The sequence below is a fragment of the Melopsittacus undulatus genome, chromosome 4 (assembly GCF_012275295.1).
Source record: "Melopsittacus undulatus isolate bMelUnd1 chromosome 4, bMelUnd1.mat.Z, whole genome shotgun sequence".
Lineage (NCBI taxonomy): Eukaryota > Metazoa > Chordata > Aves > Psittaciformes > Psittaculidae > Melopsittacus > Melopsittacus undulatus.
Genome location: NC_047530.1, coordinates 81,496,218 through 81,568,306, shown reverse-complemented (window position 1 = coordinate 81,568,306; position 72,089 = coordinate 81,496,218). Strand labels below are relative to the sequence as shown.

Here is a 72,089-nt window from a genome sequence, read left to right as displayed (position 1 = left end):
GCAAGGCTGAATATTTCTAGAGTGTAGTCTGGTCTGTCTGCTGGATGCCAGTCTGCAGTGTCCCTACAAAGCACTGACAAAATTGCAGCATGCCATCTGTTGTGTCCAGTCCATCTCTGCAGTGGGCTGGCATTCAGCTGGCTCTATAGTCAGTAGCGGTTGCTCAAATTTTCATCCAAGCCAAGCTTTGAAGCTACCTACACAGGAACACTCGTGGGTGTTAAGGAACATGTAAGCTCAAGAAAGGGGTCAAATTCACATTTAAAACATAATCCTGTTGTAGCCTGTGTGAAATAAGCCACTCCAGTTCCAAAGGAATAGGTGTCCTCAGTGCTAAGAATTAGCATACTGAGAAGGGTTGGCTCTCTTAAAATCCAGTCACCAAGCAGCCATCGGATAGAAGGCAGTTTCTTGGATTCTGTTCCTCTATGTCAAAATCGTGTTCCTTTATGTCAGAATCATACCACTTCGGTCAGTAGGAAAGCCTGAGTTGTACCTGCAGTGCCTTGTTTGCTGGAGGGTAACTCTGAGAGCCTTTCTCCAGCTCTCCTTGCCTTCAGTATATTAACTGAATACAGGCTGTACGCCCCTACAGCCAAAGCCACGCAGTATTTCACATGGCTCATCCCAGCTTAGCAGTGCGAATAACAGGTTCACACTCTGTGTTAACTTCATAATTGCCTTCAGTTTCATATTAGCAATTAGGTTTCCTTTTCACACATAACTCGTCTTCAGACACAGCAACTTTTCAGGAAAATTATTAATTTACAGTAATATTACTTTGTTCATCCAGCATGTTGGTTGTGCCTTATTAATGCCTAGGTACAAGACTGGCTTTTTCATTCTGACAGGTTTTCTTGGAGTTTTAGTGAGCAATTAGTTTAAAAAAAGCTGTCATGGGGAGACAGAATTAATACTTTAAAAACTTTTAAATCTTCAACATGTCTGTAATTTTGCATATTCTTTAATTCATTAAAAGATACATTATTAAATAACAGTCTTACTTAAAATGCATATCAGCTATTAAAAGACTAGTAGCTTTTTCTTAAATGTTTTACAAGTTAATTAAAAAAAACATTTTAAGTAAAAAGAGATCATATTTCAAGAGATCAAAGAGTGTTTTTCTTAACAGATGAGGCTTCCAGAGTTGTTGGAGTTCATTTGTGCTGGATGGTTTGGGTTTGCTTTTTTTTTTTTTGGTAGAACATTTTCATAAAGAAATTTCCCAGAGCGTAATTATCACAGGAGTTTCCATTTGGATTTCCAAAGAACTGTTGGCAACACCAGTTTCACAGAATCACAGAATCCCTTTCTAGAGCTGGTGGGAGCCGTAACTAGATTACTGGGTTTCTTAAAATCTTGAAACTATGCAAGACCTTCTGCAGTAGAAAAAAATAAAGAAGTAGCAGCAGTCTATGAAGGCATTATGTGTAACATGGCCTGAGAAAGTATCTCACTAATATGTCTATAACCTGCTTTATAGAACCATATCTTCACCAAGATAAGGGCTTAATTATTATTGATTAGTTCTGCCCACTGTTCCAATATCAGTCGTTATTGAAATAATCTCCATACCCCTCATTAAACATGCTTCTGTTTCCATGGGAATGCATTTTTAAATAAGAAGTGCAATTTGAATATTATTGGTTGTTCAGGCAGTTGGTACTGTGGTTGCCCAATCTGTCGTAGTTAATCAACTCTCATCTCTTTACACTGGCTGCAGTTATCAATGAGTTGAGGATTAATATTCTGGGCAAAGCAGATGATAAATCATTTGTATATAATTAGTGTACAGCAAGGTTACAGCTGACATGAATTTTTATCTTAATTATGAGAGAAATTTGTTCCATTAATTTAATTTAGTTTGCATGAGTGGCTAGACACCTAACAAAGTTAATCTTACACCTGTCATTACAACATTAAGGAGAGTCTCATTTTCAAGCTGTAGACACAGATACTCTAGCATATAAGGATAATGTTGCTCATTCTGATGTGAAAATAGATGATCATAGACAGAATATACAGAGTCTACTCTTTTTAAAGTCTTCCCAAAGGATTTATGTGCGAATATTACAGAGACTCAAATCCAGTTGCCACTGTACTGAGTAGACTATTTTTCCCTCAGTCTTCCTTCTGTAGTTTCCCATGAAAGAAGCATGCAGTACTTACAAACAAAGGGAAATATTTCCCCTTATTTTTATAGATATGTATTTTAATTGCTTTAACTATATACATAAAGCCTGTGACAACACTGTAGCACTTGTATGACATGATATCTGCATTAATGGCAATGGTAACTAAATATGTGCTGCCTGCAATCCAGCCTTCATATTTCTATGAAAAAAGAATTATTCATAACTTCATCTACTACCCAAATGGCAATTATGCAGGCATTTCTGAGGTTTCAGCACACTGAGTAAACCTAAATTCTGTGTTAATTATCTAAGCAATTATCAGGTCTGATAAATCATACATGATTGATAGATAAGGTGGGGCTGTTTGGGTAACAGGATATGGTGTTAGTTATTTTGCTAATAATTAACCAACCACCTAAATGAAAAAAGACTATTTGTGGCATCCTTTATAAAAATGTTTACCTTTATAGATTTGTTGATTATAGTTATTTTATTCCAGTAGGATAATTTCAGGAAAAGAAAAACCAATACCCAAGCCTTTTTACAGCTAATGAGATGAGACTGAATACAGTGAAGACAGAAATATAACTGAAAATTGCATTCTGCACTATCTTGAGTCCAAATACATATTTGTAATACAAGCCACAGTCTTCTTCACATTTGCAACATAAAAATAACCCTCGAACAGAAACATTAATTGAACAGTAACTCAGATTAATGTTTTGTAATATTAGTTCACAATTATTACTCTCAGCTAAGGTCAAGAAGTATATAGTTAGATATTCACAAAGAAATGACTGATTTAAAAACAAAGAGCTCTAATGGAATTCAATAGTGCTTTTCAGTCATTCCAGTTGGCATCTCTATTACCTGAAATGATTCACAGTCCATTATGGGAGCTTCCATGCTAATAGAATGTCTATCTTCTGTAATACAGACACATCAGGGCACTAACTGAGAATCTGTCACAATGAATTTCATCTAGATTTCACTTCATCTCTTCATGGACTGTAAAATTTGCTCTTGTACAATGCCTAAATTTACTGTGGGTAATTGAGAGAGATCTATAGATGCAGCACACTGTAAAAAGCAGCTTTCCAAAGATCTATTGTAAATTGTACAGATTTGGTTCAGTTGGGAAAAGATTATGAAGTGCTGGGCAGCAGTCTTTGCTAATTAAGTGTTTTTGGTGAGCTCTGAAAATATTTAGAATGGATCATGGTGAATAGAAAAGTGAAAAGAGCAGCCTGGTAAAAATGTCTTGCAGATAAAAAGGCAATGAAAAAAGCTTTTGAAATTTAAGAACCCCCCGAAAGAGGTAGGCAAATGAGTGAAAGTAAGCTCTGTTACCCCTTGTAAGACTTACGGATCATATCAAATAGATCCATGATATTTTTTATCTGCCTTGTGTTTACATAGTGCAAAGTGGAATATTACCCACTTAATCTGACTTCCTCTATTTCTTTAGAAAATCCTCCTTAAACAGAGCAGGCAACTCCATTTTACTTTTTCTACTGAGATTATTCATCCCTAACTGAAAATGTTGCTGTTAAGTTCTATGCATGGACTGTTGATAAAAAATTAAAATAACATTTAATGCGTGGCTCATTTTTTTTCCCAGCTGAATACTTACTGCCCTCCTCATGAAATAGATATGCTGAACATTTACAACCATTTTTTTTCTTTTATTTTTTTTTTTAAATTTTACTTGTTTCTATTAAAAGCTAAATTAAATTATTGGTGTCCTTACTAATCACAGACTTTAATATTTGTTAGCCAATTACAATTGTGGTATATTCTATAGCTTTTTTCCTAAGCTACAAACAGAATAATAGCATCACGCTCCACTGCAGGTGAAGTGATCTCAGCCTTTACATTAGGAGAAAATCAGAATGGTATGACTGCAGTTCATTACTGAAATAGGTAACTGATGAACTGAAAAGACAAAGGGCATTGTTAAATGAAATGTCATTATTAGAGCTGCTCATGTTTAACAAATGTACTGTAAGTTAATTCAGTAGTGTTTTCTTCAAAGTACTCTATAGGATGTTCACCACTCATGCTTATGTTCTTTACATGTTCAAGGTATATTTATTTTCTTTGAGAAAACAATGCTAACTAAATCTTCAATAAACACCAGCTAAACTGTTGCAACAAATGATGTATCAACTTTTGTTGAAGGTTTACCTCTAGAGCTATTGCTCACCCAATGATCTCTGAAAGAGAAGCCTTTCTGAATGTTTTAAATTTTTTTTATTATGATATTTAAAAAAATGCCTTGTTTTCCTCAGATGAAAATGAACAGTAAATTCTGAGTTTCATGGGAAAAAGATTTAGTTTTTAGGCTCCAATTCAGCAATCTATGACTATGCAGCAAAGCACTTTGGCACGTGTTTAACGTCAGGACCTGAAGCATCTGTTTTAATATGTTGCTGAATTGGGGCCTTAAAGAACAAGCAGAATCTTGGACCTCATATTTTAAGGGCTGTGTAAAAGTGGTGTTTGGATATTAAATAAAAAAATTGTACTTTCAGAATCTGTGGGAAACTGTTTTCATTGCCCCAGAAATGATAAAAATAATTTATAGACCTCAGTGTTTTTCATAACAAGGAAATGACCTCAGCTCTGGCAATCTGAGGTAGTTAGTGAAGCTTTTCTGCTACATTTATGGATTTACTTGAGCTACATATTCTTTGACCTATATTTTAGATTTATTGGCAGATACATAAGTCACAGTAAATAACCTAAAAAGCAATTGATGTGCTGTGCAATTTGTGCATGGATTGATTGACAGATTAAGAAGGGCTGCTTCTTCACAAGTGATTGAGACTTGTCCCCTTGCTTGTTATAAATATATCTGCTGGGGTGTCATGCACAATTTTTAACAAAAAAAATCTAATATAACTGGAAGATTAAAAGCATATTAAGACTGTAGTATGTGTAAATATGAGCTTGAAAAGAAAATATGTTACAGTATGTATATGCTACAGTAAGGGCAATCAAACTCTTGAGAGTAGCTTTGAAGCCCTCTCCTGAGCAGTTCCACTGTCTTGATACCTCAGGAAGAGAACTGATGAGCCAAGTCTGTGTTGCAGAGCATTAATGGTCAGAAAAAGGGGGACTAGAACGATTCCTCTCCTTCTGCTATTGCAGTATTGGCTTTCAGATTATCACTGTTAATAGCTGGGGACTTCAGCCAGAGCTTGCTAGTATCTTGAACTGGTTTTAGAATTAACATCTGGGCCTTGAGTGCGGTATGCAAGGCACTCTTCAAATGCTTTGCATAATCATACAGGATTGAGTAATTACCCTGGTATATGATGGAGAGAGAGTAGTGCTGTGTTTCCCCAGGTGGATCAAGCACTGAGCTGTAAATAAGGGAAATAGATACTCTATTTGATGGTCTAGCATCTGATAGGAAATCACAAAGCCTTGGTTTTTTCATGAGACTGCTATGGGACTAAGATATAAATAACATTAAGTAGATATCTAATATCTTTTAATTTCTTTTTCGCTTTAGGTGAGGAACTTAAAACTTGCAATCGAATATACTGACATCATCATTTGCTTGCTGGAAATTGGAAAAAAAACATCCCCCTCTCCCATCCTTCTACCAGAAGTGAGATTAATTTAAAGTGTAAGGTAGGACTGTAAAAGTTACTCTTGTGGCTTTAAACTGATACCTTATTAACTCTTTCACACACCTTTTTTGAAAGTAAAAAAAAGACATTATAAAAGTTTTAAAGCAACCCATGGTGTTGTATCTTCATTCTCTCAGATGTAGCACAAGATACATAATAAAGAATAAAAGTTTACTCACTTGAAACTGAGCTTCATCCTCATCTGTTCAGCTATGCATAGGTTTTAAATATGGATGTAAGAAAAAAATGGTAACAGATTCTATCTGTTCTCCTGTTTCTATGACCAGAAACATCACAAACAAAATAAACGCGACTTGGATTACAAACAGCTATGGATAGATTAATATTTTCTGCCACCTGAATGTGTCACGGGTGATCTGTGCACTGGAAATGAACCCTTCAGTGTCTGAATATGCACGGAGCTCTGTGAGCCCTCTGCAGCAACCCCATGCAGGAGTCAGAACACATTTTCTCGAGTTATTGCCACCATTTGTTTAACTTCACTGCCATCTGCTGTTAAAAAAGGGAAGCTGTACCGCAGGCCCAGGATGTATCTGTGATGTACCCAAGTATGGATTGCCATATCACTTCTAACTCCTCTACATTTGATTGTGCTGTAAAGGGCAGGAGGGAAATATTTGACCATAAGTCTTGTGTCCTACAGGACACTATGGTGCTACTACCATTGGCAGGAGTTCTTCCAGTTGACTAGGAGGTGCTGTGTCCCCTCTAAACCCTAAGGAAGCCAAAGGAAGTACATACTGCTGCTTGATGCTATCATGTGCATGCTTATATCCTGCCCAAGGAAGCATTTTATCACCCTCACATCTTGTGAAGACACCAGCAACACGGACCTAACTAATGCCATCATTCTTTGTGCACATCTTCTCTTCTGCATCTTCTTCCCTCTTTTGGTCTAGAGAGAAGTATTTCTCATGCTCCTTTTCACAGCACTATTGTCCTGTGTTCTTTCAGACAGATCCTGAAAAATCCCATCTTTTCCACCTAGCTTAGAAGAACAGCTCAAAAAGTAAAGAGTAATTATAACAGCACTTATTCTGTGCAATGAAAGCACCAGCAGTTTATTAGGAAGAGAGGACCGAACCAGGTGGACCAACAGCTCTTGTCATTCAGTATGTCAGATAGTTCCTTCCAGTCCAATTCCTTGATGCTGGCATTTTCACTGTATTTGACAAATAGAAGTACATTTAGTATGGGTAATAGGTTGCACCCACAAAAAAATCAAGGCTATACATGAAGTCTACGAATTGAAAAAAAAAAAAAAAGTAGAGTTTGATTATGGAAAAGATGTTAAAAGTGGGATATATGGGATATATATATGGGTACAGTTAGAGATAGGAAATATGTAAATGCATGATATTTTCCATTACTTCCTATGTACTTAAATCTTTGGCCTGATTCAATATAAAGCAACAGAAACCTTTACTGGAGTAAAGGGATTACTGGAGTAAAAAGCCTTACTGAGGCTGGAGCCTCAGTAAGCTTTGGCTGAGGCTTTCAGCAAAAATATTACTACTAAAGGACTACTTGAAGATTAACCTAAATACTGTGTTTGATTATTAATCTGGTGGCCTTGAAATGTAAATGATATTATACAGTTACATACATTTGTTACAAACAGTATTTTTTTCTCTGCAATGTCAGGGATAGACTCTTGTCAGAAGCAGGTTACTACTATAGTATTAACTCTTTCCCCACAGCAACACCTACAATCTCCTCGCTTTTCTGATTTTTTTTTTAATTACTAATAGGCTTGTTAATCAATATAGTGGTAGAAAAAGCAAGATACAGTCTATCTATCTCCTCTTATGCCCTAGCAATAAAATTGCAGTTCAGTCCTGATCACAGAATATCTGATGCTATCAAAGTTAAATTACAAACTATATAGCTGTGAAAAAATGTAGCTCAGTTTTCAGATACTCTGTTAAATGCAGGTCTGGCAGTTAGAAAAAATTTATTTTGCCTTATAAATAGAGCTAATTTGGTATGCAATTCAGTGAAGAAACATCAGAATGAAACATCAACATGCCATTTCCCAAAGCAGAACAACATCCCTCAGGGCAACTAGATTTGCATGAAAAAAATATTATCTAGCATTGGGTTACCTGTTAGCACCAGAGTATGTTCTGCTGGTCAGAATGTATTAACAGTCATACCCAAGTCCAGATCATCTGAAAAACCTTTGTATGAGACATGGAACAAAATCCTCTTGAAAGAGTTAAGTAAAACCTTTTGGAAAGAGATTGGTCTAGAGCTGACCAAGGAAAAATTGTCAGGGATATGGGGGGGTTCTTAATTTTACTTTTTGTCTCCATAAGGTTAAAATAACTGTTCTAACTCTAAATCTTTCACCATCCATTTCTTCTTTTCTTTGGTTTCTCCTATGAACCAAGTGGAGTTTCTCCTTTGAACATGCAGTCTTCTGCACAGACCACCCAGCATATTTGCAGGTACGCTTTCACACACCAGCATCTCTTCAGATCTGGCTCAACACTTGAAATTCTGCTTCTGCTGGCAAGCTCATGGGAAATCACTGGCAGTAAGACTTCTGTCTTACTGCATGGCATCCAAGCCACGGATTGCCATCTCACTTTGGAACTTCCAGTTCGTTTTGTCTTAACTGAAAGCAGACTTGGCTTTCCTCTCTCTCACAGATCAGCACAGACCTGTTTTCTCTGAGCAACTATGAAGCATGCTGCGTCACTTCATATACACTTCCAGGCATAAAGGCAGGCGAATCCTGATGTGATGTTCTGATAGAGAATATGCAGCTCATTTCATCCTACTTTCTGAATTAAAAAATTGCACATTTTTTTCTGCTGTACAAAGTGAGAAGTATAGCAAAAGGATTGACTACAAGGCAGCCAGCTAGGGAAGCAGAGACTGATGAAAAAAGAATATGCATTGTCAGATTTTTCTTTAAATCTGCAGTAGAAAAAGAACTGGGAGAGAGTCTAGCCAGGAGAGGTAGGAACAGAGAAGTGGCTTTAAGCTCAGTAGAACAATAGTCAAGGCAAAAGGTTAATTATTCACTCTGTGGAAGTTATAGTCCTTGAATTAAAGGAGGCAGCTGCATCTCCCCCTTAGAAGCAGTTACTGGATTCAGTCATTGATGTTCCACATGAACTGTGCTGAACTGCCAATGTATAGCAATGCTCAGTGCTTGCTGCTCAGCTTCCCACCACCCCTAGCCTTCCAAAAGTCAAAGGAAGTAATATCTGCTAAGTCTACATTCAGGGAATGGACAGTTTTATAGGATGGCATTCTAGTTTACAAAAAGTCTGTGTAAGAGAAGCAACATGCCTCTGCAGGTCATCACAGGAAGGGGTACAGTGCTAAAGGAGTGTCAATGAGTTCTAAAAGCAGGGCCAGGTGACAGGAAGCTGGAAGAGGTTATACTCCCTACATTGAAGCAGATTTAGGAGAAAAGAGGTAGATGAATATCTACTTCTTATATATACTAAGCAAAAGTAACACCAATCCCAAGAAAGAAGGCAGCAGCAGTGGAAAGCAGAGCTTGCTGGAGCTTTTAATACTTGCTTTGTGAATGAGTAGTGATTTTAATAACCATTCTGAACCAACTCTACTAGACAGTGTATGGCATAGCCCAGGTGTTTGTGTAGCTGTAAGAACTTTTCTCCTACTTTCAAAAGTCATGGAAGTGAGTAAGTCATCCCCTTTCAGTTTCTAGAAGGCATAGTCACTGATAAAAGAGCATGCTTTGGGGATTTGCACTGTAACTCCAAACATATTACTTCCAGCCTTTCAAATGCACAAGAATATGAACTACTGGAGACAGTGGAGAAATTGCTGAGAGAATTCTACAACAAAAAGACCTCATTAGCCTCTAACTATTAAAAAATCCAACACGGTCACTGGAGTCAGCCAAACTGCTGCTTTTGAGTTGACTGATAAGAAAAATGCTAACAACCTTAGAGGTAAATCTTTCTCCTAAGTGGCCCTGCACAAAGGATGTGAAGCTGTGTAATAAGGCATTGCCAATTCTCTTCATTTTTATTACGGGCCTTGCAATATATGATGTTTGTTTAAAGCCCAGCTCCCAGAATCAAGAGATTAGATGAAAGTCTCTGTTTTAATTAAGGAACAAACAAGAAAGGTTTTCTTCATTTTGTGGTTGCTGGAAAAAAAAAAATCTCCAAGGGTGCAAAACCCCCCAAAAGTGGATAGAAAAAAACCTTCATATTGATATATGATTTAGATATATTAAATCGCCTGATTTAAGTTGATTACATTATTTATGGATACTGAATTTTTAATGTCCATTGTTTAATAACATGGATACTAATCCCAAGAGAAGGTTTCTTTTTTAAATGGTCCATCCTTTAATTAGCATCAAACCAGATTCAAAGAGATCCAAGCCCAAACCAGTTAATTTCTTTGTGATAACAATTGTGAAGGAAAAACAAGCAGCACTGATAACTGATATTATACCTTTAAGATTGCAGCTAAGCAGGATATGCAATATGAAGCGAGCATCAATCCGTGGCTGTTTCCAAACCAAGTTGCCAAATGACTGACATTATATGCACAAGGTAATGGCAATAGTATCACTCTGTGGCATACAGAAAAGGAAATAATCTTGTCTGGAACACATGAATCTGCCAAGGAGGAATCTTCCCCTTTTGGTATGTCACATTAGGTCTTTGCAAGATTGAACTGCAGATATCTGATTCTAAAAGCAAGAACCCCCATTGAAGTTCCCTCTCAGTTGTAAATAATACACACCTTTCTGGTCACAATGGGCATCTGGTCTTTCCGTTAGAAAGGACAGAAAGCTATCATGAATCAATCTATCTAGCCTGTTATTGTCTCTGCACAAGAACTTCTTCCAAACTGCAGAGAGCACTGAATGTGATGTACCTTCACTGTGAATGTAGCCCTAGAAGGTGGCTTTTTAACAACTGAGCTAGAATCTGGGTCTTCTAGACTTGAGTCTCTCTTACCTTCTGTTTTTTGAATTCTTGTCCTCTAAAAAGCTTTAGAAGTCTTGTACAAATTAGAAGCTAAAGCTCCCTCATTCTTTTGGGCAGCAATGGACTTCTTTTCTAAGTTATCATTTAGTATGATTGATTTTTCTCCAGCTCAACAACTACTGCAACCTTCCTCAATATTGCTCACTGTACACAACAGTGGACTTACCAGTTGGGTGTTTGTACTACAGTGTGTTCAATATTGAAACAATACTTCTAGATGGCATCACAGGCTGAAGTGATGGGAGGTGGTAGGGGGAAGCAGGACATACCACTTTATCACCATACACAATGTGGAGACTTATTCAGACATGCTGCACAGTTTATGATAGGTGACATTCTGTTTATCATCTTTCCTCTTTGAAGATGTAATGCTTTATTATCTTATTAAATAAAAGATTAACCCAACATGTGGACCGAGTTCATATTTAAAATAAATTTTAAAATAACTTGGTAATTATATAACCATGTTTTTCATGAGTTGTACATTTGACTCCCATGTAACATTTAATAACTTCCATGGTTCTCACATTCTTGACCTTTATCTAAATTTTGGCAAGGTTCCCTGAGGTTTAAGAGGTTTGCACAACTTTTGAAGTATGAGAGAGTTAGCCTGCACAAACCACAGCCATAAAAAAAAACAGTTCTGTGCTGTCTAAAATTCCAGAAAATGTTTTCTAAGCTTACTATAATTCTAACTGCTTTTAATAATTCCTAACTGAACTCATATGAACTTGCCATTGAACTGTAATAAAATGAGTGCCATCATCATTGTGAAAAAAGAACATATTCAGAAAAATCATGTATTTTATTTGTTACCATATTCAGGTTCAATTTGTGCTGAAATTAGCTATGATTTGCAAATAACAGGTTAAGATTCATCCTTTTCCCTTACTTCCGAATAGCTAGAATGGCAAAAGGTAATTCATTTTTCTTAATAATTGCTTCTGTGGAAAAGAAAATCTCTGAAAAGACAGCTAAGCCAAGTTTCTCGAACACTGTAAGATAATACTTGGATCACACACAGAAAAGCCTTGAAATGTCCAGTGCAAATAAAACTTATGACTACATTTCATAGTGCCTGTAAAATCTGCTCCTAAGCCTCCAAAAAAAAAAAAAAAAAAAAGAACCAGCACAAAATTGCCTTAAAATAATTCAGAAAATGTCTGATTCAAATGACAAGCATTTCTCAGTGATTGAAGGGACAGTAGAGATAGGGTCACTGTCAGCTCAGATTTGTTTTCAGGAAGTTCACTCCCGTACTCCTATGCACAATTGAATAATGAATTAAAACATTTTAAAACACATTTAGACAGGTTTTCCAAAATGCAGGCTGTACATCATGAATATATTTTCTAATGGCAGCAGAATATAATGATGTGCCTGATGTCACCAGATGGTGCTCTTCCACCATTTGTCAAAGTGCCTTTGCAAGATTTGATTCTTAAAAAGTGTTTTTTCTAATGGCAGTTATGGGTTATGCCAGAGTCTACTGCTTAAAAAGTAGTCTGAAGATGGAGGGAGTAGAGGGAACAGTAGCAAAGTTTGCTCTTCATTTAAGGTTAAGTTGCAGTCAGGCTAAAATTCTTGAAAAACAATGTTCTGTGAAACTGTTTCATTTCAAATCACATAGAGATGTTTAAATCGCTCAAGTTAAACTTGATGTTTACCCAGAAAATATACAGCTATTTTTTTTTCTGCAGGCAAGCTGCATGGTAAAGCAGCTTATGAGCGGTCCTGGATATCTTAAAGTTTTCTTATTAGTGCCATAATGAGATAGTATTATAGGAAGAAGATGGAGGATTTATAAAAGTTAATATTTTTCATCCAAACCTTTTAATCACAAAAGGCTGAAGATTATTCTAAAGTTAAATTGTTGCTGCAGTGATCGTAATTCACAGAAATGGTGAAATCCTGTTTATTGGAATAAAACAGAAATCAAGTAAGTGGAAATGTCTTTGTTCCTTACTTTACATGCCTTTCCACTCAGCCTTCAGCCTATTTTCCTTTTTGCTTAGCTCTCTTCAAGGTTACACTTCAAGTGTTCATCTTGTATCTCTACCTTTCTGTCCGTCCTACCTCTGTATCAGTGATAGTTTCTCTTGCTCGTCTTACTACTTCCGTGCCTTTAAATTCTCTTTCACAAAAATTGATGTGAAAAAAAAAGCAAAAGAAACTCCTTCACTTGAGATCTTCTTTCACTTGGGAGTGAGGTGTACCTGTGAGAAGTCTGTTACTGTTTTAGATTATCTGACACTGTCACAGAACTTAACTGTTCATTCTTAACAAATATTTTAAGTGGAGTATGTGCCATGCTATTATGACACAAAGAAGGTAAAGTCTAAATCCATATATTTTGCCTAAAAAAGGCACAGAGAAAATATATGCCTCTCTGCCCATTTTTAAGGATTTGTTCCAAGACAGTCAGCAATCCAACGACCTCTACACTTTTAATCTCTGAACACCAAATAAATTTTAAAGTGTGATTCTGTTGGGAAAAGTTTTACCTTTTAGAAGTATATTTTAAATTCCCAAGCTTTTTGTTTTCCAACAATTCCAAATCAGATTTGTCCAGTCTAAATATAAAATCAAAATAAAAAAAAATCTTCCCAGTGCTACATCACAATCACCGCTGCAATCTCAAATTTAATATCCTAGCCCAAATAGAAGACTGTGTGGTGCACTTAAAGTGTAACTGTTCTCATTTTCTTTTTATCTTCTCAGGTAAAGACCTAATGACTCAGTCTTACTCAATTGTTCCATAGATGATATGTTAGAAAAAAACACTTAATTCTCCCATAGACTAATTTTTCTTGACTGTGACAACTACAGATGACCCAAGAGTTTCAGAAGAGATAATGTGTAATGGCACTGCCCCAAACAGATGTTGCTATGAGTCATTACTCTGTGTCAAGGTGTACTGCACCTGTTCTTAACTGGACTTTGCATCATGTACCCATGTAGAAACTGAGAAACTCCTCAGCAGACTGATTTTCAAATTGGGTACAGTAGGCACTCTCTGAAAATCAAGCTCCTCGTAATGTTTCTCAAAAATTGAAGTAACCAAAATGACTAGTTACTCGCATATTCTGACCCCAGTCTTTTGAGGGATGTGACCAAAAGAGAAAGAAGTCTGGTAAAAACTTCAGTATTGATCAGATACTTAGTTATAACATTATTTTATTCTTCAGGCAGACTGCTATGAAAGAGCTTGCACAGATGAAAATGTATAGAGGACCAGGCACCAATTTTGTCAACTTCTGTCATATGGACCATGATGTGTTTGTTGGGTTGTTTGTTTTGGGGTTTTTTTTGTTTGTTTTTCTTTTTGTAGTTTTTTTGTTTGGTTGTTTGGGGGGGTTTGTTTGTTTGTTTTTTTTTAGCAGAACATCAGCATTTTCACTATTGGACTGTGTTATCCTCTGGAAATTCCACAGGCCATAAAATTTTCGGTTTTCCTCCTGCTTAAAAAGAAACTATCGCTTGGCCATTTGCTAACTACATCACAAGGAAGGTAACCATGAACAGGAGCTTCTTCTGTTTTCTCATCCATTACTCCCTCCTGTTTTACTTGTGTTTGCCTTGTGTATGGGTGGAATAAACTAACAGCTTGGTGAGTGAGCCAAAAATATTCATTGCCAGTCTTAATAAAAAAATACTAAAAATTACAGAAACATAATTTTCAAGAAAAATGTCTTCATGTATCCCTGAATGTTTTGAACTACTAAATGCTGTGAACAGGAATCATTCAGAGGTGAAACTGAACAGGATGTTTGTGGGACTGTACCATCTAGATGTCATCACTGGATGTGAGAGTGGGCATGGTTAAAAAATCACTATTTAACATAGATGTTATTGCTGAAATGGCGCTATACCTTGCAAAATATAATTGATGTGATGCAATATTCTGCTGCAGCCTCTAGCACAATGGCTACTGTAACAGGTGTGTGACTTTTTCATTTCACAGTGCACAGTCTCACTTCCAGTGATGATAATTGGGAATTTGCAATTGCCTACTGAATGGTTCCTTGTATCTACTACATCTCAAACAATAGATCAAGAGTAGCTGAATAAGTGTAAAGAGAAGGATATGTTCAAGACAACATCTGAAAAAAAGGAATAAATGTACACAGAGGATGATATGGCTCCTGGCAGTATTGCTAATTCCAGAAATCTAGATGGAAACCTTCATGGCAGAAGTAATTTCATTAGGGATCAGGAAGTGATCTCTGTGCTGGAGCTTCCAGACAACAATACAGGTTGAACACAGAGCTTGACCAGTAGATGAACCACAGAAAACAATGCAAAAACTGAAACTGATTGTGGAACTGGGTTCAGTCCCCTACAGTTGGCTTCAGCTTCTCCTGTAACTGGGCATACAACTCAGAAGATGCAGTCATGGCATTACTGAGGTCTATGGACCATTGCATTCAGTGGGATTCTTTCCATTTACTCCCAAGATCTATCCATGACATTTCATTTTATGGTATACATAAAAGAATGTTTAGCCCTAAAAAAAAGATGCTGTACAAAGAACTGTTGCACAGGGAGGTATACTTACTTTATCATGCAGAATTTATGGAAAAAAATTTTTTTAGACCTTCTCAGCATAGAAGCACTGGGAAATTACTAAAGTCTGTCTATTTATTTATCTAACTGTGCCTGCCCAACAAAGACTGAAGCCCTTGCTGTTGCTCTTTTAACCGCATAGTTACAAGAAAAAACAAGTATGTGCTAAAAGATACACTGAAACCTATTTTCAGTTGTGACCAAGTCTGATGCTGTCAGAAGTCCAGGCTGAACAGCTAAATAAATCATGTGGTTATAATAAAAGGGAGGAAGCTCTTTAGCCCAGCCTCATGGGGTCAAGGTTAATGAAATTCAAAAATCAAGACGGGATTGTTCAAAGCAGCTGTACCAAGAACCAGAGCTTGCTTACCTTCACAGATCAAAACAGAGCAGGGAAAGGAAAAGCTGAAGCTGCTAGAGATTTGCAAGCACAAAATCTAAAGATCTGAAGGAAGGGAGGATTTTCTTTTTTAGATGGTACCCCTTTGGGGACTATTTTTAAACCTAATTGGTATTTAGAAAATTGATTATCTGAATGTCATAGAGGACAATGGCTCTATCTGAGTAACAGGCTGAATTTGCATAACAATTAGGCATTGGGAAGCAATGATTTGAAGTTCAAGTCATCAAATATGAGTTACAATGACAACAGATACATTTTTTTTATTATTTTCCTGCCTTTCCTTTTCATTCCCTAACCATGTACCAGGTGAAGGAACATTCAGGTCTTCATTGTAAAGGAGAAAAATGTTTCCACTCCTTGTGGTCGCATAGACAGAAAGCAAATTAAAAGAACCTATTACATTTCTGCAAGTATATAATTTCAAACCTTGTCTAATACTCAGTCACTACTTAAGCCCCTAGTTTATACTACCCTTGGCTTTTTATTTACCCTTTTTCTTTAGTGTGTTGCTTTGATGAAGAGTGTTATGACGATATCATGGCTCAGGAAGCAATTTTACAAGTTGCTGTTTCTTTTCAGTAGTTATCTTGTAACCTGTGCTGGTCACTGCATCTGAAGGTCACATACATCCTTTCCTAACACTATTCTGTTTCAACCCTTCTTCTCGTCCCTGTTTTTTATTTCCTTGTTTGTTTCAGTCTCCCTCTGCATGACAATCAAATTAGAGCCATATAGTTCTTTGTGAGAAGGCAGACAAAGAGCGGAAAGCAGTATTGCTCTGGTGAGCATGTTAGCCTGTGGGGCAGCATAACAGTTTTCTGCAACTCTAATTAAGACATGGCCTGTCGTTACACCAGTATGCAGCCTGGGCCAGCCTGGCATATTTTTGCTTTTATTATTATTGGTTTGATTACTCTGTCAGGGCAGCAGTTGGTGTGGACTGGTTCGGGTATGCTCCGCTGCCCTTCAGTGGATGGAAATAATGCTCTCGTGTGGCTTGCTTCTTCACCACTCTGAGATGTTTCCAACCACAGCCTTACACAGTTTATTTTTGTATAATGCTCTGTGCACAGCCAGGAGCCTAGAAATGGAACACATGGGGCAGGTGTGAAAAAAGACCTCTGTCAGGTATTTCCAAAGCTGTAATCGACAAGAAACTTTACCTTGCTGCTGAGCTGTGGATTAGTTCACTACCGGACTGTGATCACCCAATAAATCCTTGTGTGTTAGTGTAATTTTACAGGTGTTAGTGACCAAATGGTGTCTTCCTAACACTGGCACTACCAATGAACACTCATCATGCTGTAGGGCTTGCTGGTGCTGGTGAACATGCAATGGGAGGCCAGGCTCCAGCATAACTGGTCCCTGAAGGCAAACAGGTGCTCACCTTCCCAACAGTGCTACGCTCATACATGGGCCCCAAAACATGCTTGCTGCCCCCAGGCTGAGGTAGAACCATGTTAAGGGGACTCAAATGGTCCTGAGCATGGGATCTGTGTGCAGGACAGAGACAAGTAGTTAAATCCCCCTCAGCTGTTAGATGATTAAACGAAACCCAGCTGCTATGGAGGAGTGCCAGCACCCTGTGGGTCACGAGGGGTGATCTCTCAGGTCATAGAGCACTTAGTAGCTTCTTCTCCATGCCAGTGAGAGGCCTCAGGTCCTCTTGCAAAAGATAAAAGGAGAAGGATGTGCGACCATCAGCAGCACAGAAGCAAGCGCACGGGATTAGCGGTGCCCGCAGGGCGGGAACAGACCGTGCGCGGACTCTGGCACCGCGGCCCCGGCGCAGCCGTGGGCACGGGGATACCGTGCGAAGCGCCCAGAGGCGCCGCCCGCGGGCACGGGCGGGCCGGCTCTCCAGCGGTTACGCTTCATGCAGTCAGTCACATGAGCCGCCGGGGCGTCGCGCAGCCCCCGCCCTCCTTCTCCCACACCCCTTTGACCGTGAATGGCACGGCCCGGATGCGATTGTAACGCAGGGAGGGTGAGGGCGAACCATTGAGCGGGGGCGGGGGAACCCGGTAGCTGCCGGCCGGGAACACCTCTTCGCCCGGGCGCTGCGGCGGCGGTAGGGGGGAAGCGGACGTGACAGGCAGAGCTGTCGGGCGCAGGCTGCCGGAGGTGGAGGGCGATGGTCGTCCCCAGGGGGCAGGAGTACCAGGCTCCCCAGGAGGTATTGTATCGGCGTTTCCCCCAGCCTTCCTCCTCCCCCACGTTAGGCTGAGCAGCGTTGGCGAGGCGCGGCCGCCCTCTGCTTCCCCGGCCTCGCAGCACTGGCTTCACTGGACTCCCTGCCTGCTCCTTCCCCTTTTCGTCTTCCTGCGGGCTGGGGTTGTGCTGGGAACCCGGGGGTCATGGCTGTTGAGCGGGCTCGGCCCTCCGCGTGTGCGGCCCGCGGCCCCGTGAGGGCGGTCCTTCGGGGCGTGGGGAGCCGGGCTCCTCTGCGCCCCGTTACCGGGGGGGGGCCTGTGGGGCTGCGGGCAGCGCCTGTGTTGGTCATCTCCTGCGCACCATGGCATTTCCTTGTCCCCTCTTCTTGCGAGGTTTTACATATTTCCGAGGGAGGGAGGCAGAGGAGAGGAAGGAGGAGGCTGGAGGCTGTCTAAAAGATTTTGAGGAAGGAGGATGATGGGGAGTGTATGTGTGTGTCTGTCTGTCTGTCGGTCTGCGTGTGTGCGCATTCCTGCCGCCTCGGAGGGGAGACCTGGAACCCTATTAGATGTCTCTCTTGCCTGGGTCTGAGGTGTTTGGGTGCTCTGTGCCTCTAGTAAATCGTATATATTCTTGGATCTGTAGGGTTTCATCCTGGAGCGTGGGGACAGAGTGCTTTTATAGGCTTGCTGCGCTGATAAGGCTTTGGAGCACTGAAACTATCCAGGCTACTCATCAGAGTTTACTTTTTTGTTATTGCTGCACTTTGCTTAAAATTGCAATACCCAAAAAGTGGGATTCCGCATGAATTTCCCATGCTTTTATAAGGAAGTTATGGAAGTATTAAAGTGTATGATTTTGTGAACCCTGAAACTGAAACAAGTGTGCAAAAAGGAGAATAAATTAACTGTCCTGTAACAATAGTAGCAGTCTGTCTAGCTGGAGGCAAGCGGTAGACAAGGAGTTTGAGCAGCAAAAGCAGATTAAAATATTTAACTGGGTGAAAAAAAGTGTTAAATCCACGTAGAAATGCGTTGCCTATTTCTCTAACATCTTTCAGATTAACAACCCAGTTGCTAATGGAAGTCAAGTTTTTCCCTGATGTATGGTTTGTGTTAAGATAAAAGTTTGGAAAATATTAACGGAAAGAATGAAAGAGAAACAGAGAATTAGTGTTCTGTTATTTGTTTGTCAGGTTGAAACGAGAGAAGATGAGGAACAAAACATAAAGTTGACTGAAATTTTGGAACTGTTGGTGGCTGCTGGGTATTTTCGAGCCAGAATCAAAGGGTTATCACCCTTTGACAAGGTGAGACCAGTGCAATAGTTCTTTTGATTTCCTAAGTGTATGAGGATTAGTTTTTTTTTGCTGGGTAGTTTAGCAGTTCTGCGTAACTTTAAAGAAGACACTTGCAACATAAGAGGCTTTCCTATGTAAATGATTCTTCAGATGACCCAGTTTCAGACAGATAGGAACTCCTCAGTCTGAAAAACAATTTTGTGTAACAAGGCCTGTTTTAAAGGAGACAACTGGATGCAACTAATGGCTGGTGTGTTTTTTTGTGGGTGTTATGGCCTAAGTTATAGTCATATATGGGGAATTTTGCCCCCCTCTCAGCTGCACTTACAACACTAGAAAGACTTGATTATTGGAGATAGAATGGTAATTTTAAAAGGAAATATTAGTAAGAAATGAGGAAATACTTGTCTTAGAGGTCTGTTTAAGACTGGAACAGTTAGCCTAGTGAGATTATTTTGGGGCTGGTTTTACATATCTTTACAGTGTTATATACATTAACCTTTCATTGTCGTAGAAAGGAAGTATGTGATACTTACAGTGAGCAAAGTTCAGGTCGAAAAGAGACTTCTGAATCATTAGAGTGCTGACTCTGAGAAATTCCTGAAGCAAGGTTTGAAAACACAAAACTACAGCAGCCGTGAAATGGACTCTCCTGCTTTCTGATATTTCTTTGATCATTGCACAGCCGTTCTTTTCAATGCAACTTTAGTTTCTTCAAACTGCTTGGCATTACTGACCTTAGCTCTCAGGAGGTTGTGCATAGACACAAAGTAGTTCCAAGGAGACTGCCTTAGGATGTAATATTATTGCATTTATGTGTAGAAATGGATGCATCTAGTGCATACTTGCCTAAATAAAATTGCAAAGTTACCTTTTCATGACAATGCCCAACCTCTACAATAATGAGAATTGCTGTTGAAAATAATCTAGATGCTAGTGTAAAGGGATGCTGGTTAACTGTTGCAGACGGTAATGAGAAGGGTAATGTGTTACAAAACCTTGTATGAAACACCCCAAGTTGCTGTGTGGTGTTGGTAACTTATTCCACATTTTAATCTCTATTTATATGATTGCCTTTGCATACATTTAGGTTAACTTGCATATGTTTATACAGGCTGTCTTTAAATATTTATGTAATTTATGTAAAGTTGATGAAATGGCTTGGGAGTTTAAATATGCCTAAGTAGCTGTAGGAATAGTGCCTGAAATAGAAATTTCTGCAGAGCTGATGGTTTTCATTGCTATGTTGATACTGTGCCTAGTGTTTGGTGTTGCTTATGCTAGCAAGCAAGGAATAATAGTAGCAATGGTTATGTATAAAAATTAAATATATGAATAGAGAAATTATGAACCTTGACAAAAATTTTATATAGTCACTTTTTAAAGATCATGTAATTTAAGATACTGCTGTGTTTTATCTATTTGTTCGGATTTTTTTAATGAAAACTGTGTCAAAACTAGCATAAAAGCAAGAGAGGAATTTAGAATGTCACTAACTGCTGTTTTTTCTATATATGTTTCTTCCTGTGTATGTGTATTATATATAGAAGTTGTTTGTTTTCTGTATGTATTTTAGTCTCAATGTAAGAATACTGAGGATGGAGAAAGTACTAAGCTGTAATTTCTTTAATAAATAAAGCCTTTAAGATGTACTTGGTTTTACCTCTTCAAATTAAAATGGAACTAACTATGCTGTTGGTCTTTTGGTAGGTGGTAGGTGGCATGACGTGGTGCATTACTACCTGCAACTTTGATATTGATGTTGATTTATTGTTTCAGGAAAACTCTACTATTGGTCAAAAAATGTAAGTTGGTTAAATGGTAGGTGTGGCGGGTTTGTTTTTTTTCTTCTTGGAATGTGGGGGGGAAAGTTAACTGATACTTGCTTGTTTATAAAAAAAATTTTTTAGTCCAAATTTCCTGTTTTTCAAGACCACCTGTTTGTAAAACACTGCACTTGTTTCTGGATTTCTCAGGCTGTAGTTCCACAAACTCTAGAATCAGAAAGAAGCTTATTCCAAAAAAAGACAGTGCTATTTCCCTCTGTGCTGCATGTTCTTATATCCCTGCTAAGCAGTGAAAGTATTTGTGGGGCTGTACTTTGAAATGGACTGGGAACTGATCCAGATTAATACCTACCAAAAAAAAATATATGTATAGTTTTAACATGAATCAGTTCCTGGTTCCAGTTCTTTATGCAGCTGTACAGATGCTTGTGCTGGCACAAGGGGATGATGCCGAAGCCAAAACAAAAGGTAGAGGGAGACCATGCTGCTGGAAACTGGAATACAACATTAAAAGATCTTCCTTGAGGTCTCTGTCTGCAGTTTTGCTGTGTAAATAACTTCTGATATTCCTTTACGGCTTTGAATTGTAGTTGTAGGCATCAGCAAACAATTTAAAGCATGATGCTGTTTCTGAGAGTTACTGAGGAGGAGTTCCTTCCTTATGGTGACCCAATGAGACCATTTTGGATTGATTCATTTCTTATGCATGGAATTTGCTCATAAAATAGCTAATTCCTGTATTAGGGAGGTTGTAAATGTTGTTTATGATGAGAAAGGAAATACATTCTAAACTACATTATTGCTTTATGCATTTCTGTGACAAAAAAGCCATAATTAAAATTTGCAGGAAATAAGATTAGCCTGTCAAGTTACATGAAGAGAACTGTTTGCTCAATGTAGTTAAAAAGAATGTCCTTCTGTGCCTTTTTCTTTAAAGTCATTTAACATTGGCAAGACTGGCAGTGTTCAAGGCCAGGTTGGATGAAGCCTTGGGTGATATGGTTTAGTGTGAGGTGTCCCTGGCCATGGCAGGGGGGTTGGAACTAGATGATCTTAAGGTCCTTTCCAACCCTAACTATTCTATGATTCTATGATTATAAATAAAGATTTTTAATAAGACATTTAAATCATCATAGATGACTAAATACATAAAGCATTAAGTGCACAGAATTAAGCACAGACTAGGACTGAAGGTGGTTTTTATAATGGCCAAGTTTTTGTAATTGCCATCTTTGTTACCCTGAAGAACAGCAAGGTAGGAAATAGTTAAGTTGTTCTCAAGATGTTCTGTTATTTTTTCCAGCTAACTGGATGCAAAACTAGCTTCTTTCCCAAAACAGCAACAATGATTTATTTGTAAATCTAAAGTGTTCTGGGTGGAAGCATAGGCTGTTTTAATGTCCTTAAAACGTTTATATTGGTGGTGGCTCAGTGCTTCTGTGATGTTCTCAAGATAAGGAAAAGTTAGGTTGTGTTTTCGCAGTATTATTCTGAAGACATTTTGATGGTGTCCTATTATTTAATTGCTGGGTTGGAAATAAACATGGGAACATACATTAGGAGAGGATCTTGCATCTATTGCCTTGTAAGAATTATGTCAAGGTTTTTACTTTTCTTTAGACGTGTAATTTTTCAGGCTCTGTTCCTAGACTTTGGTCTCTGCCTTATGTCTTGCTCGCCTTTGTTCTTACAGGGTATTAGTTGTACATTGGGCAATACTGAATGTCACTGAAGTCAGTACTGGGCCAGTTAATTTTTTTTGCTTCATGGAAAAGTAGTTTTAGTTTTTCCAATAAAGTGCTCATCCTCCATGCTGACACCTGCTTTGCAAATGTGTTTGACAATATTGGCAGCAAAGAAATAGAGAAATAGCTTGCCCTATAAGGGACTCAGTGGAAGCAGTCTGATGGTTTTGTAAATGAATCCCTTGTGTTATGGTAATCCTTCTGCTTTACCAGCTCTTACTTGAGCTATCAGAACAAGATGATTGCCAGCAAATTCAGTTTTACTCACTTCAAAACTGAAGCATGCTGTGTATTTAGCTTTTAGGTCCAATATATATTTAACCTCAAAATTTCAGTAGTAACATCAAGGTATATTTGGGGAGTTATGCTAAACAAGTTTTTAAGTTCTTCATTTGATTCTGGACTTTCTTTGAGTGCATATCACTTGCTTAGTAGAACTGTTCTTAAAGCTAGTGTTTCTTCATGTATGCATATATTATGACATACAAAGATGTTTATAGATATATCTAACATGGGTATTTTATCTCACCAGACATGCAGACCTTAAAATTTTGTGTTCAATACTATAAATGAAATCATTAGGGGTTTAATCACCTCTTCACAGACTTAACTGTATATATAGTAGAATTAAAATATTTTGTAAATGGAAGTTTGATTGCTTTTCACAGCTATATACAGTGGAAGACACTAGAGGGAACCTTCTAACTGTGTTCGCAAAAATAATTTGTAACTTACAAAAGAAAATTGTAGCATACATATGTGTGTTTGTTGTTTTATTGTAGTGCCTTAACTGAAAAAATTGTATCAGTATTGCCAAAAATGAAGTGTCCTCATCGTTTGGAACCACATCAAATCCAGGGACTGGATTTCATTCATATATTTCCTGTTGTACAGGTAATAGTTTTGTGCTTTTTCAATACCTTGCTGAGAAAAGCTAAAAAAACTTTGCATAAAGAGCTTAACAAAGATATGTAGTATTACTCGTCTCTTTATTTAACTTTGGAACGAATAATTACAGAGAAGTAGTTTAAATGAATGTTTTTAAAGAATTGAGTGACATTAGTGATGATAGCATTCTTATGTGTTGTTTGATCCAGATTTAAGAAAAAACACACACCAAACTTTACTTTTTTTGAAGTGGAGTCAGATTCTGCATTTATGGAATGTCTGCTTAAAAACCCTAAAATTTAAGCTTGTTTCAGAATCTGATAATCCATTTTGCTACACTAGAAAACAGAACAAATATCTTGCAGTCTGTATTAAGCTTATGGAGTAAGTTATGCAGATAGTCATTCAATCAAAAGCATATGAATAGGGCAGAAGCCAGCTGAGGTTATTTCTTTAAGATTAATTCATCCTTCATTTGTATCACTCTAAAACTGTACAGGTGGAAAAATAAATGACTCTGACCTCACTTAAGTACTGTGTACAGTTCTGATGTCCTCAACATACATGGAGCTGTTGGAGCAAGTCCAGAGGAGGGCCATGAGGATGATGGGAATGGGATACCACGTGAGTGGTGCCCCTCCGGGATCGGTGTTGAAACCGGTCGTGTTCAACATCTTTGATGACATGGACAGTGGGATTGAGTACACCCTCAGCAAGTTTGCTGATGACACCAAGCTGTGTGGTTCAGTTGATAGACTGGAAGGAAGGAATGCCATCCAGAGGGACCTTAACATGCTTGTGAGGTGGGCTGATGCCAACCTTATCATGTTTAACCATGCCAAGTGCAAGGTCCTACACCTGGGTCAGATCAATCCCAGGCACAGCTACAGGCTGGGCAGAGAAGGGGTTCAGAGCAGCCCTGTGGAGAAGGACTTGGGGGTGCTGGTCCATGAGAAATTTAACATGAGCCAACAGTGTGTGCTCACAGCCCAGAAAGCCAACCGTATCCTGGACTGCATCAAAAGGAGCGTGACCAGCAGGTCGAAGGAGGTGATCCTACCCCTCTACTCTGCTCTTGTGAGACCTCACCTGGAGTATTGTATACAGATCTGGTGTTCCAGCAGTTCCATGTCCTTTTTATGTTGAGGACAAGTTCAGAGGAGGGCCACGAGGATGACCAGGGGGCTGGAGCTCCTAGCATATAAAGACAGGCTGAGAAAGTTGGGGCTGTTCAGCCTGGAGAAGACTGTGTGGAGACCTCATAGCAGCTGTCCGATATTTTTAGGGAGCCTACAAGAGTGCTGGTGAGGGACTATTCATAAGGACTGTAGTGATGGGACTATTCATAAGGACTGTAGTGATAGGACAAGGGGTAATGGATTCAAACTTAAAGATGGGAAGTTTAGGTTACTGTCAGGGTAGTGAGGCACTGGAAGAGTGCCAGCGAACAGAATCCACAGAGGAAGTTGTGAATTCTCCATCCTTGGCAGTGGTCAAGACCAGGTTGGATGGAGTCTTGGGTGACATGGTTTAGTGTGTGGTGTCCCTGCCTGTGGCAGGGGGGTTGTGGAACGAGATGATCTTAAGGTACTTTCTAGCCCTAACTGTTCGGTGATTCTATGACGTGATCCTGTTAATGTGTGTCAGTTGAGCACAATGAACTGACCATATGCATGCTCATAGTTCTCCATTTTATTAAGGTTTCAGTTATGTGTGGTATCTTGAGAATTCTGGTATTTCATTCTCATTTTTTTGTTTTACTTTCATCGGCACACAGCATTTAACTGTGATAAATAGGGGAAATTAAGACTGTTAAGCAGGCTTCTTTTTCATCAAATCTTCTTACCTCCTGCCTATGAAAGGATTTAGCAAGAGTTTAATATAAATTCCAGTTTGTAAGAAGTGGGAATATTTCCTGTTGTCTATTTCTTGTAACCTTCTACTTAGGGGGCTTTGGAGGAAACACACTTTCACTGCACTCCTCACATAAAGTTATATGGAATGTGCTACTGTTACACAACTTTCAAGCTGTGCTGATGCTGCCTAAGGTGGAAAGTTTGTATCTTGTTAATGTGAGTTTTTACTTCTAAACTTGTAATTTCCTACAAAAAAAAATTAAAAAAAATCCAGCCCATGTTAATTTCTTGCCCTGATGACTTGATGGTAATGAATGGTTATATTTATCAAATACAAGATTTCTTTCACAGGAAGAATAAAATGAGAACATGAAATATTCTCTGACCTGCTTGATCAAAAGTCCTGATATAAGATATTTACCTCTGGAAAGGCAAAACAGTAATTCTGAACAGGGAAGCAAATCAGCTTTTGGCTTTCTCAGAAAGTACTGACTCTCAGTAGCTGGCCAGTAAATGGTATGTCTAACCCAAACTTGGTGAAAAATTCTTGATGACCTTATTTTTTTTTGTATGTAGAGGATTGTTTTTAGGAACTGTGGCTTTCTGATAGGTTCCTGTGAAGTTCTGCCTGCTTCAGATACTGTTAGTTCTTTATTCATCCCAGCCCAGAGAGGCTTTCAAGAAAACTTGTTGGTGTCACTAGTATACTGTGTTCTAAAAAAGACTATAGAAGAGGTATAATAGACTGACCACACTGTGGCATGTAGGATTTATGGTTTTGATAATGACACTTTACTCAATTCCCTGTTAAATTCAAAATTTCACTTACTATCTGTAAATTTCAAATCAGTCCCCAAATAATACAGAATCTCTTTCATCTACCTGGCATTGTGTCCCAAAAGCTTTTGCACTGTGTGAGCTAGACTGGTGAACATGATGGGAGGAATTTAGATTAATCCTTCCCTGCAGGAAGAAATTAGATTGAGCTGGCCCACTGCCATAGACTGTAGCAGAGTTGTTTTTTTTTTTTTTTTTTTTAAAAAAGTGTGTATATATATACACACACTAAAAAAATATTTCAGCAGCCAAAAATGGTGCTGTTCTTACTTGTACATTCTGCTTATATTCCTGGAGAAAAGTATGTACACAAACTTGTGTTGAGATGTGCTTTGTTAATTACTAGTCTGCATTTTCTCTCATTGTCATCATCTTCCCCTCACTTTCCAGGGGTTCATGGTTATAGCAGAGAAGACAGTTGCTGGTTCAAACTTGGATCCCGAGATTGATCTGATCTCTTATGTGACCTCCTGCATGGGCTGTCAACAGCCCACAAGATTTATCTTCTCCAGCATTATTTAAAATGTACTTCAGTCTTTTGTGGCTTTTTGTGTGGTCGTATAAATGTCAGAAGAAGTCTTTTTTTCTTATAAGGACATGGTTATTGAACATTTCATAGGCTTGAAGATATATATTTTCATGGTGGGGCTGTATTTTTTGAAAACAGTAAGTGATCTGTAATAGAGAAAAAGAATCATAGAAATGCACATAACCTAGCTATATTGGCTTCTACCTGGTATACAGCCAAGATTAGTGAGATGATATCATGTTCCATATTGTGTCTTATGTCAGAGTGTAATGGACAAGTGATACAAGACAGGTTCAGTGTTGGGTCCTGGCACTGAGAGCCAAGAACATTTTCTGTTCAACTTCTAATTGCTTCAAATTCCAGTAGGGCTTCAGCCCATCTCCTCCCACTCAGGCTGATAGAGGTGGGTGCTGTGAACAGTTCAATCTTGCTTTCTAGGAGGATGACTGTAACAGAGCCCACAGGCTGTGTAAAAGCCACCTGGAATATCTGTTGTTTTAAAGTATGCTCCCAAGGGCTTCTTTGGAGTAGTGAGAGATGGTTGGAATAGGTTGCCCAGAGAGGTTGTGGAGTCTCCTTCCTTGGATATATTCAGGTGCTGTCTGCACACGATCCTGAGCAATGTGCTCTAGCTGACCCTGCTTGAGCAGGGAGGTTGGACTAGATGACTTCTGGTGGTCCTTTCCAGCCTCAAGCATTCTGTGACTGTGAACCCATGTATGCATGTAGACACATTTTTGTATATGTGCTGTGAATTAAATACTTCCTAGTACTGAGAGATTTTGTGTTTATTCAGTATGGCCTGCTCAGTAGGACTACAAGATCAATAGCTTTTAAAGTACAGTAGAGTTTTGAGGTTTTTTTGAATGTAGAAGAAGATGTATGTTATGTAGACTGGTACAACTGAACTCCTGGTCTGGTTAGTTCTGAAGTATGCAGGCTATTCCATGGTACAGATTAAAAGAAAGAGTCAGAAAATTAACATTCCTTTGTTTCATAAACTACTGTGTATTTTTCTATATTACATATTACTCTGTATTTTCATATTTATATTATTTTATTACATTGTTATTAATATTTAACAAGTAATAATGCTATAGCTAATATAACTAAGTGTGATGAAATGTACTTTTTAAAAATGTACTTTTAGCTTAAGTAGTAGATGTCTTCTGCTAGAATGTAAGTTTTATGCAACTCAGATTTTTGGGAGGGCACTTCAGGTTTTGGGTTTTTTTGAGGGTACATCTTGTGGGTTTTTTCCCTTCTTAAAGATGCAGGCTAAAAGAATGTTTAAAGTGGCCCATATCCATTTCTATTCCCAAGACACTCTTCATTTTTCTTTTTTGGAATTAATTTATTGAAGATACAAATACTTGGATTACAGTAATTCATTTGGCAAAATTCCAGTGAATTTTGGTTATGCTTGAGAAGATTTAATATGTTTTTGCTTATAAATGAATTTGTCAACTAAGAATTCCTACTAGTTGAAATTCACAATAGAATTTTCTTTCCATACTTACTAGAACAAAAATAATTAGAATGCAAAAGCAATTCAGTATATGAGAAGTTACAGTGCAAGCTGAAAAAAGGGAAATCATGCAACAAAATAAGTAATTTTGCACTATTTACAAATAACATTTAGAAAAGTGGTTTCTGGGGGCCATACCAAGCTTTGCTCTAATGAGTTTATAAGGGAAGGCAGTTTGCTTTTCTTTGGACTATTGAATCCCATTATGGTGTGAACAATATGGCTCATTGAGGTTTGTATGATTTGCTATTGTTCAGCAAGATGAAGGGTATTTAGAGTTTTAAATGTAAAACTGGTTATAGGAAAAAAGTGGTTTCTTAGCTTATGCTTTATCTGATTGCTCTACGGAGCTTTTTAGTACATAGAAAAAGAGCAAATATGGAGTTTATGAAATAGCTAATACTGAAGCACTTTGTTAGAAGTAGATCTCTACCATGTTTACAAATAAGTGTTCTTGTTTGTGTGCTTAAAATATGTCTTTAGCTTTTGTCAGACAAAAAAATTAAAACCAGTTATGCAATAGTTTGATGTTTGCTGCTGTTAGTTCCCCCTCTTTCAATTGATGCAAACTTCTTTTTTTCCAGTGGCTGGTAAAACGTGCAATAGAAACAAGGGAAGAAATGGGAGATTATATCCGTTCTTACTCAATATCACAGTTTCAAAAAACTCACAGACTACCTGAGGTAAGATTAAGCCAGTTCTTGTTTCTGTTATATCAGATGTTTATGTGCAGTATCAGCTTCACAGCTCTGAAATCAGCCCAATATACCAGATCTGCCTTTGCTATTGTTTTCATAATCAGCCCTAGAGTAATCCATGTACAAATTCAAAATGTTCTGAGAGAGAGTTCATAGATACTGGTTAACTTTTGCTTTATAGTTGCCTTAGTTTTTCTGCAATATTTGGTACTTTTCTGTTGGTCTGACATGCCAGGTATATTGCTTCTGGAGTGGATATAGACCTCTGTGCAGTATATACAGCCTAACTGTGTGACTGGAGCTATGTTGCCTGAAATGTGTTTGAAAATACCTGGCATGCTGTGAAGAAGCTGATCAAGCTAAATGAGAATTGATGCGTTGTCAGTTTTTTCCAACTTTGGTTTTGTTTTAGACTGTTCAAAGTCAGCTCCTTTCTCCCTATATCCAAAACCTAAAATTTGTTCTTGAAAACTAGATTCCTAAAAATTTTCATTCAAAGACTGAATTTGGGGAAAGACAGAGACGGACAGGTTTGGGTTAAAAGGGAATACATTTGTCTCTGTAAAATATATTTAACAGAGGAGTGATGGGTAGAGTTTTATGTAAAAGTGTAGTGGTAATTTTACACCATTTGTGATACCTTAATATTCCTTCTAATAGTCACATACTACCTGTTTTGAAATTACATGCTTAGAACAGTGTTATTATCTTCTTACTATTCTGCAGTAAAGATACAAAGTTTCCTTGGTGTAGTAGAAGGGCTAGAATGAGCTTGGATTTGTGCCTTTAGTGCAAAGTCGTCAGTTCTGTTCATGCATATCCCAAGGCAATTCCATATTTAAAACCTAGGACCCAAGTTTCGTTTCTAGTTCAGTAACAGCATTAAAGATAGATGTACCTAGTATTGGGAAAGACAGATGGATTTTATTAGCTTTGGATGCTTTAGATAATATTGTTTAAAAACAAAAAAAAAATCTAATGCTTAGAAACCGAAATAAAAGTAGGGGTAAATTTTTCTTTTCCACACTAAGTCCAGCCTAAGTTCATTTCTTCACAGTGTAGGAATTATTTGAGACCGTGGTAGTGGGTTGGCGTTGCGTTTGTGTCAGGTACTTTATAAGCAGAGAGCAGAAAGACTGTATTTATGGATACAGTTTTAAACCTCTACTACCCATCTGATGAGGGAAGTAAAGAAATTTCTGTGTTAGGGGAAACTACTAATATTTCACCAGATAATTCAGTTAAAAGCTATTTGGCAATTTAGTTTGCTAAACTCATTACAGTATCTGAGATTTAATCTCCGTTCCTGGTATTTTTAATTACCTCCATTAATATCTTGCAGGATGATGAATTTATGCAAAGAAAAGAGAAGGCTGTCAAAGCTGTCACTGATATATTTGTAAGTATTTTAGATTTTTATAATCGAGAAACTAATGGGTTTAGTTAAGAAATGGTGGTGGTAAATTCTTTTTAATGCAGCCAGTCCTGGGTTTTCTCATGAGGAGGTCCCAGTTAAGTTACATGTCAAGCTTCATATTTAAACCAGGTCTCAAATACCAGCATATCATAAAACCTTTTAGGTGTGTACTCTATGAATATATAATCTGTATCAACAGTCTGCAGAGAGAATGTGGAGTTCCATGCTATCAAACAAAAGTCACAAGGTGGCTTATAAGCTGTTAACCCTCAGCAGACTGTTCTGAAGCTATCAGCAGTTAGACTGTTTGTCTATATCAAAATGGCAATGATCTCAATTAAAATGTCTGCATTTCAGCACTTGTCGTTTTTACTCCTTGTAATTAGTAGTGGAAATACCTTATTTTGAAAATACTTGCTTCAAGTAGCACATGTTGGTTGGGGAACGTGGTATCACTTCTTGCGATTCTCTAATATGTGGGAAATGTTTTACCTCTTCAGATGCATTTTTTCTAAAACTTGAGTAAACATTTTGTATTTTTTTTGAAGCTTGTTTATGAACACTGCAAGGAGTAACATTTAAAATGCATAGATTGTATCACTGAGTTCAGATTCATAGCTAGCACTTGATAAATTCTCAGGCCATCATTTCAGAAGGTATGAGAAATCTTGGTATGTTTTGAATGGGATACTTCCAAGGCTATTCAATAGATAGGAAGCCCCACTCTTCTGAGAAAATCAATGCTACCTGAGCCAGCAGTGTGCCCTTGTGCATGAGAAAGTCAATGGTACCCTGGGCTGGATTAGGAAGAGCATTGCCAACAGATCAAGTGAGGTAATTCTTCCTCTCTACTCAGCTCCGGTGAGGCCTCATCTGGAGTATTGCATCTAGTTCTGGCTTCCCTAGTACAGCAGAGATAAGGAGCTCCTGGAGCAAGTCCAGTGAAAAGCTACTAGAATGATTAAGGGTCTGGAGCATCTTTCATATGAGGAAAGGCTGAGGGAGCTGGGCCTGTTCAGCCCAGAGAAGAGAAGGCTCAGGATGTACAGATACTTACACATTTACAATGTGTAAGGGAAGGTGTCAAGAGGATGAGGCCAGACTCTTCTTGGTGGTGCCAGACAACAGGACAAGAGGCAGTGAGTATAAAATGAAATGTGAGGTTCCACCTGAACTGTGAGGGTGATTGAGTGTTGGAATAGGTTGCCCAGAAAGGCTGTGGGGTCTCCTTCCTTCCCTGGAGATACCCAAGAGCTGGACATCATCCTGAGCAATGTGCTGTAGGTGACCTGGCTTGAGCCTGGAGGTTGGACTAAATGACCTCTGGTGGTCCTTTCCAACTTCAACCATTCTATGGTTCTTGTAACTTCAGGTAGCTCTAGCTAGACACCCTGAACTCTTCATCCATGGAATAGGTGTTAAGTGCCAATATAAGAAGCTGTATGATAGCTTACATAACAGACCAGACAAGTCATCTCACTCTTCTGTCATGTTTTGGAGATAGCTGGTTTTCCATATTAATGATGTGAGTGCTGTTGAGCCTAATATGTGGTTGAATTACAGTATATATTTATAGAAAAAAAACATTGCTATGAAAGTCTCCAGGTGATGACCATTGCAAATCCCTTGTTAATCTATTTGTGTAATTACTCTTGCTTTTAAATTTTCAATTACAGTCTCAGAGTGTTGTTCCCCATGGTTTGGTTGGGTTTTTTAATCATTAGCTGATATATAGTGAATCTTTTGCTCCAACCAGCCATACCTGTCTTTCTAGTGAGATTGTTTTCCATTTTACAAGTTAGCTTCCCTTGCGAATGGCTATTATTGTTTTGTTTGTGCACCTTTATAACCCTTTAAATTGAAAAAATGCAAATCCATGTAAAAAAGCAAATTCCAAATGTGTGTTGGATCAATTAGCACTTGAAATTCATTGAGGGTCTGCTTATTTTCAACTTTCAGAATAATTGTCCTAATTTTTGAAGTGATTAGAATGTGTCTATTTTCTACCTGCATTGTCTTTAACTAGCACTAAGGGTTCTGTGTCCAAGTGGCTGATACCAGCCTTGCAAATGAAGAGACAAAGTGTTAACAATGCTGTTATGAGACATCAGTACCTAGAATTTTTGGTGTAATTTAAAAAAATACAGAAGATACTTGATTAACAGTGATGAACCTTTGATTGCTGAGGAACAGAGGTGGTTTCAAGGTGTTGTTTTAATGTTTTAATAATTTGAGGATTTAAGTTAATTTTGTTTTATTAATGCATTTATTTGTGAGAACTTGTCTGAAAAGAAGGAATGCAGTCTACTTTCAGTGTGCAGTTACCTAGTAAACGTTGGGTCCATTCACATGGCTTGTCTAAAGTCCCATGGTGCTTAGTTGGGTTTTCTTTACATATCTTTCTGCATGTGTTCTGGAACTGCTTTTTAGTGCTTGAAGGGAATGACATGGCAACAATGAAGCAGGTACATGTATGCCAAATTGTGTGTTTCTTTGCTGGTTGAAGCTAGTGATTTGGTTTTCACTTACCTGTTATATTAGGGCTGTTACTTTAAAATTTATAGGTCATGGTCCTTGGGTGTATATGCCTGTGTCTACTTCTGCAGCTAAGGGGATAGTTCCATTTTCAGGGTCCCATAATGAAACAGATAATGGAAAGAGAGGAAAACAAGATACAATCTTAAAAGTTTGATAGTATTTTTTACCACTTGACTACCCTGTCTAAATAACTCTGAACAGCTCTTCTGCCTTTGAACATAATGGCTGTTCTCCCGAGTTTTGATCTATCTTCAGGGTTGATAAAGGTGTATTCTGTCTTTTCCTCTGGATCACAGATGCCTAGTTTTAGGTACATCTTCATGGTAGATGAAGTTTTTTAGTTTGTTGTTTTGACATCATTAGTCAGGATATTGCTGGACAAACACCTCTTTCTTAAACATGAGCTCTGTCAGAATTCTGTTATTGTTATAACTACAGCTGGCACCTGACTTGTTAATGGCAGATTAATTAATGAGATCTCCTAAGGCATTAAGGCATGAGTGCAGTCTAGGAGAACATACAAAGTGAATTTTCAGGGGAGAAGATGCAAAGCTTTCCAATCTATCCATAGGAACTGGAAGAAGGTGGCAACTATTAGATGAAGGCTCTCTTGCAGGTCACTTTTATATTATTATGCATTGGAATCGAAAGAGAAATCCACTTTCCTAAAAGAGGACCACCAAGTTTGAAAGATTACTCTGTTGCCTGAATTCATTATTATAACTGGTCTAAGGGCCTGTCCTTTTCTCCTCAAGGGGACAATACAGTGAGATTTATGGTCATGGTCAGGCTGAAAGGTTAGAAAAGGGATTATTAAATGTTAGTAATGGTTATTGGAAAAGGAACTATAGCTGCTGAGAGGTGTCTGACTAGTGGATTGAGATTATTTTGCCGTGGTCTTGTTCAACTACTCAATTATCTGATGCCAAGACTACTTTTTATGGTATGATGTCTACACTTTGTATAGCACAGATATAATATAGAATGCCGTCATAAAAGCTGTAATTATTTTTATAACTTACATTGCTTTTCTGTAGGTGTAAAAGTACATTAATTGTGAGGTTCTTGTTCACAAAAAGTTTTTTTCATTCGACAGTCAAAAATGTAGCAAGATTTAATACCTGGAAACAAAGATGACAGAAATTGAGATCAGATATAAAGTAAAAATTGCAAAAGCTAACTGACAAATTCAGGAGACACTTGCCAAGGAATACTATCTATTTTCACTTACTACTTTGGGATTACATACATTTGAAAAGATTGAAAGCTATTTTGGCAATGTTACGGTGTAGGAATTGCTTGCTGAAAATAATAGTTCATGTTTGTACAAAGAGTCAGTTAAAGCAAAAAATCTTTTAGAGTCTTTGCAGTTTCTTGCATTGAACCTTTTGTGCCATGTGAATATAATTCTCTGAATTTAAATGTATATGTGGAAAGACCAAACTTTAATTTCAATTTTGGCTTTTGTAATGTATTTCTCCTAAGTATTCTGTCCCTCAAAGGGTATTCATGTATTTGAAATAGGTGAATTTAAAAATATATGTAATATAAATTTGAAAATATATTTAAGCATATTTTAAATTAATCTATATAAAATTCATATATTTAAGATATATGAATGAGGAACAGACCAGAAGAGAGGGTCATGTTCCTTTTTGATGCTGATTATTTGATGGTGATTATGAAGTTTTCCTCTGCTGTGATAAGGGCTAGGATTTCATTTCAGGAAAAGGAGAAGAGAAAATGTAATTTAATTGATTAAGGGAATACTTTTAAAAATATGGAGTAAAAAAGAAATCTTTGAGGTCACAGGTTCTTGTTTAGATTTTTTTTTTCATATCTGTACTAGCAGGATAGCACTAAATACTAGACTTCTGTCAACCTCAGGATCTTTATTCCAGCAACAGAAATGTGTTACAGACTCACCACACCCTAATCTTTCACCAAACAAGCAGCAAAAATAATTCCAGTCAAAGCAAATGTTATCTTGGTTCCAAATCCTAATCTGCGAAAGCTCTCATGAGAGAGAAAGGATTGCTGATTATTTTTTGTTTAGCTTTGGGTTACTGTGCCTGAGTTAGAATAATTTATCTAATGTTGTTATATATATATATATATATATATATATATATGTAGAGAGAGAGAGAGAGAGAGAGAGACTTTTTATACTGGCACAGTTGATCTATATGGAAGGAAGTAATAAAAAGGTACTTTAGGCTGTATTTACAGTGCTGTTACAGTTGTATCTGTGTTAACAGTCAGGATAATGGCATTTTTCTTTCCATTTTGTTTTTAAATTAGAAGTAACTCTATCAGCACAAAATAATGCTTGTAAATCCTTGTTATATTTGATGGGCTGTTGTCCAGCTATAGGGTCACTTTGGGATACCATGATACCAAATTATTTTAATACCAAATGTCTTGATATTTTGTTCTTAAATTGCAATTATATCTGTTTTAATTCCATTGTAACCTGTGATCATTAAATAGTAATTACATTTATTTATCTTATCAGAGGTTACAAATCAGTATTAGCTTGTAAAGGAGGTAGCATTTGTAGATACTGGCATTATCAGCTAAATCACAGATATTGAATAGATATCGATTATGTTATTTTTCACTTTTTTTTTTTTTTCAAACATGGTAGAGGAGATGGCTGAAGAAATCCTGTTTGTTGCTAAATACCAATTTGTAATTTTTTAAAACCTGGAAAGACATGTCCTGTAGTAAATTGTTTGGAAGTAAATTCAATGAGATTTTATCATGTAATTCCAAAAGGGGAAAGATGTTTATTTGGGTAAGTATATGGAGCTGGAAAGCAAGCAGTGATATATATGTCACTCTAGGTAACAATTCATTTATTTCAGAAAAGCCTTTTACCAGCTGTGGATTCATTCACTGTCTTTCAGGAGGTTTACAAACCCCAGAGAAAATATAAACGTCAGAAGGGAGCTGAAGAACTGCTAGATGAAGAATCGAAGGTTCATGCTACACTTCTGGAATACGGCAGGTGAAAGGCTTAATTTAATTGTCTGCAGGGTTTGTATTGTGTGTATTTAGAAGCATTCTGTATAAAATTTGCTTTGTGGTTTTTGGGTTGGTTGGATTGGGTTTTTTCCCTACTACTTGAGAATCAAACTGTTTCAGACTTACTTCTTTCATTTCAGATTTTGTTTGCTTACCTTTATAAATTCTCTGGGGACTGGACAGTCCTCATATGTGCACTTTTTAATAGTGGGAGCCCAAGTTCTGATGTCATGCTTAGGTTTTTTTATTTAACATACTTGTTCTTTGCTTTATAAAAATGTCTTAAATTCATGATGCTTCAAGGTAGCATCTGTCATATTGCCTTTTTGTAAGCAATCCCAGAAAGTGTTCAAAAAATCATGCGTCTTGCTATTTTTCTAACACTAGTTGAGTTAGGCTTGATTTACCTCATCCATTTTAGAGTCCGATTCCTTCCTCCCCACTGAAAATTGAATTTGTATTTTGGTAATGGTGTCAGGGATTATTCTACTTGGCATGTGGATTTCTTTTCTGACTTTTCAGCAGAAAACATGCCTACTGAAATCTCTAGATTTAGATCAGGTCGTTGCTGCCTCTTAAGTGCACACCATAGGAATCCAAAGAGCTGGTATGGAAAAACAAAGTCCTGGTGTATTCCCAGTCTGTTTATTTATAGTTCTTGTACTGTTTCAGTGTCATTACTCCATATTGGTATCAACAGACATCTCCCAACAAAAAAAGTATAAATCAGTTTATTACCTTTAAGGGAATTTGTGTGTATGATTTTTCTGGAGTAATTTTAGGGTTTGGTTTGTTTCAGGTTCTTTTTTTTTTTGGGGGGGGGGTGTTCTGTTTTTATTTTGTTTTTTGTAGCTTGAAAATATAAATAAAAGATTTTTTTTTTGTAGATTCTTATATTTGTTTTAGCTTTAGGTACTGAAGAACAGTTGAGACCCAAGTAAAACTGGTTTTGCTAGGAAAAAAAGATAAGTTTTTGATATAAAAAACAATGAAAATGGATGACAGAAAGTTGAAGCACAGAGAGAGGAAATAAGAACAGAGAAGTAGGAGGCATTGAAAATACCTGTTGTATAGTGTGCATCAGTACACACACATGAGAAGTCGCTTGGGATTAATGAGATGACAGAACTTGTGAGCTCTGGGGAAGGAAAATACCTCTGTGAGTCAGTATTTGTGGAGGTGACCTTGACGGTACATCAGAAAAACGAAAGGAGAAGAGATATTTGATGTTGCAAGGACATTTATTTAAATTTGTGATAGAAAGGACAGGACCTACTGAAAGACCATACAATTATCTATTTGATATGAAGAGCTTAATATTAATTGGATGGAAGTGGAAGAAAATAATTGCTGGATTTAAATGTGTTCTGGTATTGATTTCGTAATGAATTCTCAAAGCATAAAACTCATGATCAGAAAACTATTTTTGTATGGTGCAAAAATAAATAACAAGAAAGCCACAGTAGTGAGATACGCACACATCTGCTTCATGTGTTTTGGTAGAGAAGGAAACTCTTAGGGAAGGTGATAGTATGTCTACTGTGAACCTAGTAATAAATTTTCAAGAGTACAAGGACTCCAAGGTTACTCCCAGAAATCTGTCGGGGCAGTGGGGATTACTGTCCACTTTTCAACACGGTTAGGGAAACAAGAATGCTGCTGAAAAAAGGCAAATCCTAAATGTTTGTTAGATTTAGGAACAGAGTTGAAAATTTTTAGAGTTAAAATGGGTGAAGTGAGTCTTTCATTGTTTTACTGCATGTAGACTGCAGTCACAGAAAATCATGAGGGGATTTTTTTCTTCCTCCAAACTGCCTCTTGGTTATTATCCAAATGGCTCCTGCTTCTGCAGTAGTTAAGGAATTGGACAAACAAGTTTGACAGTTGTAGCTGTAAGTTAGCCAGGAACATCACTTCTTTTCACATCTGTGTTGATGGTGGCTTTAGTGCTTCATAATACCGAAGATGATCACTCATATCTAAAATTTCTTTCTACCTATTTTTTTTCCCTTAAGTTAATATTTGCAAAATAACAGCATAGCTCAAATTGTAATTTTATTCTCTCCCTCAAAAAAAAATCCAAACAAACCCAGATATAAAGAAGTCTATTTGAATATGTATTTAGAGCTCTGAATGCCATGCTTCAGAAAGAAATTGTGAATTCATCAAAGCACGCAAGCATGAATGTTTTCTGAGGAGTAGAGATTGTATTGATGATTTCCTGAGGCCTTTCCAGTATTCAGTCGTATATAGCTAATAATAGCTCAGGAATAACTTCCAAATGGAAAGAGAACGTTGTTTTTCCTTTCATGAGCATTATAAGACAACATGAAATGTCTAGTTTTGGAAATCATAATGGAAAGAGTAGATGGAGCTGAAATTGTTCTTCAAATATGTTGCAGTACCTGCTTATTTAGTTTATTTGAAGCATTCCAAAACTAACCTGAATTTGGCTTTTAGTGCATTTCTTACATTGAAAATTGAAGAAACTTAATGCATTGTAAAAAAACAATGTATTTCATTTTGTTATTGCTCTTTTAGGAGGTACGGATTTAGCAGACAAGCAGGAAAAACGGAACAGGTAAAAAATACACTATTTTTAAAAACTCAAATTGTGGGAAGAAGTGCATTGTTTTTGCTGAAGTGTTGGTTACTCTAAGATCTTAAAGGAATATAACAGTAACCAGATGCAGCTTCTGGTATTACCATCTTCTAAAAATGGTAAACTGGAACTAAAAATCTGCATGCCATGAAAGATGCAATTTACCCTCCTTTTTGAAAGGGTTTCTTTCGTTTGTAATTAAACATTGCATTTTTCAAAAACTTTTTTTTTTTTTTTTCTGCTTACAAGGGAGGGAGTTTAGATGTTTTGTTTGGTTTTGGTTTTTAATGTGAGGTAATGACATATCCTGTCTGTTTAATGAGTAACTTTTAGCTAAAGGTTCCATGATGTGATCATTAAAGAGTTTTTCCTTTTTTTTTTTTTTTTTTTTTTTTTTCAAAGAACCATTCAGCTTGGTGAGAAACTTTGTAGGTATTTATTACATAACGTTATTGAATGTTAGCAACATGATAGCATGGCATAAATAAATTGTAGCACCTCTTGAAAAGCAGCATCCTTGCTGTGCTTTTGATGATTATGGAATCATAAAATGTCCTTGTCAGAGTATTTGCAGTTTTATTATTTCAGTGCAGATATTTAGCTACAAATTTTTATTGCAGACACAGATAGTGAAGAAATGCAGTAAGTGTGTTGTGGACCCAGCAGTACATTGAGTATATTGACATTGCACATCTTAGTTATCTCAATAGCCCACAGACAAACTTAGCATTTAAATTTTAGAAATTGAGATGTTTTTCCAATCTAGGCATACTTTTTTCTCCTCAAAGTAATTGCCAGACTGTAGTCATATAGATTTAATAGAGTTAGATTTTTTTATAGAGTTTTTTTTCTTCAAAAGCATTACTGACTTTGAAATATTGTATATTAGATGGTCGTCATGCTTGCTGTGTAAATTAAATCTACGGTAAGGCAGAAGTGGAAGATTATTCAGGTTGGTGGTGCACTAGAGTGACCTAGAAATTTGTCTGTCATCACTTCTTATTAGTCTTCACTCTGAACTAGGCAATTTAACACTTGATGTTGTATATTTGTGATATTGTTAGAAAATACGTTTTATGAAAAATACCCAACCACTTTCTCCTGTATTTTGGGGTAGGTAATTGTCTTGTGAGGTTGGTTGCTCTCAGAAGGCTATGTAATAAAGGAACATTGCCCTAGATGTTCCCAGATTAAGCTAGATACCCAGCTTGAACAGCTGGAATTCTTGTGAAATCAATGAGAGTTACATTTCAGTTAGCATGAGTTAGAGTGTGAGGATGTTTCAGCTGAAATGTATTCATAAAAACAGAACAGCTATGTTGCAGATTTCTCCCTGCTGTCCTCTTTAATACTTTTTAATACTGCAACTAGATATAATATTTTCTTAATTCTTCTATAAAAGGCTGAAGATAAAAAACTTGCGGTACCTCCAGGGCTTGCAGCAGCAGGAAAAGCTGAGCCTTGTGATGAAGATGACCTTCAAGCTGCTGAAGAGGTGTGCCACATAGATAGTAGGCATTGATGTTACTAATGTGGGGAAAGGGCATCAGTTATCATTGCACAGTTCTCTGAAAGAGGGAAAATCTCTCAGCTTTGCTGAAGTGAGAATTTTGATCCACAGGAGAATATGGGACCTGAAATTGATGCACAATATTAAATGTTTGTTTAATACCAAAAACTATGCTTTTGCATTGGAATCTGAGTGGTTTTAAAGCACCATGTTTTAGTTGACAGTGGGAGCTGAATACTCTGAACCTTTACTACTATAAGGAATTTTCTTTAAATTTGGTAACTTCAGCCACCTCTTTAACTTTTGTAGACTTACTCTACTATTACATGCAATAAAATATGTGTATTATGATACTAACTGTGTATATGTGCCCTTGTCACTAGGCAGAAGTAAGTTAAATGACAAAAGATAAATTATCACATGTAATTCCTCATATTTTGCTCTAGCTTCGCATTAAAACTCTGATGACCGGAATGGCTGCAATGGCAACAGAAGAGGTAAACAGCACTTAAAAATGATAAAGCTTTGTTTACATTGTGGTTGATTATGCCAGTTATTCCTAAAATCAGGTAAATTGTGAGTCTGAAATCTTGGCATGACAATGTTTAAATTATCATGAAGGGAGTGCATGAAAAGATGGTTGAATTAGGACGACAGTAATTTTTATGAGGCTGGTGACTTAATCTTTTGCCTTGAAATAATGAAAGCAATATAAATAAGTGCCTCTTTAAAATGGTTTCTACAAGGAGAATTTCAGGGGAAAGACATAGCTTTGCAGCTACCCAAGATGCAGTGTGATCTTACTTTATTTATCTTGTGAAGATAACCACAGGAGTAATCATTTTACTGGGAAGAGTGAAGGAAAATTGTTTAAATTGTTTTCAGTTCCAGGTGTTTTTCAGAGCAACTGATAAATATTTGCAAACACCACCATTAGTCTAAAACACTGAAAATACTGTATATGTGTCTTCTTTTCTTAATTGGATGTAGTTAATAATATAATGAAACCTGGCTGAGAGGACTGGGAAGAAATTCAGTTGTGCAATATTGTTTCTGTTTATGCTGAAGTCACAGAAGCAAAGGTAGTAATTAGTCTAGTCTCAAAGTTGATGACATGCTTTCTACTGAAATCCACTATAGGATTCAGTTTTGCTTGAAGATTGTTTTTGTACATGCATCCAATTTGAAAGGTGCGTTCTTTTGCACATAGTTAGGGTCCAAATGTGGTCTAATAGTGAGTTTTATTACTGCACAGGAAAAATTCAGTGTACAGAATAGAATTAGGTAAGCTTTTGAAAACCTGAATTCAAGTTTGCTAAAAGGTTGTAAATGGGAAATTTTCAGTTTCCATCAGTGAAGTTTTTTTGGGGTGAAATGTTTCATGGTCTTTTATGGCTAGAGATTATTACCCAGTGTGAAGGTTTTATACATTTCTGTTAAAATTGGAGCTTGGGGAAATTGCCATGCAAAAAGCACAAGCAGTTGCAAAATTCCAAATGTTTTCTTGACACGATTGCAGGGCAAGTTGACAGCAAGCACAGTTGGCCAGATTGTTGGACTCCAGTCAGATGAGATCAAGCAAATAGTGTCAGAATATGCTGAAAAGGTAAGTGTGTTGCCTGATTGTGTTTGGTTTACCAAGTTGTGTTTGATAGCTTGTTAATTTAGGCCTTAAGTTTTGAACCTAATTTCCATAATTTTTTTAAACAGCCCTATTTCATACATGCTGTAGATAGCACAGTCAGGATTCAGCAAGTATTTCAATGAGATTTAAACATTCACAAGCTTTTAGTGTGTTAGAACCTGTTCCTGGATTGCATTCAATTTTAAGCACCTGATTAAATGTTTTAATGAGTAAAGAAGGGCTTGGGTTAATACCTGTTCAAATGAGACCTACACTCTTAATGCATTTAAAGTGCTCGGTGTTATGCATAGAAGTTCTGTAGTCCTGCTCAGAGAAAAATATAGGCCTCTTCCACTCAGATTTTCAGACTCTGGGCTGTTACTTGTTCTGGGCTCCAATTCTCTGTCAGGCCCTGGGTCTCTAGTTCTGAATTTAGTATTAAAACCAGAGCTTTGTTGCTTTTAGAATCCAAGACAATTAAATGTGCCTATTAGCTCCATTTATTGTGTTCAACTGTGATTGTTTTTATAGTAATGTGAAAAGAAAATCTTGCTCTTCAGGCAATTAATACATACAGTACATCACTGCCAGATATGAGTTATAGGTCGCTCTTACTTGTCCAGTAGTCTTCTCATATTTCTTTCTTTTTGTCGACACATGAGGTATGGATCTTTCCCATTTGGGAGATAAACCCTATAACTCAATGTAGTCTATAGCAAATTCTTGGTCTTTCTTTATTAAAAGGGATTGGAAGAACAGAAGCCCAAGGGTCATATTTCAATGTTACATTTCTTCTGTTCTGAGAAAAGGCAGCAGGACCTTGACTGTTATATTAGAAGAATGTTTAATACTCTGGAAAATAAGAACTGATTCACGTCAAACAAAAAATATATTGCTTTTCAGATCTATTAGATGTGGCCAACAAAAAAAATTCTGTGTGTATGCATATGCCTGGAAAAAAGAGTTAAGGATGTTATCAGTTTATTAAAGCATCAGCAGTATTTGGATATATAGAGTTACAATAGTTTTAATCCCTTTTAACTATACCTAGTCCGAAGAACACAGCAGTGCTTATTTGTCTACCAGAGTCTTTATAATTCCGCAGTGAAGATAGCTGGCAATGAAAATTCTAGATCTAATGTTGCCATGTGCCAAGACCTTCCTTACAAGGTGGCACCTTTGCAGAAGGTCAGTGCATACAGTTTTCTGCATTTGTCTTTTCTTTCTGCTGCTATGTTAACTTCCTGGGTAAACTGGGAAGATTGTACCTCACTTCCTGAAAATACTGGCAGAAAATTAACATGGCATTTATCTATATTCATCACCAGCTTTCTAAGGCCAGTTATTCAAAGTAGGTTTGATTTTATCGTTTTAGAAAATTTACAAGTATAGTCATATATAACAGGTGGCTTTGCTAGGGGTAGAATAGGAGGAAAATTAAAATAAGGGAATGCTAAAACTTAAGAAGTACTGTCTCCAAATTGCCCCCTTCAAAAATGCCTGGAGGATCCTCCTCAACAGTTTTAAATGTAGTTTGTGAGTTGCCTCTATTTTAGGAAGTTGACTCAGAATATTTTTTTGGGCTTCTAGAATCCTACATTGAAGAATACTGTGGACCCTACACAGCCAGTTGAAGTAGCAGTTCAACCATTTAATATGTTTAGGGGTTGTCTTTCAAGGAAAATACTAAAGTGGATATTTCTATAGTTTTCTAGTTTGAGGAAACCCTCAATGATAAAGTGAGATGCAGAGGGTTCCCGAGCCTCTAGAAAGGGGCAAGGAAAGGTGTCAGCAAATTACATTGAAGTGACTGGAAAGATTTACGTGGATCGTTACTGAAGACAGATATGAGCTGTTCCAAGGCTGGAGCCTGCTTTTTACCCAGTGGGCTTCAGACAGTGGACTTGCGATTGAGGCAGTTATGATGGAGTTAGAGACAGATCTAAACCTCTGAAATCTGTTTGCTAGTAAGAGATGGTTGAACATTGAGATAAAATTATTTACTGCTACAAAGTTTGTGGTTTTGTACAGAGACTCTTTCGTTGGTTTTCAGTTGTATTTTGTTTTTAAGAATGTGAAGTTCTGTAATGATCGAATTCTCTTTCTTTAATTATAGGAAAGTTTATAGCACTAATGTGTGTGAGAGAATCTCATTACAAGGAATAACATTAATTGCATATTTTTGCTTCCTCCTTCCCATTTAAAACTTTGACATGTGAACAGTGGGAGGCAGGATTTTTATGTCTAGAATTAGCTTTTTATTTTAGTTAGCAGTTTTTTGAGCTGACATAGATAAGTGATCTTCATGCATAATTAATATGGTGTTTTAACTTAAACAATAATATCCTTGTTTCCCATGACAGAATTGGTCTTGTTAATTTGAATGGGCTATATCTTTTTAGGGTAACTGAGCAGTTGCAGGGAATGCAGAAGAATGCAGAAGAGAGTCTACACCTGTTGGTGGTGGGGATAGTGTGTGCTAACAAAGTTGAAGGATGTATCTATATATCCCTTTTTGTCACATGTAATTTAAGTTCTTGTTTTGAGATAGAGTATCAGATTAATAATCTTAAACAGTCAGACACTAGTGCTCAGCTACAGCTTTCCTACATTATGTTCAAAAGGCAACTGTTGTTTCAGTCTAGTGAGAGACCAAGTAACAACAGTATTGTCAAAAGCAAAGTAGCTTCTGTAATTTGTGTTTTCTTTCTTTGCTGAAAGACGCATTTTTCTCCACAAATTGGAACCCAATTCCTCAGTAGCTTTAAAGCTGTAGTGTTGCTGCAGAGCAGATCCTTAGCCCACTTTGACTGCATGAGGCTTAACCCTAGCTTTTTCATGGTCTCATAAGGATTTTTTTTGCAGAAACCTCTGTATTACAGTGATGGTTATTTCCCATTTCAAGTAAGCTGTAACAGTCCACTTCTTAAGGCATGACCTCTTCTTTATACCAACCTGTACTGTATGGATTTTAACTATTTTTGCAAGATCAGTCTTGGGCTGATTTAGCTGATGTTTCTTTCTCTTGCATTTCCAGTTTTCTTGATTTTCATGGTATGCATATTAGATAGGCAAAATGTATGGTGAGCAGGATGGGTTCTTAGATTGCATGACATGAGGGAATGTGATTTGGCTAAATAATGAGAGGTGTAAGTACATCTGAGTGTTTATTTGTTGAATAGTTCAGTGTTAAGAGGTGCTGCTGAGACATTCTTCCTTAACTAACTTATGTGAAGGAAGTTTTTGAATTGCTGGGTTAAGATGTCAGAATTGGTCTTTTCTTTCTGTGGATGTAAGAGTATAACAAATCATTAAGCTGCTCATCAATATGAATAACATAGAAAATGGAGAGGAGGAAGACAGGTTTTGCCTCTTAATTTTGGTTAAAATTAAGCTCTTAAGGAAGCATCTGCTTACCTGTCTGCCTCGAGTGGATACCACGAGCAAATATGAGTGAGTAGTATTTAATTCTTCTTGTACCATTTCTGCTGATTATACATTGTAGTGCTTGTCAACATTTGGTAAATATTTAAAAAGCATTTGGTATTGAAGTCTTTGACAGACTCTGCAAATATTAGCTCTTTAAGTACTCACAGATTAACCATTTTTCTAGCAAAATACTGAAAAATGGATTAACTGGGGGAAAAAAAAGTCTGGGTGCATGAAGCAAATTACCAGAACAGATGTATTTAAGTGAGGACTTCCAAAAGATACAAACAATGCTTAGGCAAATAATCACAAAGACATCTAGCTATCACCAATTTTTAATTATTATTTAATTATTGACTACCACAAATACATAGTTTTTATTATGAATGCTATTCCTGGTAAAGAAGGTTTCTGGCAGCTTTCATTTCACAATTCAGAGAGAACAGGTCCAGATGATTGTCTTCATTATGTTTTATGGGACACTCTCTTGGCAATGCATGCTGGATTGAGTAGTTTGCAAAGGCTGGCGTCAACAGTACACACATGCACACCGAAAAAAAAAAAAAAGAAAAAAAAAGAGACCACTTAGAGTTGTAAATGCTTCTACCATGCTGAGTATGTCATTGTCATAGGGCATAAAGATACATCCAAGCCAGTATTTCAAAATCTAAATACACAATTTTTCAAGTTCTAGATCTACTGATAGGGGTATGGAGCAATATTCCCCATCTGATACAACAAGTTCAGTAAATAACACTGCTTAAGGAGTTTTTTTGACATATTGGTAATTTTTTTCTGTTTAAGAACTGACTGCACCAGACCAGGTTTAACTGTAATGCTCATGTGATAAATGTGTTTCTTTTAGTTTACTATAGTTTCCCACCTCACCCAGGGCACCTGACTTTACTTTTACCTTAATTTACTTGTCACATTTGTGATATAATTCAGCCACTTCCTTATCTTGATGTGAGATGAAATGGTAAGTCATTTGTTCTGTTGTACAGTGGGACACAGCTCTTGAAAAGGAATATCACGGGTACGTCTCACTTTGGCATTTCCTGAACTACTGAAGAAGCAGAGAGTAATGGTGTGAGGTCCATCAGGCTGTTGTTATTGTTTGTTTTAGCAATCTGAGCTTTCTGCTGAGGAGCGACCAGAAAGGCTTGGAGCTGCCCAACAACATCGAAGGAAGGTGGCATCTCTGAATAAGCAGATTTTGCAAAAAAACAAACTCCTGGAAGAGGTAAGTATTGTGTGTGTAATAAAGAAGAAAACATTAATAAATGTAGATGAATGTTTTTGTCATCCAGAAAAGATTTGCAAGGTGTCTTCTGTACCATCAATTTCTCATGCTGAACATTCATTTTTGAATGTCTTGCTTGCATATTTATTATGAAGACAATGTGGCTGTGTTTACTTTAGAGAATTGTATAGCCCTGTTTGTGAGAAGAGGGCTAGCTAACCAAATCATGGTTTCACTTTTTTTTTTTGCATACCTCTCTTGGAGAAAAATGGAATATCTCCATTTGACTTGTTAGCTGTAGTGTTGAATGGCTGGTTTTCACAGTTTCAAGGAAAAATTTAGCAAGTTGCACTAAAATATGCCACAGATTATTTGTATCACTTCCCGTCCTTTCTGTGAGCCAGCTTGTCTCACTAAGGTGGGTGTTTTTGCACAGTCACTGCTTGGTTCACATCTTCACATTTGTTTTAGGGGGGTGGAAGGGCTCTTGATTTTGAAGAGCAAGAGCCACCATTCCTGTATTTCAACCGACTTAGGCTATTGGCATTTAACTCCAGGAAAGTACAAGTGGGAAAGCTATGCCATTAATGAAATGCCGCTTTTAATTATGCATACTGCTGTAATCAGTGTGATACCATCTTTAGCTTGCAGAATCTGATGAAAACATACTGCATCAGAGTCAGTAATTGGCAGAGGTTGCCAAAAACCAAATAGTACTTGAGGAAAAATGGTTGCTGATGACTCCTGTCAAGTACATCACTGCTTCAACAACTTTCATCTGTTTTTTCTCTTGTTTTGCTCTGCTCTTGTCAGTAATGTCTTAACCCTTTACATCTTAACTATGGTTTCCTATTAAATGTTGGTGGTATGTGGGCTCTGAAAGATAGATGTCTGTGTGGCACATTTTATGAGACAGTGATAGATTCAGTCTTTCAAACAACAGTGGTAAAGGAATGGTAGCTTTGAAAGCCTTCCCTGCTATGCTATAACTATGGGAGCACTAGATTTTAGGCCTTCCTGCTCAGCCACTAGTAGACCTGACTATTTTTTTAATTTATTTTTAAAATGAGAATAAAGTATTCTATAACAGTGCAATAATACCTTTTATTTAAAGCATATTTATCCCTTCAAAATGCAAATCTCCTTTCAGTAAAGCATATGCTGTGAACCGTTTTCTGAAGTCTGTGGCTAACATTCAATGCCTAAATTAAGATATAGAAATAAAGCTTATGCACAAGAAATTGGAAAGACAAATTTGCTGTCCTGTTCTTTGTTTCTGTTTTTTTTCTAACTTTAATTTCAATTTTTCTAACTTTAACCCCCATCACTTTGGAAGGGTAGAATATGACAGTGTATTAAGTGGGAAATATTAGAATGCATTTCTTTTGGAACACGCTGAACTAGTTTCATTCTTAAACTGATGCATTTCTGTGTTGCTCTTTAGCATGCCCCATCTGTTCCAAAAAAGCATTTTTTCCTAGTCAATAACACTACAATTATTATTTCTATTGTATGTTGAATGTAAACCATGTCTGTCACTATTCCTCTCCATTCTAGAATGGAATATGAGAAAGTGTAATGGTATACTATAATTATGATATGAAATTAAATACACCTTTTTAAAAGCTTTAGTTTGTAGCCTTTTAACACTTTGGTAATAACAATTTTCCATGTCTGTTTATGTCAAGCATAACTTTACTGTTTTTTTCAAAATGACTGTTAGTAAAAAAATATTGACAATATCTAGCATTAAATGCAAGCTGAAGTGTCAGGCTTTCAAAAATTGTAATATGGCCTTACAGACAGTTAAATTCTGTGTGAATTCCCATGTTGGTTTGAGGTTTTTTTTCCTGAAGTAGAAATACAAATTACAGTATGAGATCTTTCAATTTCAGAAGTGGGGAAAAAGGGGATGAAGTTAATTGTATCCTAACTCATTGCAGTACATTTCTGTCACACTTCAACTCTTCTTTTAAAAGACTATAAGGCAGCTATATATGAAGGGTGATACAGATGTGCTGTGTGTATATTATAGAATGGAGACAGATGAAGGCTCCCTTACAGCATCTGCTCTGAGCTAGCAGGTTGCAAATCTGTTCCAGATAAGCCTCATGTCATGAATGGCAATGGTTTAGCACAGCCCCATTATAAAAGGTGGCACATTTGCTCAGGTTTAAGGATGTTCTAGTACAGTTCTACAGATTTTGGTTGTGTCCACCAGCTTACATCCATCTGCGTTTTGCCTGTAGGCAGCATGTACATAGCAGAAGGCATGCTCAGTTTGAATGTATGCACGTATTAGAACACCACTCCCCAGCCCTTGCAATGTGAGAACAGCCCATGTTCTTGGAGGCGGTTAGCTGAAGTTTAACACTGAGGAGTACAAGTTAGGTGCAATTGTGTAGTAAGAGTAGCATTAGGAGACTGGAACAGATAGCTCAGGTTTCAAACAATGAAAATGTGTACTAGCATAGTTGTCCAGCCATGCTGTTTCCTTGATCTTTCTTGCCTGGTTGAGCTGTAGGATAGGCTGGTAAATGTGCTTAGCAGTTGTGGGTGGCTTTTGCAGCTCTTTTGAGATGTCCAAAACCTTTTCTCTTTTTCATTTTTCTTCTTTTTTTTTTTTTTTTGGAAGTAGTTGGCTCTTATGTTCTAGGAAATTGTAGCATAGTGTGGCTACTGTATTAGTAATACTGAATCTGCCTGTAACTATGTATATGTTGAGTGAGTTGCCTTTTCATGCCTGGTGCAAGTGACTTCCTCAGACACATGAATGTATGTATTTGCTTGCATTCCTTGTACGGTTGAGAAGAAGAAGGCAGTTTGGAGTAGGAAGGAAAAATGGTTATAAACCACACAAAGCTGGTAGAGTCCTTAATTCAATACAGGTCTGCTTTTTGCAGCCAAGCAAACTTCACAATCCACAGGAGAAGTTAAATAATTTCCAAATCTGTTATCATACTATTTGTCAGTTTAGTAGTTGAGGGCCCTTTAATTCTGTGTTGCTTATTTCCACTACATAACAGTCTCAGTGCTATGTGGTTTTAGGAGAAATACTGACAGCTACAAGACAAGTACAATCCTCTTATCACTTTAGTAAAGTGAAAAACACCTGGCTGGGGTTTTGGTTTTGGGTTTATTTTTTGTTGGTGGTTTTTTTTTAACTACTTGCTAAAGACAGCTTTTGAACTTGGTGATAATCAAGACAACCCTTCTGAAAAATGGTTGTGAAGTTCTGGCTTCAGTACTGCAGTAAGTTTCAGCAAGAGTTGTTATAAAAAATGATCATTAAGCTTTGTGAGATATGAACTGCAGGCTTAAATTTACATTTTGAATTATTGGTGAAAAATATTAAAAAGCTCTCTTATAAATTCAGACGTGGAAAGTAACGAGTGTTGAGTCAAATCTCCGTGTTGTGAACAGCAAACTAAACCAGCATGAGAAGTGGAACAGAAAGTTAAACGTGCATTTCTTTGTTTGCAGCACTTCTGCTCCACTTTTAACCTATGTCCCATTTTTTATTGTTGCTATTTGCAATGTTGTCTTAAATAAGGATGCTTAAATCATAAGGGTCTTCTAAAACTGGTCTCTAAGTTATTTTACAAGTGAAATATGCAGTGATGTTTTACTAACTGCCTTCTTACTAGACTTTTCATAGTTACACAAAAGAAAAACATAAATAAGCTTTCCTAATTTATATGGGCATGTCTGTGGTATGGTGCCACCACACTTTTATGCAAATCTCAAATCACCCTAACTTATCTGGAAAAGCACAGAATGAGGCTATCTTCTTAGCCTGGTATGAAACTAGACCAGTGTAACCAGGCTAAATAACATTGAGATTTAGCAGAGATTTTATCCAGTAAGTTACCATTCTGTTGACATCCAGACATCTAGAAAGTCAGGTTAAAAATGATTGCTGTTATTAATTAAATATTCAATCAGAGTTCTTGCAATCAAATGCTCTCAGGGTAGATGACAAGAAAAGAGTGTGTTTGATGGTTAGCCTATTATTTAATAGGCAAGCACTATTAACAGGTCAAATACTGCTGTTCTCAATTACAGGTGTAATTAGCATAATTTTTTTTTCTCTTTCGTAATAGTTGCAAGCTAAATGTACTGATCTGCAGGCAAAATGCACTGAAGCAAAAAAGACATTAACAGAGGTAATCTTTCTTTGTTTTTCTGTGTACTGATTCTAGCTGAATCATTTTTGAGAAGCTTTGTGTGTAGAGGGATGTATTAAATGGAGAAGACATTTGACAAAGCTAAATACCATGAATTATTTCATGTCTAGAATTGTTTTTCAACTTATTAATTGCAACCCTTAGGTTAAGAGTTACAGTGAAAAGCTGGACAAAGAATTGGCAGCCTTAGAAATTATAGAATCCCAGGCAGATTCTAGGTAAGTTACTTCTTTTGTGACCTTTGAAATTCTGAAAATCAGTGGTTTGAAAATCAATCATTCAATGTTTCTTGCTTTGTCAACCTAAACAAATAACTACAATTTAGAAATTAGTTTCCAGCTTCTTTTCCAAAGAGAGTTAAAATATTACCATAGTATTCAGTTGGAATGAAAAGTGTTGATCTGTAGTTGAAAATAAGTGTAGATGTTTAGAGCAGAACAACCCTAGACACAGCTGATAAATCAGGAAGGCCTCATCTACTTATTTTCTTCATATTTGAAGGCTTCATCTCACATACACTAAACAGGAGTCTCTCAAAACTTCCACAGTAATGAGGCCAGAACATAGCAAAACCATCAAAATACTCAGTGTAATATTACATGTTTATTTTGACCTTGATTTATCAGTGGTGATATTTGGGTTTTTAATTTACACAGGTTTTATTGGAAATTTATTTAGAACTAAGCTTGGTCTAATGTCTTTTAGTTTGCCATCTATTTAAATCAGAAACTGAAAATCTAATGTGGTTTACTGGATCTTCAAATTTAGTGTATTACAGAGTCTGCGAGCACTGGTGGCCATGAATGAAAACCTAAAAAGCCAGGAGCAGGAGTTCAAAGCACATTGTAGGGTAAGTTTTAGTTTCTTAAGTAAGGATTCACTTAAAACTTTGGAAATAAGCATTATACTTCTTCCTGATTTGTTGTCTTGTTGTGTCGCTGTCTGTCATCTGTCCCTGTCCCCTTCCCCCGTTTACTGGTAGTTCTAAGTTTTTATGGAATTCTGCCGCCAGCTTGATTTGCAGCAGAACTATGAACAGTTGCCCAGTTCTGCAGTATATCATTTCGGTAACAAGGCTGATGTCCAAGAAGTACAGAACCAAATTAACGAGGACTTATCCCGTACCCTGAGGCAGGGAGGTATAAGGAAGGGTGCTAAATTTAGCATCTGAATTAGCGTGGCCTTCAATGTTCTGCTGTGCCTGGATTTTTTAACACCAGACAGTTCGTAGACATAGACTATATCAGCCATATACTGGTCACAGCTGTGGCTTTTCTTGTTCCCGTTACCATTCTGCTGAGAGCAACCTGGGGTGGGTTGACAGGGAACATTAAAATCTTGAGTTTGAGGTTGGGCTGTCCTAAATACCCACCTGTGCTATTCACACCTGAAATAGGTTGTCTTTTCTTGGATAATGCAGCCAACAGTAACCTGAGGAGAGGTAGACTGCCAAAGAGGAGGGCTTTGTGAAGGCACTGAGCTTTGGAGCAACCCACCAAAAGAAACCAGACTGAGATGAAGCTATTGCAGTTTTCAGAGCACATTTCAGTTTTACCACTTAATTGCTATGTTTTGCTGCCCTGTTTACTGCTGTGTTTATGGGCTACCTGGAAATGTGATCAGAGAGAATTGTTTTCATTTTCTTCTATTTGAACAATAGTGGGTGGGATTCAATAGAATGCAAAGAAGTAAAAAGAAACAGTGCCCAGAGGCATAGACTGATCATTATTTTCCCATACATACTGCTTTGGAAAGTACTAAAAAATTGTAATGAAAACTGCAGGTTTGTAATGGAAGCCTGCAAGTAACTTTAGGTTCATTCATTTTTTACAAATGCCGTATGTTGCAGTCCTATGTCATGCTGATGCTACGTAATATTTCTTTGCTTCCTCAGTTCCTTTTTCCATGTCAGTCATTAGTTGCCTTACTTGCAAATATACTAGATCTAGCTAAGAAATAAGGCTGTTCCTGTGTTTAATAAAAGCAGACAGTTTTATATGATGAGTAATAATGGATGCCTTACCCTTAAGCAGGGAATGCTGTTTAATCTTAAATTCAAATATAAAGTGCATCAGCTCATTAGAGGTATATGTTATCAAGCTTTCTGTTTTCCCCTTGTAAGAGGATAGGTCTCAGTTAAGAGCAACTTTTTTTTTTCTTGTTTTAAAGGAAGAAATGGAGAGACTTCAACAAAGTATTGAGAATTTGAAAGCTGAGGCAGTGGAAAATTGGGAGGAACAGGTAATAACAAATGTGTAAGTTTTTATTTTCAATTTGTGCTTTAAAATTTTCATTCAGGCCCTGCTTCCTTTCAGGGCATTCTTGTAAGTGTTTAAGTACCTGTTGCATTCTCTGAAAAATTCTGTCCCCACTCCCCACTGGTAAAGCCACAGTTCAGGCTAATAATCGTAGAAATACAGTAGACTGAAAATAGCTGTAGTATTCTTTGTTGTTCTTGCAGAATCCGTGGGCTAACTTAGAGATGCTTTTGTGTCTTCTTTATAGTACCAGAGAAGGAAATCTCTGGATATTGTGTTAAGAGCAGTGCATATCTCTGAGAAAAACAGGTCTTCCTCAGAAAGCATGTTTGTTTTGGTTGATTTTTTTTTTAAATGTGAATTTGTTTGAAGGATGAAAGCACAAGTTTTCAGTGGCTCAGTACATTGCATTCCGTGAGTAACTGGCAGAGATTAGGCTTTAACACAAGTGCATCCATCCTGATGCCAACGAATAATGCACAGAAAAGGAAAAGCTAGAATGACTTGTATTTTCAGTGTGTAAACATTTGATACATCAATGCCTCTGAGATGAGGTAGGTTACAGGTAGAAAACAGATTTTCATGCTGTTCTTCTGAACACAGAATGAAAAATTAAAATGTAAACCTAAGTCTTAAACATAATCTTTTTCTTGATTAAAAATTTAAGTCCACAATCAAAGAAATCTACAATACATGTCAGAGGGTTTATATTATGTCCTGGACCTTGTTTGTCCTTAACTCCCCTACTGAATCGGAGTATAAACATTCAGACAAGGAGTATGGGCAATCTGGTGATATATATCTTAATTTAAAGCGTGACTGTTGTAAAACAGTGGAAAAATCATTAACAGACCTTAACAACTAAAATATCAAAGGCTTAAAAGCCAGCAAAATGCACTTGTTTACAGTAAAAGATGTCAGGTTTTTCAAGCAGATTATGAATCATTGTTTAAAAAAAATATAAGAGCAAACGGTGGTGTTATTGTGGGAGCCATTAAATGGGAAGTGGACAAATACAGAAAATAAACCCAGTCTGTGTGGTTTTGCACTGCAGCCCTCATGCTACTGTAATTCACAGTTGTTTTGGGTTCTTAAATTCTAGGAGCCGAATAAGATTATAGAACAGCAGTACAAAACTGAGAAAGAAAAGCTTCAAAAGATCCGTCTGTTACTGGTGAGTAACTCTTCATAAATTTGCTTGTTCAAAATTATTGACATTTTCTTACCTTGTCACTTCTAATCCTACTTTTTGTTGGGGTTTTTCTTTTTTTAAAAATTTTTCTTTCACAAATCAGTTACGAAAGAAATTGAGTCTCTGCCAATGCTTTTTTAAATTAATTATTTAGTAACACAATATTGCTGGGGGGGCTTCATCCATTTTAAGAAGAGAACAAGAATAGGCTTTGTTTTCTCCCTTCCTAACTTTCTATTCAGGCAAGAAGAAACAGAGAAATAGCCATTTTGCAGCGCAAGATTGATGAAGTACCCAGCCGAGCTGAGCTAACACAGTATCAGAAGAGATTTATTGAACTTTACAGTCAGGGTATGTATATCTAGCAGGAACATCCTGCTAAAAGCTAAAGCCCTGAAAGGAGGGCAATTGCATTTTTAAGCATATAACATATAACAACAGCGCTTGCTAACTCTGTGATCTCTTAAGGACCTTTTAGTATTCATGTTACACACCCTATTTTCAAGGTTTTATAAACTGGCTAGAAGAATTTTATTGAGCGTGAAACTTGATGCACAGGATCTCTGGAGTGAATTTTGTCTGCAACAGGTTCAGTCACTTTGGATAATGTGTTTTTCGAAAGTCCTTAATTCACCATGTACAAATGAGGTTGCAGTAAATTTTAGGTGTGTTTAATTAATAGCTCTTAACATTAGATTGCTTGCATTGTTTTCACTGACGTGAGATATCTGGTTCTGAACCAAACTGTGTCAAAATAAATATCCTGCAATATCTTGGTAGGATTAGACTACAAATTGTCTTTAACTTTTTTTTATGATGTTATAAACAGGTAAATGTGCTCAGTTGAACTTTTGGATAGGTATGCTGTGCACTTGCTGTGCATAGATAGTATGGAGCATACAAACCAAATAAAATTTGGGAGTTATTCCATTAAATTGGTAACAGACCGGTATATTTACCAGTCTATATTTGATGTAGCTTTCATATTAGCATAAGCTAAAATAAGTTTCTATCAAGAAGAATTAGCTAGTGTTCTAAAGATATTTTGCATTTATTTAATGTGTGTGAACCAAGCTCTTGAAGGTTGAGCAGTTCTGAAATTTTTATCTAAATTTGATGCAAATCCTTTGCCCTGATGAAGCATCTCTGGTGACATAATCATGTGGTATCTTCTATGTGTTATCTGATTCAATGCATGGAATAGATGTACTTCTTTAGTGAGTACAAATCCAGTACTTCCTTCCCCTCACTTTGCTTTTTGTGTACTGTGCAGTTTATTTAATCAAGTCCAGCTATAAAGACAACTTTGTCTTGCATTAAATTTTCTACAGGTTTTCTCTGTCATGTCAAGGTGACTTCAGACAAATAATCTATGCTCAAAGCATCTGCCTGCTTGGAAGATGTGGGCTTCATTTGTATATGAAGAAAGATTAAGATTGAAGAGACTTAGGAAGCTTTGTAGATCTAAGATGCTTTGAATTTTATGGGACTTTGTTTTCTATAGTACAAAATATGTGTAGTTACTTATCATAACACACTGCTCAGTTGTAGCCAGGAACTTGAATGTAGAAGCTAACCTTTTGGAAAAATGACCTGAAAACCTCTAGCAAGTCTGCCTGTGAATTGTGGTATTTTTAGAAGCTTTTCATTCAGCCAGATTCAGGTGATATTTGGAGTTGCCAAACCCTGGTATTTTTGAACTTTGATCTAAGGGGTGTTGGGACAAGGCAGTCTTCAGTGATTCCTTCCAGTCTCAGTGATTTGTGATTCTGTAATAAAATTTCCTGCTTTGTTTTTGACCAAACTGAATATCTTTCCTTCAGAACATTAAGCTGGGGTTTCAAGAGAATCAGTGAGCCCTATGGCTCCTTTTTCCTCTTCTTTCTTTGCCTGTCTTACCTTATGTGGGCTGTGGTGTGTGCCCGCAAGGCTCTATAAAATGGTACAACTTTCTAACCCAGTAGAAGTCTTGAAAAGTTTTCTTCTGTGTTGGTATGTGGAATCCACTCATAAAAGATGTGTGACTACCAGAGCTGCTGCCAGAAAGTGAAGAGCTGCAAGAAGGAAATGATTAGAGAAACCTATCTTCCAGTCCTGCAAAAACCAAACTAATAGAGCACAGCAGAAGTAAGCCTGTTGGAGATCCTTGTATTCGTGCAGTTCTTCTAAAAGCAGCTTTATTTCAGCATTTGGAAAATCTTTGTGGAATGTGCTGAACAGCCCTTACAATTAGTAAGCCTGTTCCAGGTTTTCCTGAATTCTTCAGTGCTTTCGGGCTCCCAGTACTCAGTATGTTTCTTGAGGCTACAGCATGTGTAGAATATGTGTCACAATCATCCTGTAGCAATGAGAAAGCTCTTTGGTCCCCAACATCTCATTACTGCAGAAGCAGCAGTCACTAAAACATTCAGCTTTGTGCTGTGGGTTGCTGTTGGGCTTCAGCTGGAGAACAGAATTATTCAAATCAAAAATTGATATTTCTTACAAAATCTGTATGTTCAGTGATGATGTGATGTGGGAGGGGAGGTCACGCTGTCTAAATGCTTCCATTCAAGAGCTTAATATAGCAAATCAGTTCAGTAAAGGTTTTATCTAAAGATGGGAACTTGTTAGCTTTCAGAGTTTAATGTAATAAGAAGCATGGTTTCACTCAGGTTTATCGTTTCTAACCCATACCTTTTTTTCCAGTTTTAGGATTCTACACAGTGCTTTAATATATTAGCCATAACAATTTTTGCCAACTCTCCTTCTCTGTTAAACTCTTCCCTTGGGAATCACAAATATTTTAGATTTCCTTAGGCATTGAAGAACCAAAAAATAGATGAGCACTTTGCATATCTGTATATCAGTCATCATCTTGTAGGCCCAAAAGGGATGCATGTCTGAGCTTTACCTTCCCCAGTGAGCTGTGACCAACCTCTGCTATAATCACCTAAACCAGAAAGTACTAGAAAAGAAAGCATTATTTAATTCTAAATTGTAAGAAGAGGGAAAAAAAAAGCTTTAAAGTAGAAAGAGCTTTCTTGGGCATCTTGCACATGATTACCTTGAAATATATAAGACAATGCACTTTCTTTCCACACAGTGCTATCAGATTATCTGTTTCCTGTCTGTCCCTGCTCAGCCTGTACCTCTCCACCACAGTGGACAAGCTATGTGTGGGCAGCTGTTGGCAGCACGGCGGGCTGTATGGTATAAGAATAAAGCATATGAAAGAAGGGTGAACAGACAGTGTCAAGAAAGCACAGCTGGTAGTGCCAATGTGTATTCTGTCTGTGGTGTTCTCATAAAATCTGATAGCTGCAAACCGTGCTGGAGGTTTAAATGCACAGGGAATATCATTCCAGGATGTATTAAAGTGTGCCATTATTGATAGCGGAAAGTATGTTATGTAAAGCTGACAAAGTATTCTTACAGATTTCATTTCACCTCATGCTCTTTTATTGTTCTACCTTTGTTTTTGTTTGCAGTCTCAGCAACGCACAAAGAAACGAAGCAGTTCTTTACTCTTTATAATACACTGGATGATAAAAAAGTATATTTGGAAAAGGAGGTAAGAAAATGTTAATCACTGTTTCCTAAATATCTAGTTCTAGTTTCTCATCCCTGTGCAAGAGTGGGTTGAGTAATGGCTGCCAGGAGTCCTAGCAAATGCCTTACCGAAGTCTGTAAGAAGATTATCACATTCTTTGTTTTCCTTGTGGTCTTTCATTGGTTTTATTTTCTTATTTGGAATAGTGAAATGTATTCATAATACAGCAAGTTGCAGATAAAAATGTACCAGATTTAAAATACTACATTGAGTAGCAGCTATTAAATTAATCTGACTTTAATTTCTCCCTGAGGTTAGTTTTATGCAGATTTTTTTTTTGAGGGCAAGCTTGCAAATTTATAAAGCATACAAAGATTGTTTTTGTAATGGCACATAAAAAACAGTGAACAGAATAAAGAGCAGATGTATTTCATTGTTGTATAAGTTGGGAATATTCTTGCAAATACAATTCAGTGTCTTGGGAGTAGGGGGTGTTTGCGTTTTCCCCATTTCCAGGCTTTACTTACATGAATATAGTTTTAAAAGACAAATAAGTTAAGAGTTTTTTTAGCCTGATGTCAATCACAAGAGAGTTTTCTGAATGTCTTCGGAAGCAGCCTTTTTTTAGAAATAGAATCTAGTGGAAGTTTCCTTGGTTTGCTTTCAATATTAGAACAAAGTTTCAGCAAGTAAATATTGTCTATTAATGTAAAAAAGATGCCTTTGGCATGAGTGCCTCACAGAGATTTCTGGAATATGCTTGTGCTTTTTCTTGTTTTGTTGTTGGTTTTGGGGTTTTTTTCCCTTTCTCCTCACAAACCCAACCCTTTCATAAAATACTCTGAGCATAATTGCTTTAAAATAACAGTAGTGGGAACTGTTACACAGTGAAATTTTGGCTACAAAGGTTAGTTCTGGCATGAAAGGTCTTTTGAGTACGCTTCGTATTTTAATCATACTTTGTGATTAATATTTAAAATACTTTTAAACTTTTTTTCATAATGCCTTTGACTTGGGGTTTATACACTGATTTTACTGTCTGTAATATAACACATCAGCACTCTTACTGTACAATAGCTGTGCATTATTACTTTTCATTACTTAAATTTTTTTGCTGTATAAACTATAATTATATTCTTAAACTCACTTATTGGAAGTATCTTGAGGCAGGGATGTGGACTTGGCAAATATTGATGAGTCATGCAATAATTTCTTTCCTCCAAGTAACAGGAATTTTTAAGCATTTTGGCTGCTTTGGAGTCTATTCAAAATTTCTGTTTGAATTTTTCAAAGTAAGGTCAAGAAGAATTGCAGTTTCTGCCATGCACATGCTTACCACTGTCTCATTCAGATGGAAGAGAGATTTTGATTTGGGAGAGATCAATTTAGCTTTCCATAGCAGTGGAGCAAGTTATTCTGACTGCAGAGCTCTGGTTTGTTTAGTACAGAGCACTTTAAAATATTCATCAAAGGGAGAAACTGCTTGGAAAGTTTAACCACAGGAGACTTGCAAGAAAATATTCAAAGCCAAGAGGCAGAATCACATTAATTGCTACTTGGTGAATTTTAGTACTCTCAGCAATATAGATAAAGCACGAAAAAAATCAAAGGTGGTTCCATAGAATATATTCTACGTATACTTTAATTAGGTGGGTGAGTTTATACTGAGAGCAACGAAATATACCCGATGCCTGTTACAAATTTCTATTTCTGTCTTGATTCAATGCAAAGTTAGTATAAGAGAAGCCATGCATGCAAAATGCCATTCTGTACTTGTTAGTATTTCGTCTTTTAACAGCCTGTAAAATGCATATAAGTAAAGTAAGTAATAATGCATGGCTGTTTGTGGAAACCTGTAAAACTCATCTGCACGATGAAAGCAGTGCAGGAATTCACCTCCTGTTCTGCAGAACTTGGTGAGTTTTTAGGGTAGTGTGTGGAGACACTGTTCCAGTCTCAGAAGCAGAAATAAGTTTTGGGGTTTTTTTTCTGTTGAGTTTTTTTGTTTGTTGGGGTTTTTTCCCTCATGTTTTAGGCTGATGATCTAAGTTGCATCTTCTCCTAATTTGTAGCTTTTTGACACAGCTGTGCTGCTAATAGCTTCAAAACTAGCATCTTCAGTACTGTTAAATACAATTTGAGTTACTTTTGGGCGGTGGGGAGTTACTCCTTATTGTGGTGGTTTGGTGGGATGACATGTGGAGTCGTTGACATGGTCTTTTGGTTTCTGTGCTGAAAGTAACTTTATGGTGATTTTCATACAGTTGTCTTCTTGCCAGGGGAATATATATGTAGTCAATTTTTTTAACTAAATTTCATTTTATTGTCCATGAAAAGTCATGCCAGAATGGACAAATTCTTCTTCTAATTCGCAGGTTAACTTACTGAATTCTATTCATGACAACTTTCATCAGTAAGTAATGGTTCTTTTTCTCTTGATAGTTGCAATGAGTTTGGAAAAATGGGAGTGGGCATGAGTTGTAGAGACAAAAAATTTGTTATAAGTTTTTATAAACTAGTTTATTAAACTAGTTTAACTAGTTTATACTAGTTAAACTAGTTTAATAAACTAGTTTATAAAATAGTTATATAGCTTAATACTGTTTAAGCCAATGTTTGGGGAATCATGGACTTGGAATTACCTAACTTTTATAGCCAACATATGTTTTTAATATCTGTCTCTTCAGTTGCAGTTGTGGAAAGAAATCATGTACTTGTAATTTTCCTGGCATTAATTTAAATATTTTTCTCTATTTGTGAAATTGTGGCTAGTACATTAGGTACAAAACATTAGACTCAGATATATTTTTAGACATGTTTCTTGTAAACTAATTCTGTATTTAAAGGTTTTGATGTAGTGTGAAGTCTTTAGGTAAAATTGTGGTTTCCTTGGAAGTTTGAACTGGAATATCAGTCTGCAGTGCAGCCAGTGTTTATTTTTCTCTGGGGGATTTTGACTTAAAAAACAGTCCGGTATGAATTTTGGGGAGAGTCACGGGGGAGGGGATGCCCATTTAATAGTTTTAAACAAATCTTCCTGTTACATCATTTTGTAATTCTGTTGTGAAATTCTAAGCTTCTTTTTTGTTCGTTGCTTGATTTTTGTTTTGTTATCCCCAGAGTAATTATCTCTTTACTTACTTCTATCCTACTGCTTCCTTCTGTGTTTAGTCAGAATTTTTTACTTTGATTTCTTTTTCCTGATTGTGATGTGCAAAACTTTTAATTACGAGAAAACCCAGGAATTGAGTATTTCAGATCTTTTCCTTTGCAGCAAGGATTGTAGATCTGTGTTGCTCAGTGATGAGGTCCTTTTGATTCTGTCCAGGCAGAAGAAACAGATACTGTAATTGACACCTGGGTTTTGGATTTTTTGTTGGGTGGGTGGGTATGTGGGCATTGTATTTTCTTTCATCATTTTTAGCCTGTTTGAGAGATGTTACAAGTCTAAAATTACTTCTGGGCTTTCCCTATTAGGGCATGAAATTATTTTTTTTAGAATATTTGCCTGTCTTCTAGTCATCTGCACCCCTTAATAGTCACAACAGCTGGTTTTAAAAGCTTGTGCTTTTGGATAGCTCATAGCAGTTTATTTCTGTACAACACATGAGGGAAAGGAACAGATATGAACTGACAGGAAGAACACTTGTGATGAACTCTGAAGTCTCCCTTTCCATCTCTTTGATAGTTTATACCAGCTGAAGAGCTGCAGTGCTATCCAAAATCAGTGATTAAAAAGGTGAATTTTTTACCTAGAACGCTAAACAATGTGAATTCTTGGACATGGCTAAATGCGTAAGACAACTGTAGGTGAGACACGTCCCACATCTCTGTCAGTTGTTACCTTTCTTTTTTTTTTTTTTCCCCTCTCCAGAGCAATGTCATCTTCTGGTTCTCGGGAGCAGTTTTTACGGCAGATGGAGCAGATTGTAGAAGGCATCAAACAGAATCGAATGAAGGTCAGAAACTTCACACTTTCTATGCTAAAACCTGGGAATTATTTCAGAAAAGCCTCTTGGATACCTGTGCATGGAGAAGTCCATTATGTGAGCTGCAAATTAAGAAAACAAATAACAAGTAGTATTTCTTTTCACATTCGTAAGAAACTTCTCCTCACTAATGTTACTGACTAGAATAGAGCAGAGGTATCATTAACGTTTCTCTCCTGACAGGAAGCTTCATTATTGGCAGTGTAGTGATTTAGATGTTTGAAACAGCTGTATGTCACTGAAGTCAATGAGAATTCTTCCATTTGGATTTCATGGGGACAGTCAGACCTGTATCTCAGGTACAGCTCCCCAGGCAGGTGGAGCTGATTGAAGCTGCTTGCAGCTGCTGAAGAGAGTCAGCAGCACCTAACAAGATTCCCAGCCATCAGCTTGCTTTGTGCCAGTTGCAGCACTCATCTGACACCTTGTTGAATCCACTCAGGGTTTTGGTTTTTTTTTGGTGTTTTTTTGTTGTTGTTGGGTTTATTTTTTTATTGTTTTTAACCTGATTTAGAAAAGGCTTAGCACGTGTGTGGTGTCCGTATAGCAAGTGAAAGGTGTTTGTGTGGGAGTGGAGCCCCAGTGCTCACTCAAAGGTGGCAAAACTGCCTTTGGTAACATTTGGGAGCTATTTTGTAAAAGCACAGCCTCAGTGGACTTCTGTTGTTGCTTGGGGCAATGCAAGCATGAGGTCCAGCATCGGCTTCAAGTAAAGCTGTCCACAGGCTTATTTGCATACAATGAATTGGCTCAAGTACTTCTTGGTAATGATAGTTACTAACCTGTGGTTCTGGGCAACCTGATCTAGTTGAAGATGTCCCTGTTCATTGCAAGGGGTTGGGCTAGATGATCTTTGAAGGTCCCTTCCAACCCAAACTATACTGTGATTCTGTGATTGTGTTGTTTTACTCTTTTATATTCATATGCGAATATATTGATATTTTCCTAAGTCACATAAAATGGCTCTGAGATTCCTTTCTCTGTAGAGCCACAAGATTCTTGGTAGTGGATTATAGCTGTTCTTTATTTGAGTTCAAATGGAAGTATGATAAACTGTGAATCAGCAGAGTATGTACTGAAAGTGCAGCCTGTCCAGGTATTGGGCTGTTTTATCTCAACAGCTAAACAAAAATTTCAAGTATCCAAGTATGATAAACATTTGTATATAAAAAAAAACAGAATGGGGTGCAGCTCAAACTGTAATAAAGCTTTTGCACTAATAAACTACTCTAAAAATGTATGTTGTACACTGTAGACCTCTGTTTGAAGAAGTGGCTAGTTCATTGCCATTTTTTGCAGTGAATTATTTTTATTTGTTTGACCTCTTATTTTCAGAGAGGACAAAATGACAGCAAAAAGGATAGCAATACTGGTGGTTGTATGTGTGGATCATCTTTCTGTCTTCAGTGCTGTTAACATAATGACTGGCTTGGCATCAAACTGAGGTTATGAAAATAGAACAGTGCAGTTTTGACTAGTGAAGATGAGCTTCACTATGAGATGATTATACATCTTTGTTTTGGAAGAATGACATTATTTTAATGGCTGCAGCAAACAACTACTCCAAATTGAAACTGTCCAGGAGTTTGGTATTTTGTCTTCTGTCTTGTCCTTGTTACATGCAGAGAAATTTGTAACAGCCAAGCAAGTGTACGGAGTGACAGAAGACTTAGAGGTCTGCTGTGACTGACTTCATTTTCTTGCAATTGAACTCTTCAGTCTTTTTAAGTCCATGAAATCATTCTAGACTCTCTTAACATATTCTCAAATATATTAATATATCAAATAAAAAAACTGCTTGTACAGATAAGAGAGAGGGAAATGGATGGGAGCTGTCTTGTCAGAAGGCTCATTATTTTCAGGGGAAATACAATTCAGCATCTCTGATGGTTGCTGAAAGCCATGGCAGCTCACTTCAGTTGTGCCTCATTCCTGCACTGGCAGTTTAGTCACTGGCATATTGTGGGAGGTCAAAAGTGACATTTCATTCCTAGGTGCAGGCATTTGGGTCAGCAGGAGATGGCAGTGACAACTAATTGAGAAAAACATTTTCTGAATGTAAAAGCTAAGTTTATCTCAACTGAGAGGAAAAAAAGAAAATTGTTAGTGATGGAGTAGATAATCATTCACTACCTTCTGATGTTGATTTCTCAGTGAAGATACTGACAATAAATGGATGCTCAAAAAATTTTAACAATTCACATGATTCCTTGGGGAACAGCTCTACAGCAGAAGGCATGGTTTTCTTTTCTTTGCCTAGGCTGTTGGATGACTTTTTCAATAGACTAGACACTGCAAGGGTTATTCATCCCCATCATGGTTTAGTCTTACCTATTCAGCTTTTATCTGCTGTGCATTTGAAGTGCTCACAGTATATCCACTTTGTTTTCTGTACGGCCCTGAAGACCATACACCTTCTACCCAAAATTTCAGTTTGCAAAGCCCATAATATGTAATTGCATCGTAAAACAGGCCTAAGGAGAAATCAGACATACTTGCTACTGAGGACAAGGAACTTGTGAACAAGCATTTCAGTGTAATAACAGATATTCATGAGACTTGCTGAGGACAGAGTAGGACAGTTTCCTTTATGAGGAGTATGTTGGGAGATGTGTGAGTCATGCATAAAGGAAGCAATTTATCAAAGAATAGTAATAGGGCCTTATCTCTAAACAAAATCTAGGTCCTAGGTGTTCTAGCAATGTTGGGCTTTAGGGGATTCTTACAGGTTTTAGAATTGCATTTTTCCCTATCAAAATTTAGGAGGTGAAAGCTTGTCAGAGTATGCAAAAATAATTTTGGGGGAGAGGAATACAGCAGGGCTCATTTTTATGTGGTTGTGCCTTAGCACTGGATGGAGAGAAAATTTAACTCTCCAGACGAGCACCAAACTTATCTGTGATGCTGTGATGGAAGAACTTCATTAGAACTATCCCTGAGAGAAGGCAGTCTATTCTAGAGTAAGAACCAATCCCCTTCACATTTAGGACTGAAGTTATGTTTGTCACAATGTTGACACAGAAAAAAGAAAAGAGTTTTCTTATGAGTGGGTCTTGAGCAAGAACAGCATTGCATAGGAAGGCAAAGATGTCCCTGCCCTCCTCGTTTGATACAACTAGCAACTAACCAAAACAAGATCTGTTCATCAGGAATCTTTTTTTTTTTTTAATTGTTTTGGTTGTTTGGGAGTTTTTGTTAATAATTTCACTGTGTCATCGTTGCAATAAGCTTGTTCAGTGAGCAGGATTCCTGGCTTGCAGAGATGTGAGCTGTAGTTTAACTCTGAATACTACCCTTAGTACCACTGGTACTGAGACTTCAGTGTTAGCTTTTTAATTTAAAAGCTGGCCTAAATGTTCATTGCATTTAAAGCACGAGCCAGGGTTATCACTTATGAAGCACCTGTCTCCCATTGTTTAGCATAGGTAATTGTTCCTTATATAGCATATATATATATGTGTGTGTGTGTATATTCCTTTTACAATGTATACAATGATCTCTTATCTGTCCTGTGTATCAACAGATGGAAAAGAAGAAACAAGAAAACAAAATGCGAAGAGACCAGTTGAATGATGAATATTTAGAGCTTCTAGAGAAACAGAGGCTTTACTTTAAAACAGTGAAAGAATTTAAAGAGGTAAGAACATTTTTGCTGAAGTAAACTGTCAGGTGTTCAGTGACCCATTTTTGGCTTGACTTGTGCATTAGTATATGCACAAGATTCCCTGACACAGTGCTTACTGCACCATGTTCACAGTGTCTCTTGGTGGTAATCTCCACATCCTTCTTGGACTCTTGAATTTGATTCTGGAAATTCTTTTTTCATTGATAGATTAGCCTACTCCTCCATGGTACAGGGGAAGGAACATTTGTTATAAAGCAAGCTATATATTTAGGTTTCCAAATGGAATCTTTTGAAAATCTACAGGCAGTTAGGTATTGAAGCAAAGGGGGTTGTGGAAATGCATGTGAATAAGGGAGGGAATCCAGAGTCTCAGTAGTTATAAATGCCTTTAGGAATTGACCTTGTTTTCTAACCACTCTGAAAGCCATGTTTAACACTTCGTTAATTTAGCCTTTTCCAAGCTTTTCATCATAATGTGTTTCTCTTACTTATTATCTCCATGATAATAAGTGACAAAGTAATGCTGCCAAGCAAAATAGTCATTTGGTTTCAGCTTTTAGAGGAAAAACATCTTTTTTAATTTGTCCTGCTTTGTGCTGAGACTGTTCCTTTCTGTTTTGGATGATATACTCTAGGGCATACGTTCAGCTAATATTCAGCTCTTCCGACAGAATTTTACATCGTAGTTGCAGAAGTTAGGTGGATTTTGGGTTTTTGTTTTGTTTTTAAAATTGATTTTTTTCTGCTGCCTTGGGAAGTAACTTCTACTCAACCTTGCTATCCTTAAAAATAAATGAAGTTGCTGTTGTGGAATTGAAACCAGGTGGCATGTACTATGTAAATATATTTCTTGACCTAGAGTTCTGCCCTTAACATTGATGTTTTTGCAAACTGTCTTGTGATGTTCCAGATCAGCTAAAAGTAATCTTTGTTTCAGATTAATTTAATTTGTAAGTAAAAAGATCTGCTTTAGTTGCTTGTAGCAACTTTACTGTGAGTGAGGGTGGTGAGACACTGGAACAGGTTGCCCAGAGAACCTGTGGCTGCCCCATCCCTGGCAGTGTTCAAGGCCAGGCTGGACAGGGCTTTGAGCAACCTGGTCTACTGGAAGGGATCTCTGCCCATGGCAGGGGTTTGGAACGAGATGATCTTTAAGGTCCCTTCCAACCCAAACCATTCTGTAGTCCTATGAACTTCAGATGAATGGACAAGCAGCATTCCATTTGGCTTGAATGTCTAAAAAATGTTTATCGAATGAAAGTTTAATGAATATTACCATTTGAATGCCATTATAGATTAATCAGAATTATTTTCAGCTCATCAGCCACTCCAGACTACTTGGAGATCACCCAAAATAAAAGATTTGTTTTGCTGATGTGAAGATGTAACTAGTAAAGAGTGACTGCCTCCTTATCTGTTTGATTTCTGTTAACAGGAATGCCGTAAGAATGAAATTCTGCTGTCCAAGCTGAAAGCCAGTTCTTCCTGAAGAACTTCAGCTGGTGAAGTTTCTAGATGATTGTTCAGTCCATTGAATCTCTTTTGTGAGGTGACAGTTATAACTGCAATGTAGATATATATAGATATATATATAAAATATATATATATACACAGCTATAAAAGTGGGTTTTTTTCCAGTATGTATTCAGTTTTACATGCCTTCATCACTGGCTGTATTCTTTGTTATTGCCTCCACTGCACAGTAAAGAGTTAATGCAGTACAGCAAAATAGAAATATTGTCTAATTTTATTTATTTGGATTTGGGTTTGGGTTTTTTTTTCCCCCAGTAAGAACAATGGGGATGTGTTTTACTTGGGTTTTAACACTGAATTAAGTCAAGATTCTACTGTGTAATATATCCAGTACCAACAAGCTGAGCGCTGCAGAGTGCAGCAGTTTGTTAATTTTGGCTAAAAAAATGCCACAAAATGGGATTCTTGAAACTTTCTTCACCAGCTAATGACTTCACATTGTTTTAGTTTACACTCTAGCCATAGATAAGATTCCAAGGGATAAAAAATAATTTCTAAAAAATGGAAACTTGCCTTGCATAATTCCTGGTGTAAAATTATAAATCTATATTTTTATAAAGTTTAGCTGTTGTATAAATTTCTTTGAAATTTCATTTTTATAGAGAGAGAGTGCACTTGTTAAATTAATAGCTCCAGGAAAAAACACCTTAATCACTAGGATTATCATTTTATGCCTGGCTGGAATAAAATCAGAGCCTGTGTCACCTGTAATATAGGAAGAAAAAGATTCAGACCTTCTGCTCCCATGAACTGATGTTCACCTTTGAAGACAACAACCTATTTACCCTGCTGAAGATTTGCTCTTGAAAGTTTAGAAACTTTGTGGAACACTTTCTGAAACATTTTTATATCTGTATATACAGTATTTTATAATTCAAACAGTTGCTTTTTGTACTTAACATCAGGATTTTGGACTGATTTCTTAATGTAAATCACATCTTCAGGACAAAGAAGACCCATGTTCTTTTTCACCAGTAACACTGATAACAGGGCTGTTTGGTTACTTTCTATGGCAGCAAATATAAAATAAAGAATGTTTGGAATCCAGTGACCTGCTATCGTATTTTTAAGGTGGAAGTTGCTTTGGAAGCTTTAACATGCTTTCTAATTAGCATTGAAAGATTAATTGTGTCAACATTCACTCATAAAGATGTTTTCATGTGTCCATGGAATTGGTAAAATTTTTTTTTTCTCCTTGGTAAGCTTGATGTTCTGGTATTTGGCACAAACTACCAAAGGAGGTCCCTGGAATGTTTTGTCTTCTGTAATTATCTGCTAAAGTTACAGTATTCTCAGTGGAAACCGGACAAGCTCGTCACACTGCAACATGTGGTTCCGCTCCTTAATACAACAGGAGGTTTGGTATTAGCACATGAATGTATGCAAACCCTTCGGCATTGAAAATGGAGAAGCACGGACATTTGTTAAGCCTTGCATAAGGAGATCGTTCTGTGCAGGTAGGATGCAGAGAGCTACCAGAACTGTGGTCAACTAGGTTCAACCCTCTCATAAACAAGACCATGGTTTTGTGGCATTCTGAAACACTTTTCCTGATCCTTCAGTACGAACAAAGAAAACCTTTCTACTCATCCAGCTTGTACCTTGCTCCCCCACACTTGTTAGTGACTGGATCTCTTTATTCAAAAAGTCAGTCTTCCTAGTTACTGAAATAGTGAAGGCAAAATTAGATGCCAAGCACCTTCAAGGAAGGAGAAAATTACATTCAGAGTTCCTCCAAAGAGGGACATTTGCACGAGTGCTACTTGCAGATTTTTTGTAGTCAGCTTTGATATTAAGAGACATTATGTCTACAAACTTTGCCCTCTAATACAAACTGTAATTCTCATTCTAACTTGTAAATTGAATAATTTAATTTTGGCACCCATATAACTTGTTTGTGAATTCAAGCTATGATGTGTTTGTATACCAGGCAGTTAAATAACTTGAATGTGCATATCAATTTGGGGTTTATTATTTTAATCAAAGGTGCTGTAGTATGAAGCAAAATCTCCTAGGTAGAGTAACTAACGAAACTGTGTGTAGAATAAATGGTGTGATTATTTGTTCAGTATAATATTAAACTTTATCCTTACCTGCTATAAACATACAGTACCCTGGAAACTTAGACATGAAATATCAAACATTAGATTCATTGCTTTGGCTGCGAGCTAGTGATTTTCACTAAGATATGAGTCTGGGATTTGTGAAGATCCAGTTATTACTTCTCATAGAAAATAAATCAGAATCCAGATGATAACTTACTGTAACAAGTCAGTTTTTTTTCTACAATAGGTGGAAATCCAGGGCAGGCAGATGCTACCTCTGCTCTCAGCCCCCACTGTGAAAATGAGAGGAAAGAGGCTGGAGAAGTATTAAACAGTTACATCAGCTGTTCCTTGCCTTCTGTCACAGATGGGGGGGGTGGGGGTGCCCTTTCTTCTGGTACCTGTGGTACCAAAATGAAAGAGACACTTCTGCTAACAGCCAGCTTCATTACTCATGTGTCATTTGATGGCTGTTAGGCTTAACTGCTGGATCAGGCTGTCCCCCATCGGTTGTAGTGTGGAGGAAAAAGTACATCATGCTATGGCTATCTGGGGAAGGTGGGTTTTGGGAACTGTATCCAAGATGCTCTGTTGCTATAAACTTGGCAGTCCTGTCAAGCAGAAAGAACTGAGTTAGTTTTGGCTTTCAGTAAAATGATGACAGCTCTTTGTTGAGGTGAAGGGCAGTGTCAGGAGGTAACTTCTAAGCAGAGTTCTCAGTGGTTATCTTCCTTTAAGTCAGTAAGCATCAGTGAAAACCATACATTTGCTGGAGATTCTAAGTCTTTTTGCATAGTTATTACATTATGTTTTTGATCTACAAAATTAAAAGCATTTTTAATGCCCACAGTTTGGTAACTGGAGCTGTGCAGCTGAAGCACTAGAATCTGGGGGTGTAGATGTACGTGTGGATGTAGTGTGCAAAGGACTATACAAACCTAGAGCAAGCAGAATCTGTCTTTATTCAGCAAGGGAGGAGCAAAGAGTTTCTCAGAATTTTACCTCAATATTGCTAGATTTCTTGTGACTGCTTAAAGAGAAAGATCTTGCCTTAAATTCATTTGGTGTAACCAGGCTTTGTAAAATAACACCTACAGGAGTTGTAGTAAAACTTTTTTATTATTTGATAGAGCCTGCTAAGAGCTTTAATTTGCATTTCAGTTAATGATTTTGACACGCTTGAATAGACTGCTGTAAAGTAAGGCTGCTCTCCAGATGCTGAGACAGTCTCTGAACTTAAGGCATACACTTACCTTTTAGACTGTGACACCTTTCTTTAAACACACTTCCACAAGCACACTTGTAAAATACCTTTTGAGAGTGAAATCAGTGACACACCTAATCCAAGCATGACAAACCAAACAGTCTTTTTCTTGGAGTATAGCAAAATGAATTGAGAATTGCTTCAAGTCATTGCTGCTCTGAATAAAAGAAAATCTTTGAAGGCAAATTAAAATATGAACAGTATTTTCATTAAGGGTTCTTCCCTTTTTCATCTTTATTTCCTTGAAAATCTACTTAATGAAGTGTGACCCTAGTGTGTAGTGTTTGATGGGGGAGAAATATATGACATGCGAAAGCATTTTACTGTGTAGCCAAATAACACGCTGTACTCTATTCGCTGGAGACACTGTGGCACAGGTATATCCAACCATATAGGACATAGTAAAACTTTACTGAAATTGCTTTAGAAGAATAAAATTACTTGCAGAAGAAAAAGTGCATTACTTCTTTTAGGTCCCAATTTGTGTAGCTGCTGGTACTTAGGTGGAACAGAGAGCTTGAGTATCATGCTTTGCTGGTACTTCCACCTCCTTTAGAGCCAGCTTTGCTAAATTAGGCATGTAAGTAGAACACATGCACAAGGTGATACACAAATCTCACCCATTTCGGTGATGGGTGATAGACTGTTAGGATGGTCTTTTTATCTAAAAAAAATGATAAACAGAAGAAACCTGTTTATTTACAGTGTCTGCACAGCCATAGCTGTAGCTTCTGCCAGCTCAGCCAGTTGGCATTGGAGCTCCCCAGGCTCCAAGCAGGCATTGTGCCTCTACCCAGCAGTCCAGGCAGTGTAGGTGGCTGCTTTCCAACCAGCAGCTCATTCCTGTAATCAGTTGCTCCCAGTACATGGTGCCTTGGTGACGGTGGTGTACAGTAGCTTGTGAGGTGCTCCTCACAAGGGTTTGTTAATATATATTCTTGGGGCCAAGCCCTTCATTATTTTGCATCAGTCTTCATGTAGGAAGGGCTTGGGAATTCTCATGTAAAAACGGCTATTTAGGAGACACCGGAGTCTGATTGAAAGATGAGGAACTCCTGGGTACAGTAATAAATTACTTGAAGAGCTTCTTTCACTGTGGAAGCATAGCATGGATGTTGGTCTCTTATAAAGATGAGCACAGAAGGTTATTAGCATTTTCTGCTCACATTCATTTTCTAAAGCTCTTTGATTTCTGCACTATCTGTGGATTGCATATGAGGCTTTAATTTCAGTATAGCTGCAGGGTGCTCAGAGCCTTGTTGCAGGATATAGCAGTGTTTTTCTGTGGAGCAGAGGTGTCCAGTGAGTTTTTCTAGGAGTAGGTTCAGTGTTAGGAAATAAAATTTAAACTTCTAGTCCACTGCTTGCAAGCAGAGATGACTGGTGTAGTCCAGACTGGCAACTTCTATTTGAAGAAATAAATGACTGTACATCGAAGCACTGCCAAACCATGATTCTTTAGAATATCTGATTTTTTTTTAGATATTCAGGATATTGTATCATCTGTCTTAGTTAACAAGAGTTGTATTTTTCATGTTTTCCTTAGTCTGTCCTGAAGCCAAGGAAAACAAGGTGAGAATGTAAGTTCTAAACTCTAATACTTGAACTGCCCAAAAGAGGAATGCTTGTGTGCTTGATTTTTCTCTTTCCTCTTTTTTTCTCAATTAAAGTTGGAAGCTTTAATAAGAGTAATTATGGAATTAAAGTACAAATGGAGGCAGAAAATTATTCACAATTCCAACTTTTTTTTAAATCAAGGTTGACAACTACACAACAGTTAATGCTCCCATCTCACCAAGTTACTAGGTTTGGCACAAATCCACAGGTAAATCTCCATGCTCTCAGTGCAGAAGCCTGAGCATGGTAATGTCTTTTCTGGCTTTTAGCAGAAGCCAGGAACCAGCAGGTTAAGCTGTAGCCCCCACACTAAGCTCACACTCCATGTGATTAAAACCCAGAATTTTAAATCCTGAATATGCCGCTGCTCTTCTA

The 72,089-nt window shown here is 37.2% G+C and overlaps 1 protein-coding gene across 1 annotated transcript; it reads left to right on the top strand.

Annotated features, from left to right (window-relative positions):
• The first annotated feature begins 17,786 nt into the window (after positions 1-17,786).
• On the top strand, positions 17,787-67,835 carry CCDC93 (coiled-coil domain containing 93). The gene is made up of 23 exons (XM_005153775.3): positions 17,787-17,936; positions 19,110-19,223; positions 20,925-21,019; positions 23,529-23,640; positions 28,969-29,067; positions 30,425-30,481; positions 35,947-36,047; positions 38,606-38,645; positions 40,069-40,161; positions 40,623-40,673; positions 41,696-41,782; positions 46,356-46,472; positions 50,576-50,638; positions 50,804-50,877; positions 51,428-51,509; positions 52,829-52,900; positions 54,020-54,091; positions 54,352-54,460; positions 57,580-57,662; positions 60,017-60,054; positions 61,516-61,600; positions 65,154-65,267; positions 66,691-67,835. Exons 1-23 carry the CDS (start codon positions 17,895-17,897, stop codon positions 66,742-66,744), a joined length of 1,854 nt encoding a protein of 617 aa, XP_005153832.2. The 5' UTR covers positions 17,787-17,894; the 3' UTR covers positions 66,745-67,835.
• The last annotated feature ends 4,254 nt before the right edge of the window (positions 67,836-72,089 follow it).

Excerpts from the sequence above, each read along its gene's own strand:
- CCDC93 (XM_005153775.3), top strand. The coding sequence starts at position 17,895 with ATGGTCGTCCCCAGGGGGCAGGAGTACCAGGCTCCCCAGGAG. Across the intron at positions 36,048-38,605 it reads ACACTTCTGGAATACGGCAG|GAGGTACGGATTTAGCAGAC; the intron begins GTGAAAGGCTTA and ends TTGCTCTTTTAG. Across the intron at positions 57,663-60,016 it reads AAGTATATTTGGAAAAGGAG|GTTAACTTACTGAATTCTAT; the intron begins GTAAGAAAATGT and ends TCTAATTCGCAG.